This window comes from Panthera tigris, chromosome B1, assembly GCF_018350195.1.
Source record: "Panthera tigris isolate Pti1 chromosome B1, P.tigris_Pti1_mat1.1, whole genome shotgun sequence".
Lineage (NCBI taxonomy): Eukaryota > Metazoa > Chordata > Mammalia > Carnivora > Felidae > Panthera > Panthera tigris.
The window spans coordinates 128,378,094-128,450,182 of record NC_056663.1 but is presented as its reverse complement, the minus strand read 5'-3'; the positions used below and the strand labels follow the sequence as shown (position 1 = coordinate 128,450,182).

The window sequence follows — 72,089 nt, the reverse complement described above, 5'->3', positions numbered from 1 at the left end:
TACACTATAGTACTATTATGTATAGACATCATCCTGTACATTAGATCCTCAGAACTTACTCATGTTAACTGAAAGTTTGTACTGTTTTACCAGCATTCCCCATTTCTGCCACCACCACCCCCAATACCAGGCCTTGGCAACAATTATTCTACATTCTGTTTCTATGAGTTCAAGTTTTTTTTTTTTTTTTTAAGATTTCACATATAAGTTATATAACACAATATTTTGGTGTTTGTCTTTTTCTGTTTGGCTTATTTCACTTAGGATAATGCCCTCCAGATTCATCCATGTTGTCTCAAATGACAGGATTTCCTTTTTTTAAAGGCTGATTAATATTCCATTGTCTTCCACATACTGCTATTGCTGATGACAAATATCCTTCTAGTCTGAGTGTAGTCCTTTTGTGGATGACCTTATTCTCTCTTTGCTGCCCCATTCTTCAAGCTTGTGGGGAATTTTCATTATCCTCATTGTTCTGAAATTTTAACCTGGTATGTTGTGTCCATTTGTGTTTATGAGACCTTGATAGGATTTCCAAATCATTCAGCTCTGAGAAATTCCCTTGTATCATTTTAATTACTTTTTTCTATTTTCTCATTATTTTTTAATGTTCATTTTTTATTTTGAGAGAGAGAGAGAGAGAGTCGGGGGGGGGGATGAGAGAGAGAATGAGCAGGGCAGGGGCAGAGAGAGAGCGAGAGAGAATCCCAAGCAGGCTCCACGATTCAGCCCAGAGCCTGACGACAGGGCTCGAATTCATGAACTGTGAAATCACGATTTGAGCCAAAACCAAGACTCTGACACTCAACTAACTGAGTCACCTAGGCACCCCTCCATTATTTCTTTTTGAAATTTCAGTAGATGGATGGTGAGACTGCTGAAAAGAACCTCTATGATTCTTCTTTTTCTATGTTATTTTTCATCTCTGTTTTTTTTGTTCTGCACTATTTCTAATATTCTAATATTTTTATTTCTTGCTTAGTAATTTCTGCAGTTGCGTTTTTCATTTGCTCGGTTATCTATTCTTAAATTGTTCTTTCATTGTGAATGGCACTAATTAGCTAGAACAAGTGAACATTCAATTATCCATTTTTGTTTTAATAGGCTATGACACTTTAAAAAAAATAATGCTTCTATTAACATGGACATTCTGGCATATGTCCCCATGTGATGATGAGGAAGAAAATCTCAAGGTTCTAAGTATTAAGAGGTAGAAATGAGGAATTATGGATCATGCATATTCTCAATGTAGACATTATTCTCCAGAGTGGCTGCATTTCCCCTTCACCTCCAGCAGTTTGTAAAAATTCCCTTTCTCTACATACTTATTTTCACACTTTCAATTATATGCTAATATAAGAGATCTGAAATACAATGTGGCTTTAATTTACATTCCCTTGAATGTTAGAAAAGTTGAGTCTCTTTGTACATATTATTTATCTGTATTTCTTCTTCCATGAATTGGCATTTTTACTCAGTTGGTTCTGCTTATTTGCTTGTCAGAACATTTGTCCCAATCAAGGAATAATCTATTTTAGTTTCTAAATTTGAGGTGTCCTGGATCATGCTGTTAGCAAAAATTTGAACCTCATACCAATGTGTATTAAGACATACGTTTATAATTTTTTAGGGAAGTCTCCTTATTTCTCTAAAAGGAAAAAGACTAGGTAAATTATGGAATGGAACCTGAGACACGTAAGCATTTTTGTCATCTCTGCTTGCTGGCAGGTTGATTTGTCTTTGTTCACCTTAAACTTTGACAGTCCCAGCTTGCTGCCAGGCATCAAAGTTCCAACTATACAATTTGTGTACCCCAAGAACTTATCTTCTTTTCCTCACATGGAAGCGAAAGCAATAATCTATGTCACAGAATTTGGCAAACGCCTGAATGTCCTTTTAACTTCAGTGGCAGTTTATTAATATGATGTCTGCTCATTTAAGAAATACACCCCTCCCCCTGAAAAAAATAATAGGAAAAAGAGAAAAAAGAAAACCATGAAGAAAAATAAAATATAAAAGCTAATTAGAGCTCTGGCTAAATGGGTGGTACCTAAGGTAAAGCACACACAGAATGAGAAAGTCTTTATTCTGGCTTTAACACCCAGAGTGTCTACCTTAGGTGTCTTCCAGACATTTTGTTTAGTCAATATGAGAAAAACCTTCCCACTTTTGACTGGGATATAAAAAAACTGGCCTCTGAGTGTTCCATACATGGAATAAAAGCAGATTACTTACAGTTGCAAATAAACATCTGCACATAATGTTCTGTTGTCATGATCAGGTTTCATCTTACATGGCTTTTATCATTTTATTTTCTTAATGTATATATATATATATATATAGAGAGAGAGAGAGAGAGAGAGAGAGAGAGAGGCAGAGAGAGAGAGAGAGACAGAGAGAGAGAGAGACAGAGAGAGAGAGAGAGAATCTCAAGCAGGCTGCATGCTTCTGCACAGAGCCCAACACAGGGTTCAATCTAATAAACTGTGAGATCATGACCTGAGCCAAAATCAGGAGTCAGATGCTTAACCAACTGAACCACCCAGGTGGCCCCTGGCATGTAATTTTAAAAACCCAATCTTCAAAGATTCTACAAGGCATGCCAGGTCTTCCCCAGCTGTAGCTCCTTCAGGTATACTCTTAAATTCCTTGTGTTCTGTTTTTCATGAACAGTCACTATTTACCTAATCTTGTTCAGTTTTCCAGAAATTTCTAGAAAGATGTTTTATTCTGTTGCTTGCTCAATTTTCTCATTCATTTCATGTTTGTGTGGTTTCATTTCTTTTTCATAATTATTTCTTACTATTTTTTACTGCCAATTACATGGATTTTGTTGGGGGTGGGGTGGGCTGTAGATAAACCTATGTACTATGGCCAGTAGCTAAAAAGTTTCTGCTAACTAGTTATCTACAATTCTTAATATTTCCTTGAAGGTAAAAGTATTAATAAAGTAGTGATCCAGGAATAGGCTATGGTGACTTAAAAATTAATTCCTATTCCAATGGATAGCTACTTTTTTAGATCTATGCAGGAATGAAGATTTTGTGATTTTTAAGAATACATCCACCATCAGAATTTTTATATAATGTTTCCTAATTTCTCAATGTTAGCATATTATTCTCCTATATTTTTGTTAGCACTATGTCAGTTGAATATGTCTGCAACAAGTATCCAGAGGGCATGATCCTATTTTATGGTCTTTTTAGACCCTCTATTTTCTCAAGTATTAAAAAATCCTGAGAAGTAGTTACTATTCCCCATATTTCCAGATGCTACTTGACTCTTCCTTCAAGTCCAGGTTGCCGGACACCAAAGCCCCATTGTAGCCTGAAGAACAATCTATGTTGTTGCCACATAGATGATAACTAAAATAAACCATATAGTTATCTCACTAAATAGAAGCATTATTGTATATATTTTATGCAAATGTTACATATGTTGTTAAAGTTTATGTTGATTTCTGGGAGTTTGAAGATTATATTCTCTTCTTCATCGAATAACTTGAAAGAGGAGCCAATAGTAAATGCCTTCAGTCTTAGACTCTGACTCATTTCTCAGGGTCTGGCTATCTGATCTCACCCACTCTACTCCAAAGAAGACAAGGGTAACATTTTAAGGGGCGCTTTAATTCTATATGCAGTGAGTGGGAATTATTTCTCATTAGACATTTCATGAACATGTTTAATAACGACTACACTAGTTGGCGAGTGAAACTGTGTTAGTGTATGTGTCACCTATTTCTACACATAAGGTTTTAATGAGTTAGGCGCAACAAGTCAAGAATAATTTGAAATACTCAGTTGCAAATATTCTGCATGACTCCCCAGAAATGTCAATTGTCAGCAAATTTTTGCTACTTAAGAGCTGTGATATAAATATTTTGTTTGATGATTGTATAAATGTAAATGTTATGCTTCTATTTTTCTTTAAAACATTTGAAGTTTGGATGAATAAATATTGCATGTATTCATTTTGAATGTTTCAAACTGAATAAACCCTGTTTATTTTATATGTTCTAAATGCTTCAAGCAATTGTTTGACCAAATAATTAGAAATTAGTTTATTTTGTGGCAAATATGCTTATATTTATGTTTATGTGTATATGTATGCATATATTATATATACATATATACAGAAATAATTTAAAATATGTGCTTTCTTACTAAATACAAACTGGCCACCTGATTAAATAGACTCGGTTTAATTAATACCTACACTGGTAACACCGAAGTCCAAGCCTCTATCATCTCTCTTCAGGTCTAAATAATATCTCTCATCCAATTTTACCCTTTTCCCCCCACTCACATTTCATTGTTCAGACAGAAATATTTTTCAAACATAACTCACATCTTGTCACTTCTATGCTTTACACTCTTTGAATACTTCTCCATCAAGCTTAACATAAAAATACAAAGACCTACCTACATTCACCTAACTGGCCCTACCTAAATATTGCACTTATTTTTTTCTCCAACTCATCTTGGTACATTCTCCCTCTCCTTATTACATTCCAGACACAGTGATGGTATTGTCATTCATCCAAAAACCTACCTTAGAGCTGTGGCAATATCCACTCTCTGTGGAGTAATTACCACCAGGATATTTGACTCAAGTCCTTGCCACTTTTCTAACGTAGCACCCTATTTTGTTTGTATCTTAGCACACAACTTATTGTTCTTTAAGATTTATTTATTTATTTATTTATTTATTTATTTATTTATTTATTTTAGTAATCTTTACACCCAGTGTGGGACTTGAACTCACAACCCTGAGATCAAGAGTCACATGCTCCGTCAACTGAGCCAGCCAGGGGCCCTCTAATCTGATTTTTTGGCTGTTGTTCATAATATAGTCTAACCTTTCATCTCTACATTGGTTTTATTTTTATTTATTATAGAGTGTAATATACTATGGAAAAGTACATAAATCATAGTGCATATATTTCACTTACAAAGTGAACACATCTATCTAACCACCACTTACCTCAAGATAATGGACATTATCCTCACTCCACAAATCTCCATTATTTGTACTCCCAGGCATATCCTCCTAAAGATAAACACTGTTTCGACTTTTATCTCCTCAGATTAGATTTCACTATTTTAACTTCAAATCAGTGATTTATACATTATGTATTATTTTGTGGCTGATATATTTCTTATACTCTGTTTTAAGTATTATTGTGTCTGATATTTTTTTAATGTTTATTTATTTTTTTAAAATTAAGGATTTTTTATTTTATTTTATTTTATTTTATTTTATTTTATTTTTTAATATATGAAATTTATTGTCAAATTGGTTTCCATACAACACCCAGTGCTCATCCCAAAAGGTGCCCTCCTCAATACCCATTACCCACCCTGCCCTCCCTCCCACCCCCCATCAACCCTCAGTTTGTTCTCAGTTTTTAAGAGTCTCTTATGCTTTGGCTCTCTCCCACTCTAACCTCTTTTTTTTTTTTTCTTCCCCTCCCCCATGGGTTTCTGTTACGTTTCTCAGGATCCACATAAGAGTGAAACCATATGGTATCTGTCTTTCTCTGTATGGCTTACTTCACTTAGCATCACACTCTCCAGTTCCATCCACGTTGCTACAAAAGGCCATATTTCATTCTTTCTCATTGCCACGTAGTATTCCATTGTGTATATAAACCACAATTTCTTTATCCATTCATCAGTTGATGGACATTTAGGCTCTTTCCATAATTTGGCTATTGTTGAGAGTGCTGCTATAAACATTGGAGTACAAGTGCCCCTATGCATCAGTACTCCTGTATCCCTCGGCAGCATGGTATTGGCACAAAAACAGACACATAGACCAATGGAATAGAATAGAAACCCCAGAACTAGACCCACAAACGTATGGCCAACTCATCTTTGACAAAGCAGGAAAGAACATCCAATGGAAAAAAAGACAGTCTCTTTAACAAATGGTGCTGGGAGAACTGGACAGCAACATGCAGAAGGTTGAAACTAGACCACTTTCTCACACCATTCACAAAAATAAACTCAAAATGGATAAAGGACCTGAATGTGAGACAGGAAACCATCAAAACCCTAGAGGAGAAAGCAGGAAAAGACCTCTCTGACCTCAGCCGTAGCAATCTCTTACTCAACACATCCCCAAAGGCAAGGGAATTAAAAGCAAAAATGAACTACTGGGACCTCATGAAGATAAAAAGCTTCTGCACAGCAAAGGAAACAACCAACAAAACTAAAAGGCAACCAACGGAATGGGAAAAGATATTTGCAAATGACATATTGGACAAAGTGCTGGTATCCAAAATCTATAAAGAGCTCACCAAACTCCACACCCGAAAAACAAATAACCCAGTGAAGAAATGGACAGAAAACATGAATAGACACTTCTCTAATGTTTATTTATTTTTGAAAGAGACAGACAGACCGCAGTCAGGGGAGGGGCAGAGAGAGAGGGAGGCACAGAATCTGAAACAGGCTTCAGGCTCTGAACTGTCAGCACAGAGCCCGACACAAGGCTCAAACCTGTGAAACGTGAGATCATGACCTGAGCCCAAGTCGGACATTTAACTGACTGAACCACCCAGGCACCCCTGATTTCTTTTTTATTGTAGAAAAAAAAGTAATGTGAAATCTACCTCTTAATAAAATGTGAAGTGTGTAGTACAGTACTGTTAACTGTGCATATGTTAACCATATGCACAGTGTTGTAGAACAGATCCCTAGACATCCTTCCCTCACACGACTGAAGTTCTATACCTATTGAACAGTAACTCTTCATTTCCCTCTCTCACAGACTCTGGAAACAACCATTTTATTTTCTGTTTCTAGGAGTTTGGTTATTTTAGATAGCTCATATAAACTGTATCTTGCAATATTTGTCCTTCTGTGAATGCCCTGTTTCACTTAGCAAAACAACCTCAAGATTCATCAGTGCTGTCACACATGTAAAATTCCCTTTTTTTAAAGGTTGAATAATATTGTATTGTATGTATATAACACATTTCTTTTATCCAGTCATCAGTTGATAGAAATTTGGGTTGTTTCCACCTATTAGCTATTGAATAATGCAGAAATGTACATGACAGTGTGAGTATCTCTTCCAGGTTCTGATTTCAATTATTTTGGATAAATATTCACAAGTGGGATTGGTGGATCGTATAGTAGCTCTATTTTTATTGTTTTTTTGATGGACTTCCATATGGTTTTCCATAGTTAATAACACTGTTTTACCTTCCTGTCAAAGTATCACAGGGGTTCCAATGTCTTCCTATATTCATCAGCACTTATTTCCTAGTTTTTGGAGATGTTATTTATTTATTTGTTTATTTATTTATTTATTTATTTATTTGATGGCCATTCTAACAGATAGGAGGTTATATTTCACCATGACTTACATTTCTTTGATGATCACTGATGTTGAGCATCTTTTCATATACCTGTTGGCTATTTGTAATATCTTCTTTGGAGAAATGCTTATTCATATTCTTAGCCCATTTTTATACCATTGTACAAGTTTCTTATATGTTTTGGTTATTAACTTCTCATTTGAAGAATATTTTGCAACTATTTTCCTCATCCCCTAGGTTGTCTTCCACTCTATTAATTGCTTCCTTTACTGTGCAGAAGCTTTCTATTTTGATGCAGTCAATGTAGGCAATATATATATTTTTTTGGATATGATACCAAATGTACATGCTATAAAAGCAAAAACAGACAAGTGGGACTACATCAATTCCAAGTTTATTTGGATTTTGAGTGACTATATCTGCATACTGTCAGTATTCTCAGTGCTCCACTAACTGAAGGCAGAAATTAAATTTCAAAAGAGATGTGTATGTGTGTGTATGATTTGTGTTTATTTGTGAGTGGAGTTAGTGTGCCCATATTTGGTTACATGGCTGCCTGTAGTAGATAGAAGGAATGGAAATCTATGGGGAGAGAACCATTCCATGAGTAAAAACAATCTGGCTTTTTATGAAAAATTATATGCAAAACATTGGAGTTATAAACAGAGGTGCTTTGGGAAGGAAAAAAGTTTTTATCATCTATCTATCACTGGAGCTAAGGAGTAAGCATAGTGTTGGAAATTCAAGATATCTAACTTCGCCAGCAGAGATCATCCTCCTCCTTCTCCAGATATTTTTGATCCAGAGAGAAAACTGTGGATACACTAAGTGACTAAGGGTAGATGAGTCAATAAAATAGCCTCAAAGAAAGGGCAAATATTTTTTTTAAAAAGTGAAGCAGAGAAAACATGAATGATTATGCATTCAGAGCATAATGTATTAAACTGATGGAGATTATAACATAAAAATAGTCTTCAACTGGCTGCATGGGTCATGGAGGAAAATAAAAAATGCAGAAAGAAACTGGTGCACTGTGGAGCTTTCATACAAGGTTTGGTTGTAACTGTAGTATTTTATGACTTGAAATATTGGGAAAATTAAATGATCTGAACTTCATTTTCATCATTTGTAACATGGAAATGCCAACTTCATTTATAGTCGTTATATTGATTATAAAATTATATATGTGTATATATATATATATATATATAATTTTAGGGAGAGAGGTCACAAGCAGGGAAGGGGACAGAGGGAGAGAGAGAAAGAGAGAGAGAGAGAGAGAGAGAGAGAGAGAGAATGTTAAGCAGGCTCCATGCTCAGCACAGAGCTGGATGTGGGGCTTGATCCCATGACCCTGGAATAATTACATTAGCTGCAATCAAGAGTTGGACACTCAACTAACTGAGACCCAAGGTGTCCCTATATTTTAAAAATGTTAAATATCACAAGGCACACAAAAATAATGGAAATAATGGAAATAGGAAAACTCAATTTGGACCATCGTAATCAGAAAGTTTTGCCAGCTCCTTCATGCCATCAATATTCTTATGTATTTCATGTATTGAATCTAACTGCATTAACACATATATTTGGTATAATGAAAATATTCTTGTTGCCAATATCCTTGGTTAATCTTTACTAATATAATGTAGAGTACCAAATATAAGCTCTAGTCTGATAATAGGAAAATCTTTGATTATTCTGAAATCTTTCCTCATTTATAAAATGAAAGGATTTGAGCTAAGTAATCCAGTCAAAACATTGTAAGACTTCATAATATTTAACAAGTTCAAAGCACTTCAGAGTTTAATTCAACTTTTGGAATAAAGTAGGATAAATTAATGTGAAATATTTAATGTAAGACAATATTATCCATGTTTTGTCATGTCAATGTTAGACTAATAATTTTTGTTATCAAATTTCACCATAAATTTAAAAAAGAAGTTTGTATTACTAAGTTGTTTTGAACCTAATCTATTCTACAGACATTCTCTGCATTTAAAGTCTCCTTTTTTTGGTAGAAATATTGCTACTATTATGGCATGTGTGATGATAATCATTATCATGCTTTAAAAAATAGTATAAGGGGAGTGATATCACCAAGATGGTGACATAGGTTGTTTCTGACTTCACTTCCTTCACAAGAACAGTTAACAACTATTCAAGAATATCTCTCTCTCTACCACCAAGTGAATCCTAGAACACGAGATGAGGCCGAAGCACATACCTCTGCACTTCAGAGACCAAGACAAACTGTAGTAGGAGGGTAAGAGAAGTGCCTACGCACTGACTGCATTGCCCCTCTCCCAGGCCAGTGCAGCATGATGAAAGGTCTCTCCTGAGCCTTTGGATCCTCCAGTGGAAGAGGCAAACCCAGGGGGACAAGTGAGCCAACCCCTAGCATTGGGTCACTTCGTCAGATCCCCTGATGTAATCCTGTACCATGGGAATTGCATTGGAATTTGTGGGAGTCAACCATGAGGAAGTCTGAATGTGAAGAGAAGGGAGAGGTATTTGCAACAACCAGCACATAGATCTTAGTAGTCCCAGTTCATACCTGTAGTGCCCAAGTAGTAACCCCAACCAGCAGTTTTGCTCATTTGCAGAACTAAGTCAAGATGCACTCTGACCAGGGAACTTAATGGGGGAGAGATGTGCCTAATTCAGATCCTTAAATAAGAAGATTTACTGGCCCTGGAGTTTAGTGTGCCCATGCCGAGGCAAGGAACAGAGTTACTGTCCCAGCTGAGAGGCATTGGGAAGAGCTGATCATCCCCTGAGCAAAGCCAGTTCTGAGACTGGAAAGTTCCTGTACTGTATACAACCAGAGGGATTAATTAATAGCTAAGACTGAGGGTAATTCCTGGCCCATCTCAACAAGACAACCTGTTTGAGAAATTGAGAGTAGCCTGGAGTGGACCCTTCCCCTCCCACCCAGTCAAGGGAGATAAGACACAGTCCCACCTGCTGTAAAAAGTGTCCTCAGGTCCCATCCAACCAAAAAGGCTTGACTTAAGAATATAAACAAAGAGCTTTACTCGTTTTACAACGGTGTCTCCCACTACACCCAGGCAGGTAATCTAATTTGTAGCACTGCTCATCTCTGAATGTAGCCTTCAGTATGTCTGACCAGTAAACTTAACAAGAGCACGTGGAAAGGCACATAGCCCATTCAAGAGCACTGCATACAGTTGCACTTGAACAGAGAGCACAGCCTATGGCTTTCCCATATGCAGATAAAAACTAGTGACCTCACTGGACCAGGCAATTCAGTGCACACTCTGACATGATTTGGGTTCCAAAACAATGAAATGTGGGGGCCCCATGTCCCTTCCTGCTTCCCTGCCAGGGCATGGAAACTAATTCATAGGCCCATTTATTATTAAATATAGTACTCAGGCCTAACTATCTGATAAACCTTGCCAGAGAATCCAGACAACCTCAGCACTCATCCTATAGCCCTACTTGGGTAGGGAATTAAGAGAGAGGCTCTATCCAACGGTTCTCAGCCAGAGAAACAGCCCTTGAACCTCATCCTTAGAACACAAACAGTTGTTTTACCCCAAAATAGACCCTAATAGCAGGTCATACCTGCCCAAGGACATTATGAGCAGACACATTTACAAACCTAAACTGAGCTCTAATGAAGAATGAGCTAGGCCAAAGCAGTCTGTAAAGTCTAGAAGAGGAGCCTGATTATTCAAATGCACAGATACCAACATTAGGAATAAAGGATCATGAAAAATCAGGTAAATATTACATGCCAGAGGAAACTAATAAACCTCCAATAACTGACCCCAAATAAATGAAGATCTTTGAACTGTCAAACAAATAATTCATAATAGATAGACATCAGCATTATGTGTCAGATCACCTAAATATAAAGCAAATACTAACAGAGCTAAAAGTAGAAAAGAAACCAATAATACAATCATAGTTGAAGACTTTAATATCCCACTGTCAACAGTAGATAGATCATCTGAACATAGAATCGATAAGGAAACAGTGGATTTGAACAATACTATAGACCAAAATGGACCTAACAGAGATATAGAGAACATTCTATCCAACAACAGCAGAATACACATTCTTCTTAAGTGCATATGGAGCATTTTCTAGGATAAACCATATAATAGGCCACAAAACAAGTCTTTACCAAATTAAAGAAGATTAAAATTACACCAACTATCTTCTCTGACAATAATAACATGAAACTAGAAATCAACAATGAGAGGAAGAATGGAAAATTTATGAACACATGGAAATTAAATAACATTCTCCTGAAAATCAATAGATCAATAAATAAATTAAGGGAAAATAAAAATGTCTCTTCATAACATACCAGAACTTATGGGATGCACTAAACACAATTCTAAGAGGGAAGTTCACAATAAACTCATAGGTTACAAAGCAAGAAAGATCCCAAATAAGCTGCATAACTCTACACCTTATGGAACTAGAAATAGAACAAATTGAGCCTAGAGTTAGTAGAAGAAAGGAAAGGATAAATATTAGAGCAGAAATAAAATAAATAACAGAAAACAATAGAAATAAAGAACCGAAAAACAAATAGCTAAACTAAGAGTCAGTTCTTTGAAAAAATTTTTAAAAATTAACACAAACTTGACTAAGATTAAAAAGAGAAAGTACCCAAATTAACAAAATTATAAACAAAGAAGGAGACATAACTGATACCACAGAAATTCAAAGGATCATAAGAGGCTACTCTAAACAACTGTACACCAAGAAACTGGACAACCTAGATGAAATGGAAAAATTCTTAGAAACATACAACTTACCAAGACTAAATCAGAAAGAAATAGAAAATCTGAATAGGTCAATTACTACTAACAAGTTGAATCAGTAATAAAAAATTTCCCAACAATAACAACAAAGTCTCCCAACAAAGGAAAGCCCAGGACTAGATGGTATCACTGGTGATTTTTTTTTGTCACTAGTGAATTACAAAAAACAGTCAAGAAGAATCAACACCAATCTTATTAAAATTCTTCCACAAAATTGAAGAGAACTGAATACTCCCTAACTCACTTCACGAGGCCAGCATTATCCTGATACCAAAACTAGTAAAGGACACTATTAGAAAAAGAAACTATAAACCAATTATTTGGATAAATATGTATGTAAATTCAATAAAATTCCAACCAATTTCACTGGCACATTAAAGGGATCATTCGCCATGATCGCATGTAAGTTGTCCCTGGAATGCAAGGATGGTTCAACATACGCAAATTAATGTTCAAAATCACATTGATAAAATGAAAGAAAAAGAATCATGTAATCATTTCAACAGACACAGGAAAAACATTTGGAAAAATACAACATCCATTCATGAGAAAAACTCTTTAAAAATTAGGCATAGAAAGAACATATCTCAATGTAATAAAAGTCATTTATGACAAGTCCACAGCTAAAATCATACGGTGAAAGATTGAAAGCTTTTTTTCTAAGACTAGGAACAAGGGTTCCCACTCTCAACACTTCTATTTCAACATAGTACTGGAAGTCTGAGCTAGTTCAACAAAGCAAGAAAAATAAAAGTATCAGAATTAGTAAGAAAGAAGTAAAATTGTCTATATCTGTAGATGATATGATTTCATATATAAAAAATCCTAAAAAGGCAGCCAAAAAACTGTTAGATCTAATCAATGACTTTAAGAGTAAGTTGCAGGATACAATACTAACATAAAAATCAACAGCATTTCTTTATACTAACAATGAATTTAATATAAAAATATTTAATGAAATATAATATAAAGAAATCAGTGTCATTTACTATAGCATCAAAAACAATAAAATACTTAGGAATAAATAAAGATCTCTACTCAGAAAGCTACAAGACATTGATGAAAGAGATCAAGGAAGACACAAATTAATGGAAAGTTATCCCATGTTTACGGTTTGGAAGAGTTAATATTGTTACAACTTCAATACTACTACCAAAAGCCTTCTATGGATTCAATCCAATCACTTTCAAGAGTCCAATGGCATTTATTCTAGAACTAGAGAAAACACGCATTTACATGGGTTCCAGAATTTACATGGAACCACAAGGACCACAAAGAGCCAAAGAACCCTGAGAAAGAAGAACAAAGCAAGAGGCATCACACTTCCTAATTTCAAGCTATACTATAAAACGATAGTAATCAAAACAGTATGGTACTGGCATAAAAACAGGCCAATAGATCAATGGAACAAAACTGAGAACCAAGAAAAAACCCAGGCCTATATCATCAACTGCCATAACAAATATTTGACAAGGAAGCCAAGAATACTCAATGGAGAAAAGAAAATCTCTTCAATAAATGGTGCTAGGATGTTACGATATTCACATGAATAAAGAATGAAATTGGATCCCTATTTGTATCACTCACAAAAATTAACTTGTCATGGATTAATGTATGACCTGAAAACATAGAAGAAAACATGGGAATAAAGCTCCTTGACATGGGTCTTGATAATGGTTTTTTGGATATAACACCTAACACACAAATAACAAAATAAAAAACAAACAAGTGGGACGATACCAAACTAAAAGCCTTCTGCACAACACAGAAAACATCAACAAGGAAAAAAGATAGCTTGCAGAATAGGAAAAATATTTACAAACCATATATCTGATAAGGGGTTAATATCCAAAATTTTAAAGAACTCCTATAACTCAATAGTAAAAAAACAAAACAAAACAAAAAATAAAACAAACAAACAGAAACAAAAAACAATTTTAAAAATGGACAAAGGACCTGAATAGACCTCCAAAGAAGATATACAAAAGGCAAACAGGTATATGAAAAGATGTGCAACATCACTAGTCATTAGGGAAATGCAAATCAAAACCATAAGATATCATCACATACTTGTTACAATGGCCATTATCCGAAAGACAAAAGATTACAAATCCTGGTGTGGATGTGGAGAAATGGGAACCCTTGAGCATCACTGGTGAGACTGCAAATTGATACAGCCACCATGGAGAACAGTAAAGAGGATTCTCAAAAAATTAAAAATAGAACTACCATATGATCCAGCAATTCTACTTCTGGGAATAAATCCAAAAGGAATGAAAACACTAACTCAAAAAGATATCTGCACCCTCATGTTTATAGTAGCATTATTTACAGTAGCCAAGACAGACACAACATAAGTGTCCATCAACAGATGAATGAATAAAAAAGTTGTGATATATATATACACACACACACACACACACACACACACACAGACATATATATATATGCATATATGGGCAAAAATAAGGAACTCCCACTCTTTGCTACAACATGGGTGGATATTGAAGGCAGTTAACTAAGTGAAATAGGACAGAGAAAGACAAATACAGTATAATCCCACTTGCACATGGAATCTAAAAAAAAAAAAAAAAAACCAAAAACCTTATAGAAAAATAGACCACACTTGTGGTTACTAGCAGTGGAGGGCAGGAAGGAGGGGAATTAGGGGAAGACAATCAAAGGCACAAATTTCTACTTATAAGATAAATAAGTACTAGGGATGTAATGTACCACATGATGACTAAGTTTAATATTAGTTAAATATGTACTTAAAAGAATAATAAGTATATGTCATTGAGAACAATGTCTCAATAACAATGAAATGAGAATATTATGTTGTTTAAAATATGTCACTTAAACAAACAAAGTCTTCTATATGGAACAGCATTATCCGTGTCTTAATTTTTTTAAAAGTATTTCCTAATGTGAGATTAATAGGAAAAATGCTTGGGATTTTTAATATTAGATTTATATTAGTTTTCTAAGGTTGCCATAACAAATAAGCATAATGGGCAGCTTAAACAATAGAAATTTATTCTCTCACAGTTGTGAGGCGGGAAGTCTGAAATCAAGGGTTGGCAGGATTGGTACATTCTGGAGGTTATGAAGGAGAATCTGTTCCTTACCTCTTTCCTCTTTTCTGATTGTTGCTGGGAATTCTAAACTCTCCGTGGCTTGTCAGTGCTTCACTCTAATCTGCCACCATTATCATATGGTGTTCTCCCTGTGTGTTCTCTAATTATTCATGTGGCCTCCTTTTAAGGACACCAGTCATTTGATTTAGGGCCCATCCTAATCCAGTATGACCTCATTTTAACTATTTACATGTACAAGACTCTATCTCCAAACAAGGTCACATTCCAAAGTTCCTTTAAACATGAACTTTTTTTTTTTTGGGGGGGGGGGGTACTACTCAACCTAGTACACAGATAGAATTTAAAGGAAGTTATAAGCATAATTTAAGTATAAAATAGTTGATTCATAAAATTAACTATTAGTTTCCTATGAGATGAATAATATAATTCAATAAGTTATTTGTTTTCTGAAAACATTTAATGTATTTATAAGCCAACTTGTACTGTTTTCACTTATGAGGGATATAGTCTCTGACTTATAGTCTCATATGTTTAGAAAATAACATTTGAAACTATGTATATTCACTGTCTTTCTAAAAATCTGCTTATATTTCTGAGGTACACAAATATTCATGTCCAGATTTTGGCATTGCCTGTAGCAAACACTGAGATAGAAAGAGTTTGCATATATTACAAGAGTTTTTAAATGAGCTGCTATTATATGCCTACCATGTTATTGAAGAAATTCCTACCTCATTCCTAATCTCACATTAACAAGTACCTCTATATAGTTGTTAATATTTTACCCTTAGTGATATTGAGATTAGGGTGTATTACTGAAAGATAAACTCCAGGAGTTACTAGAACAGGTTAAGCCTATCCTGTTTACTACTACATCCCTGGTATTTGGAGTATCACTAGCCCATATTGAGCTCAATAAATATTAACTTAATGAAAGAATGACTATTTTAGTAAGATAGCTCCTTATTCCTTAAATAAGCAAGTCTAAAATTTAGTGTTTTGTTCATCATTTATTAAGGAAATCCTCATTAAAGTTGATTATAAACATCCTAATTCTATTTATTTATTTATTTATTTACTTATTTATTATTTATTTATTTAGTGTGTGCACATTTAGTTTTATTGTAACAAAGCAATGTGTACACTTTTAATGTTTAAAACTGAGCCTCCTTCTTTTCCAGTGAAACTAAATTTAAAAATAAACAGGAACAAAATTACAAGAGAATGTCAATTCCCAATAAGATCCTACAGGTTCTGCTGATCCTCCCATCGAGTGGCAGGGCTCAAGTCACCATTAGGAGAGAATGTTATTTTAAAAGTGCCATCTTCAGCTGCAAGGATGTCCATTAAACATCACAATTAAACATGCCAAAGGAGAAGCCATGTTGTCAAAATGCCCACTTAACCTGCCCAAACATCTCAAACCCACCCTTTGCTGACCTTCTATAAACCCATTTTTTTCGTTTTGTTGTTTTTTTTTTTTTCAACAAGAGAAATCAGACAGATAGATACATGTTGGTAAATGTTAACTGTCCATATTCACATAGAGACACAGTGTAATTTCTGAGCCCAATATACAAAGAAGGGGAGGAAAAAGCTAGAATTCTATGCCCTACTACACAGGGGCCTAGCACCCTCCAGCTTCCAGCAGAGCTAGGGGAGCAGAAGGTTTTTCTTTTTTCCCACAGAGCACAGTGGTGTTGATTCCATAAAGTTTTTGTTGAGACAGGAAGGGATTAAAATGAATTTGGAACAGAAAGGGGTAGAGATTCTTTTCCCACTGTATCCTGCTCAAGACATTTCCCCCCAAAATAAGTTGAGAACCATGGTATAAAGGGAGAGAAAAGAGACTTGAAAAACAGGGTGAATGAGCACCCCTGAGGAGGAGGGGAAAAAAAAAAGACTGCAAGTTGCTCCCAGGAACTGGAGAAAATTAAAAAAGGAAGCTTGGAATCCATCAGTGTTCCATTAGTCATCTTCTCCTTCATCCTCTTCTCCTTCCTTCTCCTTCCTCCCCCTCATCATCATCTTCATCTTCAGCTTCATCCTCATCTCCTTCTTCATCAATATCTTCCAATCCTTCTTCTTCATGATCATCATCATCTTCTTCTTTTGTTCCCCTTCATCATCCATATAGGGAACCAGGTAGTACTGTAACGGATTTGGCCAAATATCACCTTTGATGACCTCTCCTAACTCATCTGCACCCACATCAGAATGGTCAGTAAACCAGGTGAAGAAGCTCTCTGGTTCCTCACGCTGTCTCTTCCTGCTGGCCTTATTCTATGTTTGACTTGAACGTTTGTCAAATCCTTTCCAGATTTCCATTTGATTTCAGTGGACTTTAAAGATAAATCATCACTCTCATTTCTACGATATTCTTTGGAGAGAACTTTATTTTCGAAGTGAGGGTTTTCATCAAAATAAAAATCTATTCTGTAACCTGATTTAACATCTTCAAATTCTGTCACTTCAACTCTTGTCAAATAATGCAGCGCCTCTTCATCCTCCTCCCAAGCAGTGAAAGCACTTGTGAATGGCTGACAAATGTTGTTACCCCAAATTTGGGATTTGGGCGATCAATTCCGACCTCTTCTGAAAAAATGGTTGGCAGAGTTGGTTATATTTCTGTTCTACCTTCAAAATCTCCCCACTGGCTTGTTCATTAAGTCTGTCTATTTCATTTTGTACTTCATCAATATGTTCAATCGCTTCCTTCTGTTCTTTTTCTCCTGTTGTCAAGTGCTGAGAGGTGGACGTCTCTTCTGGCTTGGGGGCAGCAGGCGGTCTCGGCTTCTTCGTTTGAGGTGGGAGCGAAGACTGGCGTTTGGGTACATGCCGTGAGGGAAGTCCACAAAACCCGGGCAGACGCCGTTCTGGAAGAAGCTCTGATTACTCTATTTTTATTTATTTTTAAATCTTTTATTTTTTTAAGTTATCTCTGTACTCAGTGTGGTGCTCAAATTCACAACCCCAAGATCAAGAGGCACATGCTGTACCTACTGAGCCATCCAGGCATCCCTAAACATCCTAATTTTAAACCTATAGTTTTTTGCTAATAAATTATTTTCTTTAGATGCCAAAGTGTTTTTTTAAGGATAGATGTATAGTTTTAATGGATACATCTAAATCAATTGGTGATATTTTCATTTTCAAGTAAATATGTTTTTTCCTGGTTTCAAGAACTCTTTTCTTATCAAAGCTGGTACAATCTCTGTTCCAGTATAATCAAGTCTTTAAAATACCAATCTGGGCTTTTCCTGAATTCTATGGCACATAAAAATAGAGGAAAAATCTAGAAATGTTTCTGGGGATATTTAAATACTCAAATGCCTTTATCTTTTTATTAAAAAGCATATAAATATTCAATAAGCAATCTCAAAAGAGTGGAATTAAAATATATCTAACGTTATAGGGCACTTGGGTGGCTCAGTCATTATCAGACTTCAGCTCAGGTCATGATCTCACAGTTCATGAGTCTGAGCCCTGAGTAGGCCTCTGTGTTGACAGTGTAAAGCCTGGAAACTGCTTCAGATCCTTTTTTTCTCTCTCTCTCTCAAAAATAAATAAACGTTAAAAAAACATTTTAATGTATGCAATGTTAGATTGTTCTAACAAGAATTGTTAGAATTCTTGTTAAGAAGGATCTTAGAATTTAAACAATTAACTCCAAATTCACTGATACTCTTTGTGTAACAAAATATGTCTTTATAAATTAATACTTAGGAGAGAGGAGTACACAATTTTGTTTTATTATGCATAAGCAATGTTGAAAGTATGAATTATAATCTAACAGGAATTGATATCTCCGAAGTCTTTTTGTCAACCTACCATGAATAAATTTCATTGAGTATCATTGTGTGTTTGGTAGAGCATTGGGCCCTGAGATAATACTTAATGATTTATTTATAACTGAGATTTTCCTTAAGTTAAATTTTCATTAAGGAAGTGATATATTTTAATAAACTTAAATACAGTGTTTATTTACTAAGCACTGAAAGAAGAACAAAAAATATGGATTTGTTTTGGTGAGATATTTACCTTAACAGAAATAACTTATATTTTCCAGATGGTAGAAAAATCTGATATATAAAATATTATTTATAAATCTATATATTCAAATATAAACAATGGTATCAAAATTATTAAAATGATAAATATATAGGTCTTTAAAATATTTAATATTTAATTTGTTAAGCATATAGATTTAAAATTGCAAACTAAATTGTATAGGAGTAAACAATCTTAAGTATTAAATCAGTCATTTATTAACCACTGGTTGAAACTATAATTAGAAGCATTCTTATGTGTAATTTAGCTGTGTTTTGAGATAACACAGTACAACAACTAGATATCACTTTCATCAAAATATTTTTCAATTTTCTTTTAGGAGAGAAAAAATAAATTATTGCTAATAGAAAATTAATACTGAGATTGATAATAGGTGAATTATGTAGCAGAAAAAAACATTTCAAATGACTTAATAAAAATGTTTCTTATCTGAAGTAACTGGAAACCTAGGCAATCAACCAATAAAGCTATCAAACACCTGTTTCTTTCATCTGTGCTGTTCTATTTTCCCTGTTATCCCAAGGCTGGTAACCCACATGGTAGAGAGATGACTACCTGTGAAAGTGTTTTTGTTTTGCTGTGTTGTTTTTTCTTTTTGTATCTAATGGGAATGATGAAGAGAAATAAGAGAAAACATGTTCTCTAAAATAAACTCTAAATTCTTCCTTTCAAGTTTATGAGACCAAGTTCAGTCACATGACCATTTCTGGACTAATACCAGCTGCTAGAGGCAGGACATATATGGTTACTTTAGCGTTTCTTTTACTGCTGTTACTATGGCATACTTCTAAGTTTTTTACCGTCTCCCCTCCTTACAATGCATTTATTCCTTGAATCTATGTTTACATAGAATGTAACAGGTTTTTGCTTTCAAATCCAATCTGACAATCTCTACCTTTTAATAGCTGGTGTTAAAAATTGTACATTTAAGTGGTTATTGATACAGCTGGACTAAAATGCATCAATTTCCCATGTGTTTCCAATTTGTTTCTTATGTTTTTTTTTCTTCTATTTTTCCTCTTTCATTTTTTTTCTTCTTTTTTTGTTTCCCATTTTATCAGTGCTGTTCACTCAAGCTATAATTGTTTTTTTTTTTCCTTTTCGTGGTTTATAGTTTATAAAATCCATACTTATCACAATTGTTTTTTATATCACTTCATGTATACTACATGAACTTTCCAACAATGTACTTAAATTTTTTTCCCCATGGTATTTATGCTATTATTTGTCATACATTTTGGGACATAGGTACACTATGTTCCTTCAAAGAATTTTAAAGTTTTAGCACTTACATTTAGGACATTTAACCATTTAAAGTTTTTGTTTTGTTTTGTTTTGTTTTGTTTTTTATGTGGTAGGAGGTAGGTATCCAAATTCATTTTTGTTGATGTAGCTATCCAATCCTCCCAACACCATTTCCCTTATCAAATGACTTCCAACCCTTGTCAGTAATCAATTGACCATAATATATAAGCTTATTTCTGGACTCTCAATTCCATCCCATTGATCTATATGGCTATTTTTATTATTTATTGGGAAGTGTGGCTCTTCCAACTTTGTTCTTCTTTATCAAGATTATTTTAGGGTGATTTCTCTGCATTTCCATCTGAACTTTAGAATCAGCATGTCAATTTCTGAGAAAGGGTAGTTTTAATTTTTTATAGAATTGAAGAAAGTCTGTAGACAGATTTGGGGGGTATTACCATCTTAACAATATTAAAACTCCCAATCCAAGAACATGGATGTTTTCCCCACTTATTTATTATTTATCTTTTTAACAATGCTTTGTAGATTTCAGTATACACTTGCAATTATTTTTGCAAATTAATCTCTGGTATTTTGTTCCTTTAGATCTGTTATAAATGGGATTTTTTAAATTTAATTCTCAGATTTTTCATTACATCTCTAGAGAAATACAAATGATTTTTGGCTATTAATCTTGTATTCTTCAGTATTTCTTGGATCCTTTAATAGTTCTCATAAAGTCTTTATTCCCTTTATACTTTTGAGATTTTGTTTTTGACTTTCAATATTTTCACCGTGATGTCTATAGTTGTGAATCTGTTTAATTTAGTCTACTTGGAGTTAATTAAGCTTTTTGAATGTATAGATTAGTATTATTGATCCTATTTGGGAAGTTTTTAGCCATTATTTCTTCAAATATTTTTCTGCTCCATTTTCTCTCCCTTCTCATTATGAGTATTCCACTTATGCTTATAATGGTGTGTTTAATGGTGTCGTATAATTCTCTGAGGCTTTGTTCAGTTTTCCTTATTTTTTTTTCTGTTCTTTTGACTACATAATCTCTAATTACTTCTCTTCAATTTTGCTGATTTTTTCTTCTGCCACTTCAAATCTACCATTCAGCTCCTCTGGTATATGTTTCATTTCAATAATTTTGTATTAACCTCTAGAATTTCCATTTGGCACCTTTTTTTTTTTTAATAATTCCCATCTCTTTATTGATATCCTGTATTTGATTCTTTCAGCATAGCTTCTTTAGTTTCTAACACATGGTTAAGGTGGTTGTTTTGAAGTGATTTTCCTTTACCTGATCTAGTTACACCTATCAATATTACATGCGATTCCATAACATCTCCAGCCTGCTTATATGGAAAGCCTGATTTGTGACATTAAAAATCATGTTACATCCAGAAAATATCTCACAGCAATTTTCTTCAGTAGTTAAGATACTTCCTTTCAACATTTGCACAATGGTTGAAACTTTCTTTGAATCTGAAGTACAGGCTGATTTCTTCTTCTGCCCAATTCTGTGTCCTTCCCTTCCTTTGAAAGCATTAATCCTCAGAGCATCTTCTAATAAATATCTTGCAGACCAATCTCTGCTCAGTCTGTTCCTGAGAAACACAACCTGCAAATATTTTTCTGTTGTATAAAATTTTCAAAAACATAAAGTTGTAGAGAAGAAAGTAAAAATAATCCATATAATTGCCCATTCAGTTATTAAGTATACATTACATGTACCTTTAATAATTTTTCTGAGGTGCTTTTATAGTTACCTATACCACAAAAATATGATGGTACTATATATTTTGTTTTGCAACCTGCATTTTTATTTAACATATTGTGATTATCTCCTAGAACTTTAATTAATTTGAACTCCTACGAGCTGTTTCTGAAAATACTTCATTTACTTTATCAACATTAACACTGTGCATTACCAATAAAAATATTTACAATCTTGGCAAGAAAATAATATTTATTATTTTTATTACATTTTTAACATGCATGTTTTGATAGGTATACCCAAAAAGGAATACATCTTATTTCCAGAGTTTTCTTTATCATTTATATTGTCACTATTTCTTTCCCTTGTATAAAACTCTAGTAATGACTGAGCTGCATAAAAAGTTCAACTCATTACCTCATTCAATGTCCTATAAATATAGCCCACGTGATTCAGTAGATTCCCCTACTGAGAACATGACTGTGACATTAAAAAGCATGTTGGATATTTGGAGAAAATACCTTGCTGCAATATTAATTGCATTGCATTTAACAAAATACAACATTCATTCTAATGAAAACTCTCCGATACATGGGCACTTCCTCATCTCATAAAGGGAAGCTAGGGAAAAGCTACAGGGTTCTTTCTTTAATATCCTTCATTGTGAAAAAGTGAATAGTTTCCCTCCTAAATTCAGGAACAAAGAAGGAATAACTGCTGTCAACACTTTACTAACATTGTATTTATACTTCTGGGCAGTGCAGTAAATAAGAAAACATAAAGCACATCGATTTTGGAAACGAAGAAGTAAATTCTACTTGTTTGAAAATGGAATGATCATCTATGGAAAGAATTCTATGGAACATGTTAAAAACTATTAGAAATACTGTTACTAATTTTGCATACAATGTAATATACAGTAACAATTGCATTTCTATGTACTAACAAAAAAGTCAAAAATGAAAAATAATACATTTTAAAAGAGCGTTAACATTTTGGAATAATTAAAGGTAAAAAATGACCAAAGTTGTAAAAAGTATATACAGTAAAATCTATAAATCAAATCTAAAGAAATTGAAGACAGGGACCTAAATACATTGAGAGATAGGCAGCTTTAATGCAACAACATAGATAAAAGGTCAGTTCTGCCTAAATTGACTTATAGGTTTAGTGTAATCCCAGTCAGAATCCCAGTAGGCTTTGTAGATACTGACAAGCTGACTTATTACAAAGGTAGTCATCAAGAGAGTGAATACTGTGTTAAAAATGGACAAATAGAGCAGTGGAACACAACATTAAATCAACCAACAGACCTATACATTATTTTTGACAAAGCTCAAAGGCAATTCTTTGGAGAAAAGTAACAATTTCAGCAAATATATACAAACAAATTTTGATCCATACTTCTCCCTGTATAGAAGTCTTAACTCAAATTGGATCATAGATCTATGTGTAAAACTAAAAATGTAAAATTTTGAGAAAAATACATGGGAGAAAAATCTCTTGAGTTGGACAATATTTTTTAGATACCAAAAGTATGATCCATGAAATAAATAAATAAATAAATAAATAATAATTAGATTTCATCAAAATTAAGCTGCAGGAAAAACACTAAGAAAATGAAAACAAGTTCAAGTCACACACTGGACATGCTATAAGCCATTTAAATATGTACAAAAGATCTGAAGGCACACATAATGAAAGAAGATACATGGATTACAAACAAGCAAATAAAATATGTTCAACACCATTAGTCATTAGAAAAATACCATTTAAGGGGTTCCTGGGTGGCTCAGTCAGTTAAATGTCCAACTCTTGGTTTTAGTTCAGGTCAGGATCTCATGACTTCACGGGTTCATGGGTTTGAGCACCTGCTCTGACAGTGTGGAGCCTGCTTGTGATTCTCTCTCTCCCTCTCTCTCTTCCCCTCCCCCCCTCATGCTGTCTTTCAAAATAAATAAATAAACTTAAAATAAAAAGAAAAATACCATTTAAAATGACAATGAAATACCACTACGTACCTAGTGGAATGATTCTATAATAGAACCACTCCACTGCTAGGAAGAATGTAAAATGGCACAATATTTTGCAAACAGTTTGGGAGTTTCCCAAACTTTATAGGTACTAATCATTTTACTTCAAGGCATTTTCCAAAATAAGTGAAAGCATATGTCCATAGAAAGATTTTTTACATGAAACAGCTTTATTTTTAATAATTTCAAATTGCTAACAATAGCCAAAATATCCATGAACAGGTGAACAGACAAGCAAGTGATGGTATATTCGTACAATGGAATACTGCTCAGCAATAAAATGGAGTGGCCTATTAATATATTCAGCAGCATAAATGACTCTCCAAATAATTATGCTGAGTAAAAGTAGCCAGACAATAAGGAGTAGGTATTTTGTTCCATTTATATAAAATGTTATATATTTTATTCAAACTAATATTCAGTATTCAAATATTCAATAATATTCAAACTAATCAATATTAAGAGAAAGCAGGTCAATGGTTGTCTGGTGAAGGGTATGGGTTATAGAAGGATGAGAGGAAGAGATTAGAAAAGAGGACTTTTGGATGTAATAATTATGTTCATGATCTTAATCGTGGTGATGGCTTCAAGGCACATATGTATATAAGAACTAATCAAATTGTGTAATTTAAACATTTACAGTGATTTTATAGCAATTATACTTCAAATTTTGCTTTAACTTTGCATAATACAATCCATGAATTAAATGTTACCTATATTACTTATATACTATAGTTATTTAAAATATATAGGTTTTATATTACTATAGAATAAAGAAATTAATCTGTACAAATACAGAATTAACCATTAATTGTCTCTCTTTAATAGCATAATGAACCAGTAGGAAAAAATTAAGACAATAGTGATAGACAGGAGTTAAAGCACTTGAAATAGCATGTCATTTGCAGAGAAACATGCATATCAAGCACTAATGTATATTACTGTGTGCTGATACATGAATGAATCATTAGTGTATTTTAACTACATATGGTGTTGGAGGTTACCAATGGCCTTTATTACAAATCAATATTTCATGCACCTGCATGATATTCTGAGTATATATTAATAAGCCTAGAAAAGTGCCTGGCACAATGTAGACACTCAGTAAATATTTGTTGCAGAAGTACTGCTTGAAGCCTTTAAAAATCACCTTGAAATGTATTAATTCTTAAAATGTAATACTTTAATACCGATTAGAAGTAACATTTTTACATAGGTGAACTATTTAAAAGATGCATCTTGGGTTACCTATAATAGATTATTTCTTCCTTGTCTAAAAACATAAGATTTCTCATTCTCCCAACCAGAGCTTGTCTCATTAATTTTCCCTTGAGTCTGAGTAGTGTTTAGTGATGCTATCTTGACTACCTCCCTGGGTACCCTATTAGACTGCTTCATTGACCTCATGACTAAGAATTTCTTCATCTTATCTAGTTTAAGTATTCTCTCTTCATGTTTCGGACCATTACTTCTTGTCTTACCATCTTTAACTATCTTGAGTAATTCATCCCCTCGGGAATTTTAGCTACCCATAAATATAATAAAAAGAAAAAGCCATATCTCATTGGATGACAGTTTGTGAAAATTGAGACAACTCTATTCTAGTGATAGCAGTACTCTAGGGCATGCAGAGAGCACTGGTGAAGGAAAAAAAATATCCCTGGTGTGCTGACTTGAGGCAAGGTCACTAAATTTTATATGCATAGATCCCTGAAGCTACTCTTCATTTACCAAACAGATAATTTTTAATTTTTAATTAAACAATTTTTAATTATGGCTTTTATGATATCTATTTTCCCTTTGAACTATGCCCATATGTAGTGCTGCTTCTCTCTAAATGATGATTAAAAAAAGAAGAGAGGTTGAGGGATGTCAGAGTGAATTTTATTGTAAGTAACTAAATATTATCATTTTGTGGCAACTTCTCTATAGATCTTATTTTTGATTTTTCAAAGGATTCCTTTTGTTTTGTTTTGTTTTGTTTTGTTTTTTGTCGATCTTAGTAAATTCAAGTCCATATGATTTAAAATAATGACCCACTGGAAAATATTCTGGCTTGGGAAGTAGAATTTAAGAAACAAAATAAAGGAGCAAAGGGAAAAAAAAGAGAGAAAGAGACAGAGGCAAATCAAGAAATGGATCTTAACTATTGAGAACAAACTAATGTTTACCACAGGGGAAGTAGGTCAGAGGATGGGTTAAATCGGTGATGGGGATTAAGGAGTGCACTTGTAATGAGCACCGGGTGTTGTATGGAAGGGTTGAATCACTATCTTGTACACCTGAAGCTAATATTATACTGCTTGCTAACTAGCTTGAATTTAGATAAAAACCTTTTTTAAAAAGTTTCAGTGGACTGTAAACTCTTTTGAAAATTTCCCAAATATGAAAGCTTAAAAATATACTATGTGTGCTGAAACCAACATACATATATTTCCTAGCATACATTATTTGTCCCTGGCAGAGTAGACTTTATCTAAACTATCTTGCTCATCAAGTTTCACTTCAAGTTTCTTTCCACATGGTATAAAGCAATCCAAACTATAGTGTCAGAAATTCTACACAATTTTGATCTGTTCCCTGCCTTTTAAGACCCACTTTCAAGTCTCCCAGCACAGGTCCTCATTCTATAAACACTTTTCTCTAATTTCTTGTTACATGTTTATTTAGTTAGTTTTTATAAATCATGACATTTAAAATATATTTGTGGGAGAGAGAGAAAGCACAGCGGTAAAAGGGCGAAGAGAGAGGGAGACAGGATCCCAAGTGGGCTCCATGCTAGCAGCAGACAGCCAATGCAGGGCTGGAACTCACCAAATGCGAGATCATGACTTGAGCCAAAGTTGTATGCTAAGCCGACTGAGCTACCCAGATGCCCCTCTGATCTCTTCTTTCTGAGACTCTTTTAAGATCATCGAAACAATATTTGTCATTAATACAGTAAGTCCACTACACTTAGTTTTGCTTGATTACCAGGTTTTTCTTTTTTTATTATTTAAAAAAAATTTTAACATTTATTTATTTTTTTGAGAGAGAGACAGAATGTGAGCAGGAGATGGGCAGAGAGAGAGCGGGGAGACACAGAATCTGAAGCAGGCTCCAGGCTCTGAGCTTTCAGCACAGAGCCTGACACGGGGCTCAAACCCATGGACCACAAATTCATGACCTGAGCCAAAGTCAGTGGCTTAACCAACTGAGCCACCCAGGTGCCCCCTTTACCAGGTTTTTCTCATGGCCATGTAAAGTGTTGACAGGTGACATTTACATACCACACATTCATCTAATAATCACTCTGATTTTTAGATATTGAAACAATGTAAAATACTTTATGACAGTTTGAACAGAAGATTACACACTTTCACTGGTAATAGTTTTTTGATGTTCATGATACAATTTTGTGTCCTATTGTAGGTTGAGTTATGTCCCCACCAAAGATATGTCTAAATCCTAATCATTGGTACCTGTGAATGTGACCTCACTTATAAATAGGAACTTTGTAGATATAATCAAGTTAAGATAAAATTACACTGCAACAGAATGGGCTCTCATCTAATAACTGGTATCCGCATGAGGAGATATTCTGCCTCAAGACTGATGTATGAACTCCTACATGAGTTTCTGGTCTGTCAACATACCCTAAAGATCTAGCACTTACCAATTGCTACAATCACAAAGGCCTGTCGCTTAAAGTCTCTTCATGGATGGATGGACAAATGAATGGATGGATGGATGGATGGATGGATGGAGATAAATGATACAGAACTATATATAGACATAAATAAATATATAGCTATAGACACAGGGACAAATATAGATAGATATATAGATACAGATATATTGATACAGATATAATCTCCTATTTGTTCTGTTTCTCTGGAGAACCTTAATACATATTTTGTCACTGGGAAGTGGAATACTACTCGAACAGATACTTCAAAATGTGTAATTGGATTTGGAATTGGGTAATTGGTAGAAGCTGGTAGAGTTTTGAGGCACATTACAGAAAAAGTATAGCTTGCCTTAAAAGGATTGCTGGTAAAAATATGGACATTAAAATAGATTCTGGTGAAGAATCAGAAAGTGAGGAGAGCTATAGAGAAGCTTTTATCTTAAAGAATATATATGTATGTATGTGTGTATATTTATATTATATATAAAATAAAGAACAGAATGGTGCTAGAAATATTAAAGATGTTTCTTGTGAGTCTCAGATGAAAACAAAGGACAGGTAATGGGCACTGAAGGAATAGGGATCCTTTTGATAAATTTGCAGAAGCTGGCAGAATTGTGCTCTACTGTTCAATAAAATTGAACATTTACCTTAGGAGATTTCCAAGTAAAGTGTGAAAAGTGCCACCTGGTTTGTCTTTGAGGCTCCTTAGGGCTTCCAGAAGGAAATAGCAACCCCAACAATGTCATGATTTTGAATTTATAGCATCCAAAATTGAAAGAGTAAATTACCATTCCCCTTTTGTGGTAATTTGTTACAACAGCCCTAGGAAGTTAATACATGGTCCATATAGTAAGTTTTAGAGATAGTCTCCTTGTAAATCATGAATCTTAAAGGAAGAGTTAGAAGGGAGAGATGACATAGAGTAGAGCATGGGTATAGTCCATTGAAAGAAAAAAAAATGATAAATTAGACTTTATTAAAATGAACAACTTCTGCTCTGTAAAAGTACACTGTTAAAAATATCGACAAGTCACATACTTGGAGAAAAATACTGTACTTGCTAAACACATATCTGATAAAGAACTTGTGTCCAAAATATACAGAGGACTTTTAAACTCAATAGTAAGAAAATAAATACATCAATTAATAAATAAGCAAGAGATCCTGACACCTAACTGAAGAATATATGCAGGTGGCAAATAAATATCTGAAACACCTCAACATATGTTATTTGACAATTGCAAATCAAACAATGAGGTATCAATACACACGTTAGAATGGCTAAAAGTTTTTTTTTTTTTTAAATGTACAAACTCTACTAAATATTGGTGGGGATGTAAAGCAACAGGAAACTTTCTTTTATTTTTTTTAATTTTTTTTAACGTTTATTTATTTTTGAGACAGAGAGAGACAGAGCATGAACGGGGGAGGGTCAGAGAGAGAGAAGGAGACACAGAATCTGAAACAGGCTCCGGGCTCTGAGCTGTCAGCACAGAGCCCAACGCGGGACTCGAACTCACGGACCGTGAGATCATGACCTGAGCCGAAAGTGGCCACCTAGCCGACTGAGCCACCCAGGCGCCCCGGGAACTTTCATTAATAACTGTTGAGAATGCTAAATTGTTTAGCCATGTTAAAGGGCAGTTCAGTAGTTTCTTACAAAGCTACGCATAGCTTTTTCAGCAATTGTGCTCAAGGTATTTCCCTAAATTAATGAAAATGCACACACACACACACACACACACACACACACACACACCCCAGACATTATTTCATAGTTGCCCCAAACTGAAAGCGGCCAAGTTTTCCTTCCATTGATTAATGGGAGACAAAAATTTGGGTACATCTCAACAATAGAATACTTCTCAGCACTAAAAAATAAGTGAGTCTCAAGCTACAAAACACATGGAGAAAAGTTACATGCAAACATTAAATGAAAGAAGTCAGTCTGAAAAGAGTATTTCTGAATGATTCAAACTACATTAGAAAAGGCAAATGCTATGTGGAAAGTATAAAAACCCAGTATTTTCCAGGGATATCAGGGGACAGGAGATGGGGTAAATAGATGGAGTACTGGAGGTTTTAGAGCAGTGAAAATACTGTTTGATACTGTAATATGAATACATAACATTACACATATGTTAGAGCTCAGAACTTTATAACACAAAGAATGAACCTTGACAAAAATTATGAATTTTAGTTAACACTAATGAATAAATACTGGTCCATTAATTATAATGAATAATGCCACATGTTAATAGTAGGGGAAATTGCAGGAGAGAGGGGAGAGCCTATGGGAACTATACACTCAATTTTTCTATAAATCTAAAATTCATCTAAAATATTGATTACTTTAGGGTTGGAGCTTGGGAAGATGGTGCAGTAGGAGGACCCCGAGCTCACTTATATATCATGCATATCTAAGTCAATAAACTGGAGAATTATTCAAAGAGTGATAGAACAAACTCTACCACTAAATATAGAGTAGAAGTGTCAGGTTCTGGTGAACAGGGGACACCGCACTGTAGTGCACTCCAGGACCTCTTCGTCATAAAGCCACTACATTCAAGAGTAAAAAACACAGCTGTCACAGAAACAGACACAGAGAGGCGGAGAAAATGAGGAGTCAGACAAATCTGTCCCAAATGAAAGAACAGGATAGGACCAGAGACAGAGATCTAAGCAAAATGTTATAGGTAACATGCCTGGTTGAGAATTTAAAGCAATGATCCTAAGGATACTCATTGCACTTGAGAAAAGAGTAGAAGACATGAATGAGACACAACACAGATATAAGGAATAACAGCAGAGATAAAGGGCTCAATAAATGAAACATGCTTGATAAAATGAACAGCAGGGTGGAAGAAGTACAGGGATACATTAGTGACATAGAAGACAGAGTAATGGAGAGTAGTCAAGCTGAACAAGACAGAGAGAGAGAGAGAGAAAAGAGTTATACAAAATGAAAATAGACCTAGGGAACTCAGTGACTCCATCAAACATAATAACATTTCTATTACAGGAATCCCAGAAGAAGGAGAGAGAGAAAAGAGGGCAGCAAATTTATCTGAAGAAATAACAGCTGAAAACTTCCCTAATGTGGGGAAAGACACAGATTTCAAATACAGGAGGCATAGAGAACTCCCATCAAAATCAACAAAAGCAGATCCACACCAGGATATATTATAATACTGGAAAAATATAGTGATAAAAAAGTCTTAAAAGCAGAAAGACAAAAGTCAGTAACTTACAAGGGAAAATCTATAAGGCTAGCAGATTTTTCAACAAACACTTTGCAAGCCGGAAGGGGGTGGCATGATATACTCTAAGTGCTGAATGGGAAAATTCTGCAACCAAGAATACTCTATACACCAAGGCTATCATTCAGAATAAGAAAGATAAAGAGTTTCCAGACAAACAAAAACTAGGAGTTCATGACCACTGAATCAGCCTAGTATGATATACTAAAGAGGACTCTTTGAGTGGAAAGGAGAGACCAAAGGTGACAGTTTAGAAGTAGGAAAAACAAAAGTAGTCAAATGAGTATTCCTGTAAAAAAATCAGCTAAGGAAATTACAAAAAAAAAAAGATATAAAATATGATAACATATACCTAAAACATGGGGAGAAGAGGAGAAAACAATGGGTTCACACTTAAAAGACAATCAATATATATAGACTCCTATTTGCAGAAGAGGTTATATACCAACATGATGGTAACCATATATCAGAAACCACTGTAAATAGGCAAAGAATAAAAACAAATAAATCCAAATATATCACTAAAAAAGCAAAAAAACGTAAAAGGGAGAAAGAGAAGAATGATATCAGAGGAAATCTTCAGTAACAACCACAAAACAAGTAATACAATGGCAATAAAAACCTATCTATTAATAATTACTTTGAATGTAAATGGACTAAATGCTCTGATCAATAGACATAGGTGACAGAATAGATTCAAAAAAATCTATATGCTGCCTATAAGATCCTCTTTTTATACCTACAAACACCTGCAGATTGAAAATGAGAGGATAGAGAAACATCTTTCAGGTAAATGGACGTAAAAGAAAACCAGAGGAGCAATACTTATATTGGAAAAATACACTTTAAACCAAAAACTGTAACAAGAGACAAAGAAAGACACTATATAGTAATAAGGAGATAATCCAACAGGAAGATATAATAATTGTAAATATTTATTGCCACAAGAACAGACACTCAGATCAATGGAACAGAGTAGAGAACCCAGAAATGGACCCACAAATGTACGGCCAACTAATCTTTGACAAAGCAGGAAAGAATATCCAATGGAATAAAGACAGTCTCTTTGGCAAGTGGTGCTGGGAAAACTGGACAGTGACATGCAGAAAAATGAACCTGGACCACTTTCTAACACCATACACAAAAATAAACTCAAAATAGATGAAAGACCTCAATATAAGACAGAAAGCCATCAAAATCCTCAAGGAGAAAGCAGGCAAAAACCTCTTTGATCTTGCCTGCAGCAACTTCTTACTCAACATGTTTCCAGAGACAAGGGAAACCAAAGCAAAAATGTACTGGGAACTTATCAAAATAAAAAGCTTCTGCACAGCAAAGGAAACAATCAGCAAAACTAAAAGGCAACCTACAGAATGGGAGAAGATATTTGCAAATGACATATTAGATAAAGGCTTAGTATCTAAAATCTATAAAGAACTTATCAAACTCAACATCCAAAAAACAAATAATCCAGTGAAGAAATGGGCAAAAGACATGAATAGACACTTCTCCAAGGATGATATTCAGATGGCCAGCTGACACATGAAAAAATGCCAACATCACTCATCATCAGGGAAATACAAATCAAAACCACAATGAGATACCACCTTACACCTGTCAGAATGGCTAACATTAACAACTCAGGCAACAACAGATGTTGGCTAAGATGTGGAGAAAGAGGATCTCGTTTGCATTGTTTGTGGCAATGCAAGCTGGTGCAGCCACTCTGGAAAACAGTATGGAGGTTCTTCAAAAAAGTAAAAATAGAACCACCGTATGACCCAGCAGTTGCACTACTAGGCATTTACCCATGGGATACAGGTGTGCTGTTTCGAAGGGACACATGCACCCCCATGTTTATAGCAGAACTATCAACAATAGCCAAAGTATGGAAAGAGCCCAAATGTCCATCAATGGATGAATGGATAAAGAAGATGTGGTATACATATATACAATGGAGTATTACTTGGCAATCAAAAAGAATGAAATCTTGCCATTTGCAACTACGTGCATGGAACTGGAGGGTATTATGCTAAGTGAAATTAGTTAGAGAAAGACAAAAATCACATGACTTCACTCATATGAGTACTTTAAGAGACAAAACAGATGAACATAAGGGAAGGGAAACAAAAATAATATAAAAACAGGGAGGGGGACAAAACAGAAGAGACTCATAAATATGGAGAACAAACTGAGGGTTACAGGAGGGGTTATGGGAGGGGGGATGGGCTAAATTGGTAAGGAGCATTAAGGAATCTACTCCTGAAATCATTGTTTCACTATATGCTAACTCATTTGCATGTAAATTTTTAAAAATGAAAAATAAAATTAAAATAATAATAATAATAATTGTAATATTTATGCACCCAACATAGAAGCACTCAAACTAATAAAATTGTTCATAACAAACATAAATGAACTAACTGAAAGTAATACAATAATAGTAGGGGACTTACCACCCACTCACATCAATGGATACATTATCTAAACAGAAAATAAACAAGGAAACAATGGCTTTGAATGACACGCTGGAACAGATTGATTTAACAGGTATATGCAGAATATTCCACCCTAAAAGAGCAGAATGCACATTTATTTCAAGTGCACATGGAACATTCTCCAGAATAGATCATGTATTAGGCCACAAAATAGGTCTCAAAATCATACCATGTGTATTTTTTACCACAATGCTAAGAAACTAGAAGTCATCAACAACAACAGCAACAACAACAAATCTTGAAACTAGAAGTCACACACACACACACACACACACACACACACACACACCTGGAAATACCACACATACATAGGGGCTAAATAACATGTTAACAAACAGTGGATCAGTCATCCAGGAAATAAAAGAAGAAACAAAAGCATACATGGAAACAAATGAAAACACAATGGTCAAAACCTCTGGGATGCAGCAAAAGTGGTTCTAAGAGGTAGGTTTATATCAACACAAGTCTACCTCAAAAAGCAAGAAAAATCTCAAATAAACCACCTAACCTTACACCTACAGGAGCTAGAATAAGAACAACAAACAAAACCTTAAAAACTAGTATAAAGAAGGAAATAATAAAGATTAGAGCAAAAATAAGATATAGAAAATTTTAAAAAAGAATAAAACAGATCAATGAAACCAGGAACGGCTTCTCTGACAAATATCAATTAAACTGATAAGCCTCAAGAAAAAAAGAGAAAGGACTCAAATAAAATCACAGTGAGAGAGCAGAAATAACAACCAACCTCACAGAAATACAAATAATCATAAAAGAATATTATGAAAAACTGTATGCCAATAAATTTTACAACTTGGAAGAAATGGATAAATTCCTAGAAACATATAAATTAACAAAACTGAAACAGGAAGAAATAGAAAATTTGAACACACTGATAGCCAGCACAGAAATTAAATCAGTAATCAAAAAGTCCAGGAGCAGATGGTTTGACAGGGAGACTCTACCAAAGATGTAAAGAAGAGTTAGTACCTATTCTTCTCAAACTGTTACAAAAATAGAAATGTAAGGAAAACTTCCAAATTCATTCTGAGGCCAGCATTACCCTGATACCAAAACCATATAAGGAGAGAACAAAAGGCCAAGATCCCTGAAGGATATGGATGCAAAAATTCTCAACAAACTACTAGCAAACCAAATCCAACAATACATTTAAAAAATCATTCACCATGATCAAGTGGGTTTTATTCCTATGTAGCAAGGAAGGTCAACATTCACAAATCAATCAACATGATACATCATACTAATAAGAAAGAATAAGAACCATGTGATCATTTCAACAGACACAGAAAAAGTATTTGAAAAACTACAACATCCATTCATGATGCAAACGCAAAGCAAAGTAGTTTTAGAGGGAATATACCTGAACATAATAAAGGCAGTATATGAAAAGTAAATAAATAAAACACAGCTAACATCATTCATAATGGGGAAAAACAGAGTGTTTCCCCTAAGGTCAGGAATAAGACAAGGATGTCCACTCTGACCCCTTTTTTTCAACATGGCCCTTGAAGTCCTAGCCACAGCATGACGGCAAAAAGAAATAGAAGGAATCCAAATCAATAAGGAAGAAGTATAACTTTCACTATTTGCAGGTGACATGGCACTATATATAGAAAACCTGAAAGACTCCACCAAAACAGCCAGAACTGATAACTTCAGTAAAGTCACAGGATACAAAATCAATCTACAGAAATCTACTGCATTTCTATACACCAATAATAAATAAGTAGAAAAAAATAAACAATCCCCTGCACAACTGCACACAAAAGAGTAAGATACCTAGGAATAAACCCAACCAAAGAGGTGAAAGAACTATACTCTGGAAACTATAAAGCACTAATGAAAGAAATTGAAGACTACACAAAGAAATGGAAAGACATTCCATGCTCATGGGTTGGAAGAAGAAATATTGTTAAAATGTCTATATTACCCAAAGCAATCTATACTTTTATTGCAGTCCCTATCAAAGTATCACCAGAATTTTTTACAGAACTAGAACAAATAATCCTAAAAATTGTATGGAACCACAAGAGACCCCAAGTACCCAAATCAATTTTGAAAAATGAAAGTTGGAGACAGTTACATTACAAAGCTATAGTAATCAAAAAAGTATAATACTGAAAAAAAATAGACATAGATCAGTGAAATAGGATGGAAAACCCAGAAATAAGCCCACAACTATACGGTCAATTAATCTTCAACAAAGCAGGAAAAAAGATCCAATGGGAGAGAGACAGTTTTTTTGACAAATGATGTTGGGAAAACTAGACAACAAGATGCAAAAAATGAAACTGGACCACACTTACACCATACACAAAAACAAAGTAAGAATGGATGAAAGACCTAAATGTGAGACCTGTACCATAAAAATTCTGGAAGAGAGAACAGGCAATAGTGTCTCTGATATCAGCTGTAGCAACTTGTTTCTAGATATGTCTCCTGAGACAAGGGAAATGGAAGCAAAAATTAGCTATTGGGATTCCATCAAAATAAAATCTGTAGAGTGAAGGAAACAATCCACAAAACTAAAAGGCAACCTACAGAATGGTAGAAGATATTTGCAAATGACATGTCGAATAAAGGGTTAGTGTCCAACATATATAAAGAACTTATCAAACTCAACACCCTAAAACAAATAATCCAATTAAAAAATGGGCAGAGGACAGAAAAAGACATTTTTCCAAAGACATGCAGATGGCCAACAGACACATGAAAATGTAGTTATTATCACTTATCATCAGGGAAATACAAATCAAAACTACAATGAGATATCACCTCACACCTATCAGAATGGTTAAAATAAAAAACACAAGAAACAACATGTCTTGGCAAGGATGTGGAGAAAAAGGAATCCTCTTGTACTGTTTGTGAGAATAGTAGCCACTATGATGTAGTGGCAGATGTAGCCACTCTGGAAAACATTATGGAGGTTCCTCAAAAAAAAGTTGTAAATGTAAGTACCTCATGACCCAGCAATCCTACTACTGGGTATTTACCCAATGAATACAAAAACACTAATCAAAGAGATACACGGACTGCTATGTTTTATAGCACCATTATTTACAATAGCCAAGATATGGAGCAGCCCAAGTGTCCATCAACTGATGAATGGATAAAGATGTGTGTGTGTGTGTGTGTGTATATATATATATATATATATATATATATATATATATATACACACCTACAAAGGGATATTATTCAGCCATAAAAAAGAATGAAATCCTGTCATTTACAATGACATGGATGGAGCTAGAGAGTATTATGCTAAGCAAAATAAGTCAGTCTGAGAAAGACAAATGGCATACAGTTTCACTCATATATGGAATTTAAGAAACAAAACAAATTAACAAATGGAAAAATAAGAAAGAGAGAGACAAATCAAGAAATAGATTCTTAATTATAGAGAACAATCTGATAGTCACCAGAGAGGAGGGGGATAAGGGGAGGGGCTAAATAGGTAATGGCAATTAAACAGTACATTTGTCCTGACGAGAACAGGGTGATATATCGAAGTACTGAATCACTATGTTGAAAGTAATATAATACTTTATGATATCTAACTGGAATTAAAATAAAAACTAAACTAAACTAAAATGTAAAATATTTATTAATTTTAAAAAATCTCTAAGTGCTTACATAGAATGACAGAATTATAGTGACTCAGTTTCTATCCCTTGTTTTTATAATCACTTTATTTTGAGTTTCCCACTTACACACACACACACACACACACACACACACACACACACACAAATCTAGGTCTGGGAATAGGGGTCAGGGAGGATTACATAACTGATTCCTCAGAGTAATTCTTTACGTAGAATACAATGTTTATCAAAAGATAAGTAATACAGCTGTATTTGTTTGAAATATACATGCACAAACCAATATATATATATAATAGACATGTATATATATAATATTTATATATGTATAAAAGATATATATATATATATATGCATACATAAAACTCAGAGATAAGTACAGCATTTGTTTTAATTAGACCTTAGAACACAAATGATTTTGGTTTTTTTGTGAATGAGTATTTTATTACTGAAAATGTTTAGAATGGCTGGTGGTAATAAAAAGCAGACATACTTTTAATTGGGTTTTTATTGTTTTCAAATTCTCTACAGACAATACTACAACCCCTTCCCTTTGTTTTCCACTAGTTTAGTTGAATCTCTCTAATAGCTGCAAATTGTTCTTAGACTGACCAAAAAAGTAAATAAATAAATGAAGGAAAACATCAATTTCATCACTTTTAAATAATCTCTTAAGAAAGTCAAAGGAATTTCAACTAAGGTTTTCCTCTTTCACGTAGCTTCCCACTTTTAGGAACTGATTGGCTAGGAGCTAGAACTAATTGATAGATTTAGCAGTGTAAATTTCATTGCTAGAGGCAGCTCTCGGGAATATGCGACTGTGTAAATAGAGTACTTGATTAAGTTGTAGAGCCCCAGGGAGCAGCCTGGACTCTGGTTATGTAAATATAACAGATGGCTAAGCAAATGCTCTGCTGTACTAAGACTAGGTTTATTGTAGTAATCTATGTTTATATAGAAGATTTAAGAGGCAGGCTATGCAACTTTTTGAGACCAAACCAGTATCGTTCTGTCATGAAAATTATTTTAGAATGGGTTGTAATTTTTTCAAGTGAACATCCTCTAGATAAAATTACACTGTTTAACTGTTCCCAATCATTTTGTTATGCTTTTTGTGTTTTAAAAAGTGTTATTTCGTGAAGAATAGTGTAAAATAATGGCTCAGACCCAATTTGTTGAGAGTTATGCCACTTAATCAATTACAGAATTGATAAACAATTTCCATTGATAAAGAAGTTTGTGAATGAATACTCTTTGAAACTCAGCCACTATTTGTCAACCAGAGCACTGTGCACTGGTTACCAGTCCCAGGGAAGATTACAAACCCTTCTGTCCACTGCACAGGTATCGGAGTGGCCAAGGAAAACACAATGCAGTCAAGAACTGGATGGAACAAAGTTTCACTCACATAAGAAAGAAAAAGAGTAAGATCATTTCCAAGGGTGTGAGTCAATCTCTCATGATTAGCCCCCATATGGAGTCTGGAATCTAAGGGTGTGTTTGTGGGCCAGTGATTTACATGCAGAATAAAGGAATATTTTATGAGCTTGCAACAGGGAAAGATCTTTGCACACAAGGTAAGAAGCCTGGCACTGACTGTAAGAGCTCTTTATCTCTTGGTGAGGAAGTGACTCAGGCCCAAGACATATTCATACACAGTCAAATGGGGGTCAAAAGACTGCACAACTGCTTTTCTCAATGCTATATGTGCTCTTATTTAACCTTACCCTCAATGTTCAAGTTAGGTGCAGATATTTCCTACTTGAACTGAGGAAAGAAAGCAAAGATAGGAAAAAAGGATTTTAAAAAATCATTGGGGGAATTCTGTACACTAAATAGACAACAGAAGAATAAGGACGTACTGGAGGAGCCATGATAAAGACTAGAGATTGGTGTACACGTAAATGCTCCCATTTAAAAGACTTCAAAGTTCAGGGGCTCCTGGATGTTTCAGTTGGTTGAGCATCTGACTCTTGATTTCAGCTCAGGTCATGATCCCAGTGTTGTGAGATCAAGCCCCATGTCAGGTGCCACACTCAGCACGGAACCTGCTTGGGATTTTCTCTCCCTTTCAGTCCCTCTCATGCCTTTTCTCTATCTAAAATAAAAATACATACATGCACACATACATAACTAAAGATTTTAAAATTCAGAAAGTGATCCCTCTCTTTTTCTATCTTTCACTGGACTGAGAAAAGAAAAACAACTAGGAATGAAATGTCATATAAATGTGTTTTTGGTATGACTTACTTGTCATCGTGAATTCAGAATTGAGGATCACACAGGAAAAATACCTTGCAAGAGGTTTGGAAACAACCTGAATTATACGTAGATGAAGAGAGTATAAGTACCATCCAATAGGGGTGCCTGGGTGGCTGAGTCGGTTGAGCGTCCGACTTCAGCTCAGGTCATGATCTGGCAGTCCGGGAGTTAGAGCCCCACGTTGGGCCCTGTGCTGACAGATTGGAGCCTGGAGCCTGCTTCTGATTCTGTGTCTCCCTCTCTCTCTCTCTCTGGCCCTCCCCCACTCATGCTCTGTCTCTCTCGCTCTCAAAAATGAGTAAAATGTTAAAAAAAAAAATTAAGTACCATCCAATAAACAGAATGGAATTCTTAAAACATACCCTAAAACTCAGGCTTTTATTTACTACAGCTTGTAGATGTCAATCACTGCTTAAGCTGGTAATCTTTATTAGAAGCAGTACTATCCTGGAAAACGAATTATGTGTCTTAATGTCATTCATTCTAACATATATATTAAGCACTTACTGTAGGTAGTCAATGGTTCCAGGCCACTTGAATCTTAGAGTCTAATGTAGTATCCTGCTAGTATACCTTATGAGGAGGTATATCAAGTGCCCCTTTTAAAAACAGAGGTTGTTAAATTGTCTCCTGGAATTTCAATTCAATGTGTTAGAAAAATCTCAGGAAACCACATTTTTATTCAGCACTTCATGTTACTATTACCAGATGTGTGGAAACCCCGTCTAAGTAACTTACAGATAAAACCAAAAGCATCATTACTTTAACCAGAGGAATCACATTGTGATTATCTGAAAGAAAGCAAGTTAAAAGCAGTATTTTTTAATGTTCTCCTATTGTATTGTCTATAGACAATTACACTGTTTGTTTTTAAATAACCAATTCATTTTAAGATCTTGCAAATTATATTATTCTCCATCTAATCTACTTAAGAGATTCCTGCTGAAACTACTCAGTTAAATTTGCCACCTGGTGCTAACATTTAAGAATGTAACCAAAATCCCAGAATGCTACCCAAGATCATGCCTAAGAGGGCATATAACCTAGAACCTCCTCATAAAAGTTCCAATTCCTACCAAATAACACTATTTTGTATTCTGGGATAGATATAAACAGAATCTACCTAAAAAGAAGTTATCAAGGGCCATATGCTTTGGGGAGGGAGGGAAGACAGCATCTCCACGATTTGCTTCTATAAATAGTGGTTATGCTAGCACAGTTGACGTGAGTGATATACATGTTTGTGCACTCATCTACATATACACACATATATTTGGCACAATTTATTTTCAGTGCTAGCTGCCTGGTCATGAAAAATATGATCTTTTATTTTTCACTGAAAATTTGGTAAATAATTATTTTACCATGCAGAAAACTTGAGTTTGTGGACATTTTTTCTCTATGATCTTAGAGAAAAGAGAAAATAAAAATAACTAATGATATCTTTAACTATTTTCTAATTTCTGGACAGATCTTTAAGAGACACTTAACATCTTATATGAAGGACATGGCCGAAGGCAGAAGATCATGTCTAGTTTTATACTGCATGGTCAGCAACTAATAGTGCGGTCTAGAAATAATTCTTTTAATAGATGAAAGATATTGCCTCATATGTAGTCTTATAATCCAGACTCATAGTGATATTGGAATTCTAATCCTCTACTATAGTTTAATATTATAGTTTAAAGGGATGTTTAATTTCTTCAGGAAATATATGCTAACCCAGCTCTCTATTTGATCTACTGTACCAAAATATGTTCTAGCATTTCTAGTTCATTGAAAATATGCAAGTGTATTAATTGTAGGCAAAATGATGCATCAGTAGAGTTTAGTGTTTATATATTTGTTTGTCAGTACAGGAGCCTTCAAATTCCTTACCAACATAGTTATAAAGGAAAGTAAAATTCATTTTGAAACTAGGCAAGATCAAAAATTTTACTTTATTGTTATGCAGGCTAACAGAGTACAAAGGAAGTGATTTCCTACTCATAACAAAAAAAAAACAACTGGTAAAATTTGCTAGATGAACTCTCTACAATTTAAATAAAATAAAATATAAATACAATATTTCATTCCTAGAAGAGTTACAACTGAATTCCTAAATTGCAATTCCTCAAGGGAGTGATAATTAGATTCAGTAAATACAGTAAAACCTTGGATCCCGAGTGACTTGTTCTGCGAGTGTTCCACAAGATGAGCACACATTTCTAATAAATTTTAACTTGATAAATGAGGGATGTTTTGCAATACGAGTAGTATGTGATGCCAAATGTCACATGATCACAATGGTTCTTGAAATGCACTTTGGTACACAAGTGCTTTGGATTACAAGTATGTTTCTAGAATGAATTTTGCTCACAAACCAAGGTTTTACTGTAATTTTAAATCTATTTTTACTAGTCTTTGTTGATTATTAGAGTGATCCAAAACAATGTTGTCTTTCATCTTCTTATAGATGTCTAAGGGCCTAAGTTTCTTTTTAATAATTATTTCTTCTAAAATAATTTCAACTCTTTTCCTTGAAATTTATTTTAGAAAGAACTAGCACCTAGTAAGTCTACCAAGTAGATATTATTTAACTCTAAAATTATTAATTTACATTTCTGTTCATTGAAAATGTACTGCCAAAAACATCTAAAAATTTGAACATTTAATATTTTATTCTGTGATTATACTTTTGGTAAACAATGTGCTCTAGGTAATGAAAGAAATGGGTAAAAGCTAACAGCAGTGAAAGCTCAGGGCTACTGCTACTACTATGATCTGGCCTAAATAAAAATGTTGGTAGCCATAATAATAGTGAAATCACCAAGAAAATATAATAGATTACTTTTGGGGGAAAAAATAACACTATGTAATACCATGATGGTAACTGAGATAACTGGAAAAGTAGGAACCAAACATGAAAACTGAGGCCAGAAAAAGGGGACCAACACATAGGATCAGTGATCAGAAGGATTTCTAAATACATGAGCCATACTGACCTTTCTTTTCCTCCTTTCCCTTCCCAAAAGCACTTGGAAAATGATTATTTAAATTTCCACCTGATCCTCCTTACAATTTGGAAACAATGTTGCTTTGATTACAATGTGAAATTGCTGTTAACAGCATATTTGCCTTGTTGAAAAGTCATTATGGATTCTTCGATGAGACAGAAAAACGTTTTCCTGTGTGCTGTGACTAAATAGATTCTTATTGGCTGGGCCATGGCAGAGTCTGGAAGCACCAGAAGTCCGAAGATGCTGAAAGAATTGCAGCATTGAGTATGCAACAATCTGGGAAAGTAAAATTTACTTGGATTTGAGTTATTTTTTAAAGAGAAGCCTTGATTCATTTAAGCTGTCTTAATACACAAAGAGAGAGATATCTTATAAAGCTATTTGATGTTGCTATGAATCTTTTTAAATGCCTAAATAGAATACATAAAACTCCAAAAAACAGAAATTTCAGAGTGGATATTAATTCAATTTGAATAGACCCTGGCATTTGCATTGCAGAAGGAGCAGCTTTTTAAAATTAATATAGGTATCTTTTCCAAATGATTAGAAGAAAGCTTATCCTTTACGTGGCCCCGGTCCCTAGTCGTATTTTAAGGGACATCAAAACTGTTGTCACAAATTATCTGAATGCTATTTTCCAGATTATTGTTCCTTTGGACTTCAATCTTATAGGATTAGATTGCATAACCCTTCATTAATTACATAATTTCATCCAGAATCCATGTGCAGCAATGTGTGGACACCTCACCCATATGCTCTTAACAATTACCATTCCAGTTCTTATTAACGACCTCTCTCCGAAGCACCAGTTTACTCTCTGCATGATGGCTTTTCCTAGCTGCAGGAAGAGCATACAACTAACAGAGTTGGTACTGGAAATAGGGTTCCAGGAAGTAGACCCCTAGGATAGAATTCTAGAATTGTATCATTTCTTAGCCATATTCAACAAGCATACTTTTACTGGGGATGACTGCAGTGATAATAACCTCCAATGTGCTATAGCTTCACCATTATTAAGACTTTCAAGTGTGTTGGGACTAAGGATAGTGGTGGAAGGGAATTTCCTAAATTACGCAAAAAAAATTATGCAAAAAAAAACTGTAGCACTTGAGAAAATATGGAGGCAATACTATTTATTTATGTAAATTTGTTTATTTATTTGAGAAAGAGAGAACATTAACAGGGGAGGGGCAGAGAGAGAGGGAAAGAGAGTATTTCAAGCAAGCTCCATACTGTTAGTGCAGAGCAGGCCCGGGGCTTGAACTCACAAACCGTGAGATCATGATCTCAGCCAAAATCAAGAGACAGAGGCTTAACTGACTGAGCCATCCAGGTGCCCTGGAGGCAGTAGTATTTAGAAGGATCAAGTATGGGCTGACTATTGTTCCTCTGTAGGAAAAAAATAATAGGTTCATGTACTCAAAGCATAGTGTTAAAGTCAAAAGGCCTCCATTACAACATTTTAAAATAATCTTTTTTTCCTGCAGTGCAAGGGCAGAGTGTGATGAAAATCAGACCCAAGATCTTGCTGTAATAGCAGTATAGTACAAAGAAACTAAATTCACAGCCCCGGAAAGTCTACTATGCTAAAGTTCAGACCCCCAGTAAGAAAGGAATAGTATCCTGAGACCAGGAATGGACAATAGGGCACAAACAAATGATAATCTTAAGCATCTAGATTCTGTTATAGGGAATTTGGGCTAGAGAAGGAGGTCTCCTAACCCATGCAATTGAGCAGCTCATTCTCATTGCTTAAAATTGGAATAGTTTTCATCAGAGGTGATTTCCTCATATAATAATGCTTGTTCTTCTTAAGATCTGCTACCTCCTCCACTCATTGCTCCTAGACCAATAGTTAGGGTCAATTATCAACATAGTCTTGTGAAGGGAAGAAACAGGCTATTCCCCAAGAAGAACCAAAACCTAACTGATATGTAACCACAGGAGAACAGATATTGAAGGGACTGGAATACAGTGGCAGGACATATGATTGGATATGCAATGGTTTAATGATGTGGAGTTACTCTTGTGACCTAGTGTGTAACATTCCAGTGAAGGTTCCTGGAACTGTCCTAGTATACTGTAAGAATAATCCATGAAAACTGGGAACAGTGATATACATTAAATTAATGTAACTAGGCAGCATATTGAAGAAGAGTTCAAATAGTTCTGAAGGTAGGACATCGAAATGGATTTATTATATAAGATCAAAGAATTTACCAGCTGATAATCATCTCTAGGAGGATCAAAGAAACATTCCCTTCACTAAAATGATAAGAAATATTCTAGTGTGGGGTTCTAGCATCATTGATATATTCAGTGATGACTGTCCTTTAAAAGCCAAGGTTGACAATGAGTTGCTGCTATCATATTGGGCTCTCCAGTGACAATTGTGGATGATGGGATTCCAAAATAGCAGAGGCCTTGTGGCAATATTTAAATATCATAAGCAAGGTCTATATAATGACTGCATGGCAAATAGATCAATGAAACAGTTAGACCAGAAACAGATTTACATAAATATAGTCAACTGATCTTTGACTAAGGAGCAAAGACAATGAAATGGAGCAAAGAGACTCATTTAAACAAATGGTGCTGGAACAATAGGATATCCACATGTAAAAGAAAAGGTCAGGGACATCCATAGACTTCATACCTGTCATGAAAATTACGTTGGTGGATCACAGACTTAACTGTAAAAAATAACACCATAAACTCCCTAGAAGATAGTGAAGGAGAAAACCCAGATGATGTGGGGTATAGTGGTGACTTTTTAGATAAAACACCAAAGACATGGTCTGTGAAAGAAATTATTGATAACCTTGACTTCATTAAAATTAAAACTTCTCTTTGAAAGACAATACCAAGGGAATTAGAGGCCAAGCCATAGATTAGAAAAAGATATTTGCAAAAGACACATTTGATAAGGTACTGGTGTGTGAAATATACAAAGAACTCTTAAAACTCAACAGCAAAAATAATAAATAGCCAAATTAAAAAATGGCTGAAAGACTTATTAGGCACCTCACCAAAAAAGGCATGTAGATAGAAAATAAGTATATTAAAAGATGCTCCATACCATATATCATCGGGAAATATGAACCAAAATGATGAGATAACACTACACAGCTATCAGAATGGTCAAAATCTGGAACACTGACATCACCAAATGCTGGTGAGGATATGGAACAGCAGGAAATCTCAAACACTGCTGCTGGTAATGTAAAATGGTACAGCCAATTTGAAAGACAGTTTTGCAGTTCTAAACATGCTCTTACCATATGATCCAGTAACCATCCTCCTTGGTATTTACCTAAGAGAACTTAAAACTGATATCCACACAAAATCTCAACACAGATGTTTATAGCATCTTTATTAATGATTTCCAAAACTTGGAAACAACCAAAATGTCCTTCAGCAGGTGGATGGATAAATAAACTGGTATGTCCAGACAATAGAATATTATTCAGCAATAAAAGTAATAATCTATCAAGCCAGGAAAAACATGAAAGAAATTTAAATGCATACCTCTAAGTGAAAGAAGACAATCGAAAAAGGGTATATATTGTATTATTCCAACTATTTGGCATTCTGTAAAAGGCAAAACTATGGTAAGAATAAAAGATCAATGGTTGTCAGGGATGGAGGAAGTTAGAGGATTTTTAGGGCAGTGAAAATACTAGGCACAACAATGATGGATACACATCCTTATACTATTGTCTAAACTCATAGAATATACAAGCCCTTGTAAGACTGAACCGCAAACTATGGATGTTAGGTAATTGTGATGTAGGTTTATCTTTGATTTAAAAAAATATGTGACATTCTGGGGAGTAATTTTGCAAATAAAGGAGACTATGCATGTATGGGGACAGGGAATATATGGGAAATGTCTATACTTTAATCTCTATTTGTTGTGAACTTAAACTGCTCTAAAAACAAAGTGATTGCAGATGGCAAAATCCCATTCTTTTGAATGGCTGAGTAATATTTCATTATGTGTGTGTGTGTGTGTGTGTGTACACATACTACATTTTCTTTGCCCTTCATCTATGGATGGGCTCTGTCTATTGTAAATGATTGTAAATAATGTTGTGATAAACATAGGAGTGCATATATGTTTTCAAATTAGTAGATTTTTTTCTTTGGGTAAATACCTGTAGTGGAATTACTGGATGGATGGACCTTAGTTTATAATGTTAAGTGAAATAAGTCAGATAAAGAAAGACAAATACCATAAAATTTCACTCATTTGTGGAATTTAAGAAACCAATCAACCAAACAAACAAGAGACAAACAAAATAGACTCTTAAGTACAAAGAACAAACTGGTGTTTGCCAGAGGTGGTGGGGATGGTAAAATAGATAAAAGGGATTAAGAGTACACTTACTGTGATAAGCACCAAGTAATGTATATAATTGTTGAATCATTATATTGTACACGAGAAACTCATGTAACACTGTTTATTAATTATTGTTAATAAAAATGAAGCCTTAAAAAATAAAAACACTGATATAAACCAAAAGAGAAAGAGAGAAGCTGAAATATTAATAAAAATAGTGGTCAATGTAAGAAGTCAGTTGAAATAACAGATATTAGAAAGTTGGGACAATAAAAATCAATGTGCAAATCAATAAAACAAGGATAAATAAGATGAACAAAGTCAAAAATTCGTGTTTTTTTTGAAGTGTTAACCAAACAATCCATTTGAAAGACTGATCAAGAATAAAAAGGAATATGGAAAAAGGTGATATGATTCAAACATAGAAAAATCAGAGGTAACAAACATTAGAGAAATTAATGAAGCTATCACAAGAAACCTAAAAAGTGTTTTGTTTAGCTTTTGTGAATTATTTACTAGAACCTACTAAAAAAAGAAAAAGTCCAAATATCAATAAATAGGAATGGATAAATTTTGACAAATGTCCTATCAGAATCTGTAGAGATTATCATAACCTTTATTTCTTAAAACTATCAATATGATAAACTTCATAATAGCTCTTCTAAATCTGAATGATCTTTGCATTCCTGAAATTAACCCAAGTTGGGGACATAGTATATTTTTTAATATTCTAATATTTTCCAGCTTTATTTAAGATCTTTGCATTAACATTAATAAAATATTTATCTGCGTATAGGGTTTATTTGTTTGAATTCTTATCTTTTTGATAAGGGAAGAGGCAGAACAATGGTATATTCACTTCATACAAATGATTTAGAAGTTGTCCTTTCTCTATACTGCAGTATACTTTAGGTAATGTTGTAGACATCTGACATTATAGACTTGGGAGAATGGCCCCTCAGAAGGCATCTGGGCCTTCTCTAACATCTCTTTTTTAATAGTATGTAAATCTTTTATAGAAGTCCACTGAAAATCTCTCCTCATGTGTCCTATAGTTTCCATAAAACAAACATAATAACAAGGAATGTGGTCACTATGACCTATTTGACTTTTACAGAAGTTAGCACAAAAGTACATGGACTCTTGCAACAGGGTTAAAATATATCAGGGTTATGTTTTCCAAAAGAAGACAGAATGGAGGACAGATATTGGTCAATTAGAAGACCACAGAATAACTGTGGTCTAATACCACAGAAGAACTGTGAATTTTTCGCTCTTTAAACTTATTTTATTTCAACTTCCATAGAAATTTTACTCTCTTTAACTCGCAGCACACTCGATTTATTAGCTCAAACTTTCTGCATTTTTTAATGACACATAGGAGTAAGATTTCAGATGATTATAGAAGTATGACTAAGCCATGAAGACAATCTAGTCTGAAAGCTCAGTTAGGGAGAAATAAGAAGATTAACTGGTGGAATATAATATGCACTATGAGAGAGCTGCATCATTAGCAAAGGTTGTTAGTGAGGCAGGAATAAAAAATGTGATGAAAATAGAAAGTAGAGTGAAAAGAAGAAATCCAGGTAGAGGGCATGTAGATGATGACAGAGACCACACAAATTTGGAAGGCATACTTTTTAAGTAGGACTGAAATATTTGTCTTACGGTCTTCACCGTGTCTTCTTCAAAAGCTAGGAATGGGAGGTGCTATTACAGACCTACTATCCCTTATCAGAAACTCATGGGGGCAGATGTACTCTAAATTTCAAATGTTTTCAGGTTTTTAAAAATATACATCTTGTATAGAGTAACACTTTCAGTTTAGTTCAGCAATATCTCTTAGTGAAACACATTCAAAATACTCCAGCAAAATAAAAGCACATCCACACTGTTGAGCTCTATAAAAACTATAAATGGATTTACTCCTGTTTGGTTGGGTTTTACCATCACCTGAGTTCAAGTCACCCCAGTGCGAGTTCAAATCCCAAAATAGTTAAGTAAAAAAAAAAATCAATTTTTAGAACATTTGGGTTTTGGCTTAATGAATACAGTGATAATGCAAATTCCTTTAGTAGAGAAAAAACTAAGATCACTTTTTAAATTTCTTTTTATTGAAATTTAGGAACAATACAATTCTAACATTTGAACTATATAAAAATTTGAGTTTCAGTCTACTTACTTTCAGAAATAAATAAGGAGTATGACACACAACATTTCTGTCTTTCATTCCCCATCAATCGAATGAAGAACAGAAATGAGCCCTACCTTGTCCTTAGAAAGATATCACTTAAAAATAAATGGCTTGCCTAAAAATGAGTAAATTGCTTCATGAAATCTAAAATCTAATCCCTTATTAATATTATCTAATTTTAAATGTTATGTGGACCATAATTAGACAATTAAGTGAAATTATTATGAATGAATTACAAATGTATGTAGTTTTACTCCTTTGAAAGTCTCACACAGCTTTGATAAGGAAACATATTTGTTCAGGGAGTTTACATTGCCAGCATTCATTTCATCACTATAAACTTACTTTGGAGTTTTTGAATATGCTTAATAATTATTAGATATTTAAAAAGTGATTTTTAGAAAGCCCACTCTGATAACCAATTTTTAGCTATGAAGCCTGGATTTGGTTTTCTTGTGCAAATATAGGTTTAAACTATACCAAGTTAGAAAATAAAACACAATAAATTGCCCAGTCCAGACTTTCTGAGGTTTATAATTTCTTCAAATTATCTTAATTGTCCTATTTATTCAATTGTCCCAAACATAAAAAAAGACTTATATAGTATGTAATATATTTATACTAGAACATAGAGAAAGGATAGTAAGTGGAAAAGAATAAAATGGGAATATATTTTAATTTCATCATTTAAGTAAAAAGCATTTGTAGTAAGGTTATAGGTATTAACCTAATAATTCATTCCTCCACCAGGGCTGGCATGTTTTTCTTAAGCTAAATACCAGTGCTACCAAAAAGCTTTTTCTTGGAGTCAAATAAATGTATTATCTTTTCTGGGGGTAGATAGATAGATGATGAATGGATGGACGGATGGATAGATAGATAGATAGATAGATAGATAAATAGATGATAGGATTGCCATAGCTGCATTCTAAGCATCAACTGATCTATATGTGATCAGTTCTTCAAATTAAAATGTTTTATATATTTGTATAGGTGCAATGATATACTTATATTAATTATATGTATATTAATTATATTAATTATAATTATATATTAATTATATTTATATTATTATATTTTATATATTTGTATAGGTGCAATGATATATTTATATTTATATATTTATATATTTGTATAGGTGCATTAAAGTCATTCTTAAAAGCCTGCACATCTATCCTTTTCATCTTTCTTGATTATTCAATACATGCATACTTCTATTAAGTAGGAAAAAAAAGGAAAAATTTTTTAAAAAGTGAAATAATTGAATGGTTCATGCTATGATGCGATAATTACAAATAACAATGCTTACTTTAGTTATTGAATTTTACTTAATCAAAATGCTTAACCACCAGGATCAATTGGTAAAATAGTATTTGAAACACAGCTTAGGACTTACACAGAATTTGGACTTTCTTCTACTTCTGCCTGTATTGAACATGTGCACTCAGTCACAGAGATGCATATGTCTGTGCTACTGCTGTATCTTATTCTGAAAAGGGAGGAGCAAATACGATGTGGAAGGAATAAAGTACATGTTAATTCTTCACAGAGAGGTTGAAATTTCCTATTTGGGGGAGAAAGACAGGAAATTGGAAATCCTGCACTGCACCAATGTTGATTCAAAACCTCAGGAGATTCCCAGGTAAATCCAAAACTGGCCCCCATACATGGAGGGCAAGGTGAGACTGAAGAATGAGGCAAGCCACTCCAGATGGCAGGTTTAGCAAGCAAGGGAACTTACATATGAGGCTTGTCTTGGGAAGGCACAAGACAAGTAAATCTCCACACCTGCCTGACAGAACCTAAAAGTTTATACAGAGGCTTTAACTGGATTCAGTATCCGTGTACCATCCAGATGGTCTCAGCAACACACTGCTTTCTCCAGGTTGTGATCTTCAAAATGGTTCCCACTATGAGAAGGTTGGGTGGAGAGTGCCTTCCAAGGAAGAGATAGGGGTGATGAGTCTCTGATTGCCAGGCTCCAGCTTTCAGGTCAGCTGTAGGCCATGTCTTCTCAATGACCCCTTCAGCAACTAAGTCACCACACAGGTTTAGAATGTTTATATTATCTCAAAGGTTTGTGTCTAATTTTAACAGGAAACTATCAATATAATTTTAAGATGTTCTGACCTTGACTAAAGCCTTGTTCCCTAAAGGAATGGACTCTGTTAATGACCACTCTGACACCAGCAACTGAAGGCAAGGAACAGGCAACACAAGAGAATAGCTAGGTCCAGGGTCTAGAATAAGAATGATTTGTTCTACAACTAAGTTCTTTATTTTCTAGCTATGTGGTCACGCATGTCTAACCTTAATATTATTATCTTTATAACAGGGATACTAATAGTATAAAGTTCCCTTTAGGATTAAGTAACCAATACGAAAGCAATTAGATGATTTCTTGATATATAAATGTTAGTTGTTGAAAGTTCTATTAGTGTTACTCTTTTCCATAAGTTCAATATATATTTTGTTAATTTATATTTACTGCCAGTATAGAAATCTATATGCATGTAAATGTGTCATATACCTATACATGCTTATGGATAGGTATAGGGATATCATAGTCTGAAATCTATTATATATATATATATATATATATATATATATATATATGTTATATTTTATATATATTATATATTTTTATATATAAATCTATTATATATATAATATACACTAAGATATATTATCTTCTATATAAACAATATCTCCTAAGTGTCTGCTGTTAGCTTTTTCTTCTGGAACATGGAAAGAAACAACATTGTAAAATAAAAATGTTGGTAGTGATGGCAGAGAAATGTGGGACCAAATAATGTTACTTATCTGTCATCTTATAAATCATATTCACATTGCTTTTCTATAAAATATAATCTAGTGTCAAACTCATTGACTAGTTATGAAGATTGGGATTATAAATCTAAAATGATTATATGAAAATATTAAACAAAGTATGTCTCAATATTGTTTCTCTTCCTCCTCTTATCTCTAATATTATATTCTTTACATCTAACATTGTTTTATTTATAGATGATTTCATATATCTCAATACTATTTATATCCTTATGCACTCATAACCCACACTAATGTGTGTGTGGGGGGGTGGGGGGGGTGTGTGTTTCATTGATTGGCTACAAAAGTCTATGGAAGATTTCTCCAGCCTCAAAGTTTCTGAACAATATAGATAGATAGATAGATAGATAGATAGATAGATAGATAGATAGATATAGAAATAATATTTCCTGTCATTTCAATTTTTTAGTAAGATTATATTTTAATTCAGTATCATATTGAAAGTTTTACTAACTCTATATAACTAATTGTATTATTTTCCAATAACTAAAAGAGCACTTTGTGGTGGTGCTTCCTTTTCTCATAATCAATGTCTTCTGAGAAAGAAATTCTTCAATAGCAGCTGTTGCTTTTTGTATTAAACACCACATATTATGTATGAACATGCAGGATTCACAAAGAGATTGTTCTACAAATATTATATTAACTTTTTATATCTTGACCATTATTTCTAATCCTACTATAGTTGCTGCTTTACAAATAAAGTATTTGAACTAGTATAAAAGATGTAACACTTATTGTGGAAAATGGTACTTCTTGAGGAAATGGTCAATGTCAGTAATAATCGTTGAGAATTATGGTTATTAAATCACTTTATATAATGTGTGCTTAATTGTGTTTAAAATCTTGTGTGATCTTTGAATACTTTGAGACCCAAAAGGGCTAAGGAATTAGCTGAAAGTAATTTCTGAAAATGAAAAAAAAATAGCTTGAAGAAAAATTGAAATGTAAGGGACGTTTTAGTGAGTTTAATTTGACTTGGAACATATTTTTCCACAAATTTTAAAACTCTCTTAAATTAACATTTTATGTGCTAGAGTAATTTTATACTGATATTTATATAAACACAGGAAATTAAAGTTCATTACATTGTATTTAATGGGTGAGTACAATTATATGCCTTAAAAAAGAAAATCCCTAATGATTTTTGGTGTTTATAATTTCAAAAGATTTAGCTCTTTTAACTTCACCAATAGGTATATTGAGTTTTTTGTTAATTGTTCCAGTTTTGAGACTTTGTAGGAGTCCTTGTTATTATCTCTACTACTTTCTACACTTCACATAAATGCATAAATATATAATCTTATTAATATGGAAAGTAATGTATCTCCATATTTCAAACCTCTACTACTTTATGTCCTGGACACTTTGTTTGTTCTTGTTTTTAGCTGAATACATTTCTACTATATTCCAAAGAAAAACTTTGAGATTGTGGGAAAGGAGAAAAAAAGCAGTGGACCACAATAGTTTTATTATTTATATTATTCTTTGCAGCAGTATTTTCAATCATTCTCAATCCACTTGAAAGACTACAAACTACAACGTGATAGCAAAGAATAAGTACTTCCTCTAAAACTTTAGTCACCAAATCAGTTTGTCCTGGAGCACATTTGGGGAAATCCCTGTTTTGTGGTTATTAAGGGAAACTTTCATTGTGATTATTTTGTTCAAGCGTTGACTGCTATCCTGAAAATATAACTATTGCTGTAGCTTCTGCTATTTCCTGTCCATTGTTAACAATGGCTTTATGATATCATTCATTATTATAGAACTTTTAACACCACATTTTCCTTCCCTAAAGAACATATTTTTCTGATGGTGTAGCTACATAGATATACAGCTGCTTCTAAATTTGATTATATAGAAGAAATCTTGATTCTGCCATTTTATGTAACTTTGGCTAAATTATTTAATGCTTCTAAGTTTTATCATCTCTATTTTAAAATTGAGGTATCAATAAAAAAACTCATAAAGAGTTTTTGAGATTGTAAATGAAAATGCTTATTAATTATTAGTATAGATCCTGCCACATTGGATGCATTAAACCATGTTAATTATATAATATGCTTATAATACATCATATATGAGTTATATATAGATATATGTAACATCTAATGTAAAATGTTATTTTCAACCTCATCATCATTATTCATGTTAGTCCTTTTATAATGCAGAAATCATATACTTGGATCTTTGACTTTTGACTAATCCCTTGTGAGCTAACCTGATCTTTCCCAGTAACTTTCTAAGAAAAATTACATGAGTTACATGACAAAGTTACAAAGTGTTTCTCCTATTCAGCAGTAATCCACAAAAAGAAACTCCCTCTAACAGAAACTACTTATAACTAACACAAAAGGGACAAGTCCTTTCTGAAATTTGTACTTCTGCCCCTGCTAGTAAGGGATCCTCATAGTAAATAAAAACCTCCTAGATGTTTACACATTGAAAGTAATTCTAAGTGAATCTCCCATTCCTTATAATTGCACTTTTTTTAAGTTTATTTATTTATTTTGAGAGACAGTGTGAATGCAAGCAGGGGAGGGGAAGAAAGAGAGAGAGAGAGAGAGAGAGCGAGCGAGCGAGCTCACCAGCTGTGAGATCATGACTTAAGCCTAAATTTCAGATGCTTAACTGACTGAGCCACCCAGGCAGGCCCCCCTATAATTGCTCTTTTTATTTTCACTTTAGGCTAGTGGAAATCAGATTGAAAGAAGGTATCTGAAGAAAATGAGAGATAACTTGGATTATTTATGTTGTGTGCTTTACTTCTAGTTTGTAATTTTGTGGTTAATATCATAAGAACAAAGTCTAGAGAAGAGCAAAAACTTGATTTGAAAAAACTTAGCATCATTATATTACATTTTATAGACATTTATATACCATTTTGCAATCTCTATATTGTTATATTTTTCTTCTATGACCACCACACATACTAGGTAATGTGTTCTGAGGCAATAATGGTTGCGAAAATATTGATATACCACACTTTATTCTACCTGAAGTATACTATTGATTAGATTCTAGGCCACAATATTTTAGCTCCCCAGAAGTATGACAGCCACAATCATGAATTTTAGTATGGGTTATAAAGGGATACTATATAAACTTCTCACTCAAAAATTGTTCCTCAGCAATATATATCTTTGGTGTAAGCACCTAAATAACACTTTTCTATGTCAGTTGTAACACTCTCTTCAAGGTTCTGGGTCAAGTACTAAAAGCTATGGTGATAAAAGCTTAATTCCTATTACTCTGAAAGGCTATTGTCATCACTTATATTTTTAACTGTGAATAAACTGAGTTGTACACCAAAAAAAAAATATGTAGTTCAATGTCAATTTTTTTTTTTTTTGGTTTAACCTACTCAAACTGTTAAGAACATTTATAGCTTCGGCTTTATAAAATCTAGATAAAGGAAAGCACTATCAATAGTAGGTTATAAAATTATTTTGCTTAGATCAAACAAGACCATAAAGCTTTAGACAAATTATATTTGGGAATAAAGCAATTCAGACTGACTATACTTCAGTGCTATGAAATTTTAACACTTTTTCTTGGAACTAATGGTAAGATTTTTTTATTATTTTATTTTGACTGGTTTGGTATTATACTTGTTCCTAGTTCTCTCAAGTGCCAGTCTTAAAAGTCAGGTGCCTAGGGGCGCCTGGGTGGCTCAGTCGGTTGAGTGTCCGAATTAGGCTCAGGTCATGATCTTGCGGTTCCTGGGTTCAAGCCCCGTGACAGGCTCTGTGCTGACAGCTCAGAGCCTGGAGCCTGTTTTGGATTCTGTGTCTCCCTCTCTCTCTGACCCTCCCCTGTTCATGCTCTCTCCCTCTCTGTCTCAAAAAATAAATAAACGTTAAAAAAAAAAGTTGGGTGCCTAATGTAAGTTATGGACCTTTTACTCCTCAGGCAGAAGCTCCAGGTTTTGAGCTCCCTTCAGAATGTGGGTTCCTGTGCTGGGGGTAGGATTTATGACAGGACTGTGTCTTAGCCTTTCCTACCCACTTTCAGACCATTTCCCTCTCATTTGTAGGATATGAAACGGTTCGTTCACCAATTTCCACATTTTGTCAGAGGAAATTGTCCTACATACAGCTTTTGATTTTTTATATCTATAGAAGGAGGTTAGCTCATGATCTTGAACAGAAACCCTGTACGTTCCCAGTTCTAACACCAACTTCAACATTGTCTAGGGTCACATGGTTACACACACAGCATCTGCTATTCAAAGTGCTGAAAACTTGGAAGACTTCTTTCCTACTGTTAAACTCACTGCAGAGACTAGGAGCCTCGCTAGGTATCTTACCAGTAGGAGAAACCATTTTACAGGTTTGTAGCTCATTATAAGCAAGTATTTGAGAGTTTTAAATAGATTTTATGCTACAAATTCTAAAGACAGTTACCAGATAACATATGGCAAATTCAATTTCGTCCTCTCTAGTACTTTTAATCTACTCTTGTTCTGATGTCATTGTTATGCAAAAGCCTCTGTTTCTTAACACTGGACATGCCCATTCCTTCGTTGGCACGTCTCCATGTTTTGTAGTCTCTGCATCATTTCTTTTTCATCACTGTTAGTAACAGCTCTTGCAAAATGGAAAAAAAAAAAGGCACATCATTCTTATACATATATACTTAAAAGACTTACATTTATTTCATTAATGTAGATTTATAATTTAGTTCATAAATTAACAGGTTATTCATTTAACATAAATTTTATACTTCCCCACATCTCACTAAAGTTGTAGAAACAGAATATCTGTATTCTAGCTTACTTACAAAATATTTCATCCTGTAGAAAACCTTCAAAAGAAGTACACTTTTCTTGCTAATCAATTTGCTAATAAGGCTACCTGGGGTTTTGTGGTTGGCCAATTTTCTGAAAATAATCTATCAAGAGTACAATAGCATCTAAAATTCTAAATTTATTCTTCATTTCTTGAAAGCTTTCATCTATTTGTAAATGAACCCATAGGACCACCCCTTAAAAGAAGGATAATGAATAGATGGAGACTCTTTTATTATATAATTTTGGGCATTTTACTCAACTCTTTCTATAAAGACTCCATGATGCTAGATACAATATTGAAAATGAGAAAAGCACAGCTGAGAGTCCATATCTAGACATTAGTTCTCAATCAGTATGACATCTAGTTAAATTAAAATTTTTTTTCTACATGCATAGTTTTTTTCTATATGCATAGTTATAATGATATCTATCCACTAGAACATAAGGTAGGTAGTATACTACTTGTGGCTCACAGTGAGAAAATTGGTTCAGTACCAAGTTGGCACTCAAAAAATGATCTTGTGATTGCAGGCACACATAAGCATCCAGGGCAGGGAGAAATTAATTGTGATATTAGTTTTTTACTGGGATATACATTTATAATAATGGAAAAACTGCAGATTATTTCTATCATTTATAAATAGTATAGATCATTTCTTAAGTTTCTTAAAACCTAAGTAACTTCAAAATTAAACAATTTTAGCCAGCCACAAAAATTACATATGACTTTGAAAAGAAGAGCTTTTGCCTACATATTTTGTCTGTTTTTATTGTAAATAATTTATCTCATGAAATTTGGTACTTTACACATTCTGTTGATGATCATTTTTACTTTCACAGGAAATATTATTGGTATTAGTAACTTTTTATATGCTTTTTATATGAATTTGAATTTATGTTGAATTTATTTGAATTTCCTCTTGGAAATCCAAAGCTAATTACCATTTTAAAATCCTTTAAAGTTGCTATATTAAGTGCAGGACATCAAAAATCACATGTTATTTAGAACCAATCACATAGGTGGGGTGCCTGGGTGGCTCATTAGGTTGAGCCTCCGATTTCATTTCAGGTCATAATCTCACCATTGGTGAGTTCGAGCCCCGTGTCAGGCTCTGTGCTGACATCTCAGAGCCTGGAGCCTTCTTCAGATTCTGTGTCTCCCTCTTCTCCCCTGCTTGTGCTATCTCTCTCTCTCTCTCAAAAATAAACATTTTTGGGGGGCGCCTGGGTGGCTCAGTCGGTTAAGCATCTGACTTCGGCTCAGGTCATGATCTCACGGTTCGTGAGTTTGAGCCCCGCGTCGGGCTCTGTGCTGACAGCTCAGAGCCTGGAGCCTGCTTCAGATTCTGTGTCTCCCTCTCTCTGACCCTCCCCCGTTCATGCTCTGTCTCTCTTTGTCTCAAAAATAAATAAACATTAAAAAATAAAAATAAAAAATAAAAATTTTTTTAAATAATAAAAATAATTTAAAAAAAAAGAACCAATCATACAGAAATCCATGCTAAATTCTAAACATAGACTCAGGTACAATATGCCTTTTAGTAGCCTACTTCTGTTAGAAATATCTTTTTTTTTTTTTTTCCTATTAGAAATGTCTTAAAGTATATGTCACTAACGCATCAAGATGATTAGTAGATTTCTAAAACTCATATTTATTATCTACTTTTTTAAAGTTTGTTAAGCTTATGAAAGAAATATTTGTTGTAAGGAACTATCTCTGAAGAGTGACATAATAATTAAAATTTGTTTAGCACCTCTGTTTCAGAACAGTTACATTTATATTTTCTCACTTGATATTTTCATTAACCTTAAAAATCTGGACTTAAGTTATCTCATTATTTAGAGAAGAAAACTGACATAATAGAAAGGCAAAATAAAACAGAAGAACATTGGTAACATTTCAATCATGGCAGCCACAAAAGTGCACTGCTCAGATCTCATTTCAGGAGAGACCTCCTGCAAGAAGCATAAGTGAGCTCATAGCCTCCGCCTGCTCTACCTTCTGGATTCACTCTATCTTCTTGGCTAGGCCAAAGCCATTCTCTCCCTGAATGTGCCCAGCCAGTGACCGAGCGCAGTAGGATTCCTAGAGCTAAGCCATCCCTGCCCAATATGGGACTATTCTCAAGGTAATCTTTGTCCTGGGACTCCCTGTTGGCCTGGCTGAGACTTTCTCAGAACTGCACCGCTGTCTGAGGCTCTTTCCACTCAATGTTCCTTTATTTTCTTCTTTAACAGCTGTCAAACTTGCATTGTAGTCTTCAGGCTCTTCCTGCCCACTCCCTACTCCCTGCTCTTCCTCCACTCCATCCTACACAGGAATTGCCCCAAGTAATTCCTTTGCAAATCCAATCCTGTGCTGATGTCTGCTACATGGTGAACCTCAGATGATACAATGGCTAAATCTTCATGGATAGTAGATATAAGCTAACATTGGTAGGACCTGTGGTAATTGAGAAATTACTGAAATAATTCAATGCTTTTCTTGTTATGTGATTAGAGTTCTTGATAAGGATTTCTGCTTCTAGGAATGGTAAAGAAACATTTTGCAGGCTAACCCAAGTACAGGGAACATCTAGAAAAATTAGACAAAATTTAAAGAAAAAAATATTTGAAGAAATCAGAAAACTAGCAAAATATCAACAACTTTAAGACCAGATCTAGAGAGAAATGAAAAATGAGATAAGCCCAACATGCTGAGTAATTTTACAATGGAAGCATTTGAGAAAGGAAAAAATGGACCAAAGGTGGGGATATAATCCCACAAAAAAGCTATTCAATTTCTAGATAAATACTGCTTATTATCAAGAGATCAAAGATGAGATTTTGTATTTCAATGTGTAATAATTTTGTGTGAATTGGGGCAAGCTACTTAACCTGTCACTTTTTCCTCACTTTAAAATAGTTGTAATACAGTAAAACCTTGGATTGCAAGTAACTTTGTTCTGGAAGTGTTCCACATTTCTAATAAATTTTAATTTGATAAGCAAGCAGTGTCTTGCAATATGAGTAGTACGTGACCCAGAACATCACATGATCACAACTGAGCCAATGGTTCTTCTCTCTCACTGTGGGATTGTGGGTGATTTTCTCCCACGTGCAGATGCTCGGTCTCAGACCCTGGTGTTTGGCAGCAGTCGGTAATTTTTCAGAACATTGAAAGGTTCCTAAACTGGCACTAGTGTATATTGTGTCACTTCAAAGCACCTATGAACACCTTTGCTTTTCCATAAAAGAGTAAGCTTAGGAATGCTTTGATTCCTTCTAGGTCAGGCTACCTGCAGATATAGACCCTTTACTCTGCTGCCTTATTGCCAGTTACATTAAATACAGTATATGACAAAGAGTTTATTAATACTATACTGTAGTCAGCATCTATGTGAGAATATACAGTGGCCCCCAAGCAGAAAAAAATTCCATTGAGCCAATAGATAGCAGTGATTTCATTAGTCATAGTAAAAGGCATTCTACACAATAACCCTCCTTTCTCTTATCTCCCTCACACCAGCCACAAAGGTTTTCAAAGGTAAGTGCTGGTTAATTTATTTTTCTTTATATTTTATATATATATATATTATATTGTTTGATTATTTTGTATTATATTACAGTATTGTAATCATTTTTATATGAATATTTTTGGGTTGTGGAGCAAATCATCTGAGCTTCCATTATTTCTTACCGGGAAATTCGCTTTGACATACAAGTGCTTTGGATTACAAGCATGTTTCAGGAACAAATTATGTTCACAAACCTAGGTTTTACTGTACTACCTTTTAAGTGTATTGTGAGGCTATATTAACATTTACTGTGCTCTTGAAAGACTGTCCAATACACATTAAACACTAAGATTTTGTTACAGATCTGAAGTAAGAAGTACAATTTACACAGACTCACACGTTTTCCAGAAGACACTAGTTTATTTAAACTTATTATATTCAAAAAGTGATTCTCTCAAATGACATTTGAGGTTAACCCACAAAACTTTATCAGTATCTATTCTTGGCTGAAAGTACAAGATGAAGATATTTTCATAATGTTCTCTGCTATATGTACGGAAACAGTATATTCTCTAAAGTAGTATTTCAGAAATTTTACTTAGTGGCATGTCATTAAAAAAAATTTTCAAGTGGTTGCTTATTAATTTGTATATTTGAATATATAGTGTTTATAATGCAAATTTAACCATAAAGTGATCAATTAATTATGGGATATGACTTGATTATACTAAACACCATTGTTGTTATTCAATTTGAGGCTAGAATCTTTTGGATATCCTGCTCTATTTTGGAGAAAACGCTGTGTACATAAACATAAACATACTAAGTTGGAGTGGCTTGCCATATTCTTTAACAAGGAATGGGTTAAAAATTCTATAATGCTTAAATACCTTTTTTCTACTAAAACAATTTATGTTGTAATATTGATTTGATAACGGATGGTTTCTTAAGAATGCACCTGATTGCAATGGAACAGAAGGTATATAGCGTTTTTCAGTTTTAAAATGTCAAAATTATTCATTAAGTAGTTCCTGCAATTATCCCATTAAGTCAGCATTAATATTTCCATTATGCAAATGATGCATTGAATCATGTAAATTAAATCATATAAATAAATGGAAAAAAGTATGAATAATAAAACAAAAATGAATGACTATAGTGTGTGGTAGATGGTTTACCCTTCTAAAGTTTCATTGTTTCCTGGATAATGATGGTGGAGTAGAGTAAAACTTTCCTCACAAAAAAAAAAAAAAGTAATGATTTATGACATTATTAATTGTCTAAATGCCATCTGGACAGATGCATTTCATTCTGAAATTAATTTCCAGAAAGTTTGCAGGAGTTTCAGAAATCATAATTTATTTCTATCTGCATACCCTATTTGGTCAGCTGGCTATTATTTTCTAGCCTGTTGGCACTGATAATTTGGATCAGTTTATATTTCAAACCACTCAGGCACTTAATAGCTTATAAATGTTTATACTGGGACCAAAATAGAGAAGCAAACAATTTTTGAAGGAAAACATCAGTTTGTATACCAGCCATGGACAATACCCAGTAATGTTGGCTTCATTTTTTATTATTAGTTTCACTCTCTCCGTTGTTAAAGCCAAATCCTCATAAGGACTCCCTTTCCATCCCAGCCCAGTCTTTGGCAAAATAAACTTTCACGTAATGTATCTTTGTGGGAAAAATCAAAACTACTGAAAGGTGTAAAATTTCTCATAGATTGTTACATTTATTCAGGTGTCCCAATATCTCTGCCCTCAGATAGTTGCCTCTCATAATGATTCTGAGCATTGCCATGCAAATTATTTTGGCTAATGGATAAGTTTGAGGCTATCCTAGATCAACCAGTTCTAGATGATCTGCCAGCTGACATGAATGTTGAGGCAGAAGCCTGTCCAATCAACACAGAGATTCATAGGAAATAATAAAATGATGGTTGTTTAAGAAACTAGATTTTGGAGTGATTGATTTTGCAGCTAAAGTTAATTGCTACAATATAGTTTGTATGGTCAGTCATGAAAAAGTTTCACTCATTGGGCCTGTTTCCAAAGTCCCAAAGCAAATATTCATTAAAAAATGTTTTAAATAGTGACATCCAGGCTTTTTTTTTCTTTTTACAAGGAAATACATTGGAACTCTATGTAGAGTCTTTTGCTCAGAATTATGGTAGCCAGGAGATCATTCTGAAATCTTGCTTTTAATGGATATCAATGGCCAGTATCGTTAAATACTTCCAATACACTAATGATGCTTATATTCACATCATATGTGTTTGTTTAGATGCATTTTTGTATTTCTTTAGATATTAAGTAATTTTTAGTTTTGCTGAAATTTTTCAGCGATTTAAAATCTTTCTTCCACTTCTACATCTGACCATTTCATTTAATATACAATGCTACTAAAAGTTACATTAGGTAAAAAAAGAAACAGCAGATTTTCCTTTATTAGGTGGATCATAGGTAGCTATTAGTAAATTTTCCATTACAGTTTTCCATTACAAATTTCCCTGGGTCTGAGGGGAGAGGGGAAAGATATCCACAGGAAAAGTTCCATGTGGTGTATTGGTTGGAATTTGCTTTATAGTTTTATTTACTTTTTGTGATAAATTTATCAGTTTATTTTCTAATAGCAGGAAAAAAAACAAGCTATACTTAATGATGAGTACATAATTACATTTGAAGATTTTACTGAACATTTGTAGATTTCAATATTTTATGACAAGTATAGGTATTATGTCATGATATAAGATAGTTTATAAATATAAAACTCTACTGGTAAACACAAACAATGTTATTATACATTAATAGGAAATTTCCCAAATTTAAAAAATAAAAAGTCTATTGGAAGATTTAAGAAGTCAAATATGCTAATGGAAGGGATGAAAGTTGTAATGTAAATAGGCTTTTGGGCCAAGCATACATCCTAAGAACATGTATCAAATATACACATAAAGTTATTAAGTCCTCATTGTAAGACCTCACAAGGGTAAAGTTTTTTATATAATTATTATGATGTGTTCATGTAAACTTCAACTTGTCGTTCACTTTGTAGCCAAGTAGGCAATAAATATAGGAACTTATGCCAGAAGACCAAAAAAAGTGATAAACTGACTTGGCTAAAACAATTTTAATCTGTGAATTATATTAAAGTTGAAACTATAATCAGAGTATTTTGACCACCATCAAATTGCCATCTCCATTTTTCTCCACTTTCCATATATTTTAAAAAGACAACTCTCAGAATGAAAGTATTTGCAAATTATATATTTGATAACGGGTTAATATCCAAAATATATAAGAAAATCCTACAGTTTGATACAGAAAAGAAAAGAAAAGAAAAGAAAAGAAAAGAAAAGAAAAGAAAAGAGTGTTGCCAAGGATATGGAGAAATTGGAGCACGTCTATACTGCTGGTGGGAAGGTAAAATGGTACAGCCACTATGGAAAACAGCATGGAGGTTTCTCAAAAAATTAAAAATACAGCTACCATATGACCCACTAATGAATACCACCTCTGGATAAATGTCCAAAATACTTGAAATCAGGAGGATTTCAAGGAGAAATCCTGTTTATATAAGTCCAAACTCATCAAATTGTGTACATTAAATATGTGCAGTTTTTGTGAATCAAGTGTATCTCAACAAAGCTGTTTATTTAAAAAAAAAAAAAACTCTATAGACAAACATGCACATTTTCCCAACTCTTCCTTCATATATTTTTGAGGTTATGTTCTTTTTAAAAATTTTTTTAAGTTTATTCATTTTTGAGAGAGAGAGAGACAGAGTGTGAGTAGGGTAGGGGCAGAGAGAGAGGGGGAGACACAGAATCCAAAGCAGGCTCCAGGCTCAGCATTGTCAGCACAGAGCCCAATGCCGGACTCAAACCCACCATCCATGAGATCATGACCTGAGCCAAAGTTGGGTGCTTAGCTGACTGAGCCACCCAGGCACCCCGAGATTCTGTTCTTAACACAATCACTCTATACGGTCTGAAAGTGGCTCTAGCTTTATGCAAAGGCAGTATCATAGACAATGAGGTTTATCTGAAGCATGATTATTGCTAATTGAAAATTTTCCCAATTACCCCACTGTGACGACTTGGAAAGTGGTTCTAGGGGAAAAATAATGAATTTAGAAACCAAGTCTTTTTATATCATGTATATATGCCTACAAAACAATTATGTGAGCCTTTGGAAGGCAAATAGTTTTCAACAAATTCATGTAATAATCATCCAATAACTTATAATACTTAAGACTAGTTTCAAATTGTTAGGATATCTCACTTAAAGTCGGAAATGCGTATCGTTTACAAAAGTGTTGAGATAAGAAATGAAATAGATCTAACATTTAAGCTTGTCACTGATGGTACAGATACAAATATATATGAGCAAAGTATATAATGTGTATGGAAAATTAATATTTAGAAATGTCATAATCCATGTAATCCAATATTCTATTATTTGTCTTAAAATTTCTTGTGATTAATTCCTCCTTTTAAACTCTCACAGTGTCTGGTAATTATATCTATTATATACTTTGGCATAATAATGCAATAATTTAATATTTACCTTTTCTCTGACTGTGACCTTTTGAAGATCATACTTGTTTCTGGTTTATCTTCTTATCCCTAGTATCTGGCCCAGGAACTCATAATCAGTTGATGCTTTAAAAATGACTGCTCAGTGAACAAACATCCCCTTGTCAACGTTCTCATTTTTTAAGGAAATATTCCACTATATCTCCATCTTAGTTCCATAACACATTTCCCATCTCTATCTGAGAGTCTCCATTTAAACTACTCTGTTTAAGGAGGAAGGTAGGAATCTAATCAGAGAGACCAGAAAAAGATTAAAAAACAAAGAAGTAGATGACAATAAAAAAAAATAGAAAGTCAGTCCAAAGACAGAATTATGTAATAGCACCAGGACATCACCATATAATATGTAGGGGGAGAAAATCTAAAGTTTTGGATTTTATGAATCTATCAACTGCATGGTCCATACAGTAAGATAAGCAGGCTTTCATAGTGTTTGACTCTGTTAACTAAAATTATAAAAACAGTTGATGAAAGAAAATAATATTTTAGATAGGATAATAAAATGCAATTAGAATGGAGACTTCATATAAATAACTGTAATATCACTACATTGATTCTAAAATATTTCCAACATAAAGTTCTCAAAAGTTGATACTAACCCAAGTGAAATTCTCATAAATCATTAGTGAATTTTCATGAAATAGTCATTGACCTGAGTTTATAAGCATTAATTAAAATTCACAGATGTATGCTTATGGACAAGCTATCAAATCTGAAAACATATAAGGCCACATTTCAGGTACATGTGAGTTCATGTACCTTATTGGTAAGTTATTTTTTATGAAAATTAATGCCTTAGCCATCCAAAATAAACACATTCTTGCTATGCTACGTTCCTGAATCTTTGTGAATAATTTGGATGACGCTTTATTTGTGCCAATATACAATTTAGTGAAAAAAAATGGTCAATGGCTGTCTATAGAATTACTCAGTTATATTCACTAAGCCAAAAGATTTAAGGTACTATTAATGGAAAGGACATCTTCAATGCTAAAAAATAAAAAAACAAATGAGACATAGTTGGGCCAAGAAAATTTTGTGTCCCAGGTTTTTTTGTTGTTTACTATTTGTTTTTATTTATGTAATTGGTGATGACCCTTAATTGGTAATTACTTCCCCAAATCTATACAGTAGTGCTTCCCTTTACTTTGTCATTTATTCCTGTCCTAGGAAAAACATTTAGAACCTCTTTACATTTCCTTTCCCAGTTTTACATACTAGCATGAATAAAGACCATGCAAAATATCACATCTCTAATCTTTGTTCCTAGCTTATATTTGATCACATAAATTTAATATCCCTTTTGAAATTTATAAACAGGATAATCTAATTTACTGTTAATAAAACAGGTAAATCAGTTCAGTTCAGTGAGCATTTATAAAGGACCTACTGTGGGTAAAGCACTACATCAGGTTCTGATTATACAAACATTCTATGATGTTTTTGAAAGTCAACTGCTTAGTGGAAAAATAATTTACATTTAGTGGGAAATATGAAGTTGAAAGTCTAAATATTACATAATGAGTTGTATCTCAATAAATCTTTCAGAGTGCTTCTTCCTTCAGAAGAGACTGAGCCAAAAGACTTGTAATGGCAACAAGTCTTCCCTCAAAAGTAAAGGAGACAGTGTACTCTGATGTCAATGCCAGTTAAAATGCCCTCAACTATCAGTGCAGGACCACCTAGGTTAGAGAGAAAGCCTCTATAGTTTCTGAATTTTGACATGTACACTATAATGTACACATCTTATACTTATGTCCTTTCAGCTGGAACCAATTGTTTTCCTGTCAAAATGCTTCAAAAAGATTCATTGTTTACTTTTCAGAGAAGACTGAAGCTTGGCTCTGGGCTATCAGTTCCTAGACAGTTCTGCTTATAAGGATCACAAAATAAATGTCTCTGCCATATCCAAGTTTCAATGTCTAACAGGAATCACCTGCTTTTCAGTCTTCCAAAAAGATGAGATCCTGATAGCATGTATTCCCCCACAGCTGATTCAAACTCCAGGAAATAAGAGTTGTAGAATTATCCTATTGTATTTGGGGAAATCTGCTTTCTAGGTCATAGGAGAAGAAACTGTATGCATGGTGCCCTGTCCAATATGATGTTGGGAAATATATTAGCAATGTCTGGTGGGGAGGTGGAGATGCTTCCCCAATAGAAAGAATAGGTATGGAAGAGGCTTGGGAAAAGAAAATGGAGGCTAAAGATGCTAGAGGCTAATCAGGGCCTATGAATATCAGTATCAGGTGTAACTATTATTCTAAAATAACTTGTAGATAAGTGGACACCAGTACAAAATAATAAGGTCAATGGCCCATAATAGTCATACTCCAATAAAGGGTTACAGGAACTTGAGGACAGGCCATGGATCTATAAATAACCCCTGTGCCTTGCTTACAGCTCTACCCCCTGCCCTCCTACAGCCACTGCAACCGGTTTCTTATACATGTTTCTAGAAATATTCTAAGTTGGAATAGGTTTTGTGTATATAGGCATTTTTAAAAATAATTACCTCTATTTTAAAACTATATTTAAATGACCATATTTTAGATCCAAGAAAATGAAAATACTAATTCAAAAATATATATGCAATCCTATGTTTATTGCAACATTATTTGTAATAATAAATAGTCAAGATATGGAAGCAACCCAAGTGTCCATCCATAGATAAATGGATAAGGACCATGTGGTACACACACACACACACACACACACACACACACACACCTAGAATAATATGCAGCCATGAAAAAGGATGAAATCATGCCATTTGTGACAGCATGGATGGACCTACAGGGAATTATACTAAGTGACCTAAATCAGACATAGAAAGAAAAACACAATATGATTTCACTTACATGTGGAAAAAACCAAATGAATAAACAAACAAAAGCAGAATCAGATCTATAAGCACAAAGAACAAACTGATGGTAGTCAGAGAGGAGGGGAATGGGGGATGGGGAAAATGGGTGAAGGGGAGTGGGTGATACAGGCTTACAGTTGTGGAATGAATAAGTCATGAGAATAAAATACACAGCCTAAGGAATTTAGTCAATCACGTTGCAATAGGGTTGGGTGGTGACAGATGGCAGCTCCACCTGTGGTGAGCACTGCATAATGTATAAACTTGCTGAATCACTATATTGTACATCTGAAATCAGTGTAACATTGTGTGTCAACTAAACTCAAATAAAAAAAATAAATACATATTTATTTTCTATTCTGTATTACACATTTTTCTGCATCATACTTATTTACATATCTGGTAAATTAGTTCCTATTAATGCAAATAGAACTGCCTCATTTAGTTTTGAGGATTACAGCTTTCCATAGTATCAATGCTCCATGACTCACTTAAATCTCCTTTATCGAAGGCTTTTAGTTTTTATACAACATGAATTTTTCTATTACGATGATCACATTAATTATTTTTGCACATACATTATTCTACATATCTATATGTAGAGAGAATACCATTATTAGTGCAATTTTTGATAGAATCCAATTTGCTTCTACAAACATCTTTGTAATTGCTCCTTGAATCATTGAATAATTCCAGGAATCTAGAAGCTTATCAAATTATTTTTAATGGACAGATAGTAGTATCTCCTTAATTTCTTTTATAAAGGGATTCAAACTTGTATTTTGAACATATATAAGCTTTATTATCTTCTGTTACTAATAATATGAACTATCTAATTTAAAACTATAATTAATCCATTTTTAATTTGTGTGTGTGATGTAAGAAAGTGGTCCAGTTTTATTTCTTGCATGGTGCTGTCCAGTTTTCCAGACACTATTTGTTGAAAAGACTGTCTTTTCCCCCATTGGATATTTTACCATGATTTGTGAAAGATTAATTGACCCCATACATACATTTCTGGGTTTTCTATTCTGTTCCATTGATCTATATGTCTATTTTTGTGCCAATACCATACTATTTTGACCATTACAGCTTTGTAATATAACTTGAAGTCTAGAATTGTGATACCTCCAGCTTTGCTTTTCTTTTTCAAGGTTGCTTTGGCCATTCAGGGTCTTTTGTGGTTCCATACAAATTTTAGGATTATTTGTTCTAGTTCTGTGAAAACTGCCATTGGTATTTTGATAGGGGTTGCATTAAATGTGTAGATTGCTTTGGGTAGTATAGACATTTTATAATATTAGTTCTTCCAATCTATGAGCATGCTTTCTCTTTCCACTTCTTTGTGTCAACTTCAATTTTTTTTATCAGTGTTTTATAGTTTTCACAGTACAGGTCTTTTACCTCTTTGGTTAAGTTTATTCCTAAGTATCTTATCGTTTTTGGTGCAATTGTAAATGGGATCAACTCCTTAATTTTTCTTCCTGATGTTTCATAAAAAATAAATTCAAATGGATCTAAATGTGAAACCTGAAAGCATAAAAATCCTAGAGGAGAACATGGGCTGTAACCTCTTTGACAATGGTCATAGCATCTTCTTTCTAAATATGTCTTCTGAGGCAAGGGACACTAGGCAAATATAAACTGTTGAGGCTTCATCAAAATAAAATCTGCACAGGCAAGGAAACACAATACTAAAAGGCAACCTACAGAATATAAAAGATATTTGAAAATGACATATCTGATAAAGTGTTAGTATCCAAATTACATAAATAGCTTATAAAACTCTACATCGAAAAAATGAATAATCCAATTAAAACATGGGCAAAAGACATGAACAGGCATTTTTCCAAAGAAGACATACAGATGGCCAACAAACACATGAAAAGATGCTCAACATCACTCATCATCAGGGAAATGCAAATCAAAACCACAATGAGATGTCACTTCACACCTGTCAGAATGGCTTAAATTAATAACACAAGAAATAACATGTGTTGGTGGGGATGTGGAGAAAGAGAAACCCTCTTGCACTGTTGCTGGTGCAGCTACTTTGGAAAACAGTATTGACATTGCTCAAAAAGTTAAAAACAGAACTACTCAGGGAGCCTGGGTGGCTCAGTGGGTAAGCCTCCAGCTTCAGCCCAGGTCATGATCTCACGGTTTGCATGAGTTTGAGCCCTGCATTGGGCTCTCTGCTGTCAGCACAGAGCCTGCTTCAGAACTCCTCTGCCCCTTCCCTGCTCAGTGCTTTCTCTCTCACTCTCCCTCAAAAATAAAACATATTTAAATTTTTTTTAAAAAACAGAACTACTATATGATCCAGCAATTGAACTACTGGGTATTTACCCAAAGAATAAAAAAATACTAATTTGAAGGGTTACATGCACTCCGATGTTTATAGCAGCAGTATCTATAATAGCCAAATTGTCGAAATAGCCCAAGTGTGTCCATTGATTGGTGAGCGGATAAGGAAGATGTCCTACACACCACACACACACACACACACACACACACACGCACACACACACATACACGCACACACGTATACATATACAAACAATGGACTGTTACTCAGCCATAGAAAAGAATGAAATATTGTCATTTGCAACTACATGGATGGAGCTAGAGAGTATTACTCTAAGTGAAATAAGTCAGAGAAAGACAAATACATATGATTTAACTCATATGTGGAGTTTAAGAAACAAAACAATCAAGCAAAGGGGGCTAAAAAAGAGAGAGAGGCAAACCAAGAAAGAGACTCTTAACTATAGAGAATGAACTCATGGATACCAGAGGGGAAATGGATGTGGGGATGGGTTAAACAGGTGATAGGGATTAAGGAGTGCACTTGTGAAGAGCACTGGGTACTGTATGGAAGTGTTGAATCACTATATTGTACACCTGAAACTAATATTCCATTGTATGTAACTCACCAGAATTTAAATAAAAACTTTTAAAAAATTAAAACATTACAAATTTTACTAAAAAGATATGTGGAATGAATGAGAAGACCTTTGTATTAATGTTACCATGTCCCTAAATTAGTCTGTTTTTTTCTTTTACCTTGGACTAACTCTTTAAAAAAATCTTGGGGTGCTTGGGTGGCTCAGTCAGTTAAGCATCTGACTTTGGCTCAGGTCATGATCTCCCAGTTCGTGGATTCAAGCCCTGGGTTGGGCTCTGTGCTGACAGCTCAGAACCTGCAGCCTGATTCAGATTCTGTGTCATGCTGTCTCTTGCTCACTCTCTCTCTCTCTCTCTCTCCTTCTCTTTGCTTCTCTCTCTCTCCCCTGCCCTCTCTCTCAGAAATAAATAAACATGAAACAAAATTTATTTTAATCTTTATTGGGGTAAATTGGTATACCAAAAAACTCAAAACACGCACACACACACACACACACACACTCTCACAAGAAACCGAAAAGCTACTGTATATTCCCTCTGTAAAAATGAAAGCCTTTTTGCCCACACAATAAATATTTATAAGTACAATATTTCAAGATGTTTTCTAACTCTAAATTATAACTTTCTATAAAGAACTAAATCACACTCTTTGATATTAGCCATAATAAATATGCTCTAAATCAACCTAAAATAATATAAATTTCTGTAAGCATTTATTTATAGCAATTTCTCTCTTCAGAACATAGTCCCAGCTTTCAAGTATATTAATGATATGGACTCTCAGAAGACAGAAAGATTACAAATATTTTGTTCCAAGAAATAAATTAATATGATATTGAGACTGATATTTGAAAATTATGATTAAACATATTGTGGAAGTGTAAATAGAGGTGCAAAGCAATTAAGTCATATCTCTAACACATTCCTTTCATGGGGCAACATTAGTTACCAACTGTATTATCAGAACATAACACATTTACAGCAATACCATTGCACTGTTTATGATGAAATCTACACTATGACTGATAGTGCCCAACAATATTAGAAACAGAAATGATTTTTTACTGAACATTTATTTGGCGTAACAAAGGTATTTGTTTTGTTGCTATGATCAAGGTATGTTTTCTTTTTTCTTTTGTGTTTTTTTTAATGTGTCTTAATTTAGTGATTACCTTAAGTACTTTGCAATATGCTGCCTTGTTAAGCATTTTTAATTGTCGAAAAACCTTGCTAGAACAGTATATTAACAGCTCAAGTCATAAGAAATTAATATATTCAGTGCCTCTGTAATACCTATAATACCTTAACAAGTGCTCCTGGGCAGTTCATTGAAAATTAATTAAGTCTTGCCAAAGTAACACAAAAAAAGTCAACTAGAGGACTAAAAGAAATCACTGTAACCTTTTTATGTA

At 33.9% G+C, this 72,089-nt stretch overlaps 1 non-coding gene and 1 pseudogene across 1 annotated transcript; one reads left to right on the top strand and one right to left on the bottom strand.

The window, feature by feature from the left end:
* Positions 1–17,198: 17,198 nt before the first annotated feature.
* On the bottom strand, positions 17,199–39,619 carry LOC102959729 (annotated as a pseudogene).
* A 24,691-nt stretch (positions 39,620–64,310) lies between these two features.
* On the top strand, positions 64,311–64,450 carry LOC122238308. The gene has a single exon (XR_006217233.1). It is a non-coding gene; the product is annotated as a U4 spliceosomal RNA (small nuclear RNA).
* Positions 64,451–72,089: the final 7,639 nt, after the last annotated feature.